This window comes from Lasioglossum baleicum, chromosome 19 (genome assembly GCF_051020765.1).
Source record: "Lasioglossum baleicum chromosome 19, iyLasBale1, whole genome shotgun sequence".
Lineage (NCBI taxonomy): Eukaryota > Metazoa > Arthropoda > Insecta > Hymenoptera > Halictidae > Lasioglossum > Lasioglossum baleicum.
The window spans coordinates 3,301,493-3,368,080 of NC_134947.1; the positions used below are offsets into that span (position 1 = coordinate 3,301,493).

The 66,588-nt window shown below is 41.0% G+C and overlaps 1 protein-coding gene across 1 annotated transcript; it reads left to right on the top strand.

Annotated features, from left to right (window-relative positions):
• Window positions 1–50,183: 50,183 nt before the first annotated feature.
• On the top strand, window positions 50,184–59,887 carry LOC143218350 (uncharacterized). The gene is given in 5 exon segments (XM_076443482.1): window positions 50,184–50,925; window positions 50,927–53,074; window positions 53,520–53,735; window positions 58,127–58,465; window positions 59,612–59,887. Coding segments are annotated over 5 exon segments (3,708 nt in total). The 5' UTR covers window positions 50,184–50,196.
• The last annotated feature ends 6,701 nt before the right edge of the window (window positions 59,888–66,588 follow it).

Below are 66,588 nucleotides of genomic sequence, written 5' to 3' on the forward strand. Positions count from 1 at the left end.
CCTGGTTCTCGGTATATTCGAGCTGCCGGTTCGTCTCGTCGATCCGCTGGTTCGTCTCGTTGAACCGCCGGTTCATCTTATTGAACCGCTCCTTCATCTCATTGAACCGCTCCTTCATCTCATTGTTTATCGCATCGAGGTGCTGCAGAACGGCCTGCAGCAAGGCCTGCGTTCTAAAACAAATACACAAACATTACACCATGTACTATACAATTTAATTATAATTATTACTACATTTAAAAATATCTATGCAACTTACTGTTTCCGCACCGCAGGAAGCGACGGGAGAGTCGGAGGCGGGTACACCTGTGGTATTGGGGTAGGATTGGGTGCAGGGGGGCCTGGGAATTGTAGCTAAATGGGGAGGGGTGGGTGGGTGATGGGTCGGGGAGATCAACCGCCTCCTTCTCCATGCCCGCCAGGGTTTGCATAAGCCTTGCGATGCTGGGACTTATGGGTGTGGGTCCGGCTTGAGCGAGAGTGTGGTGGCACCCTAACACACCGCTAGACACTGTATACAGGGTGTTTACCTACAGGTGGGAGAAAATTTAAGGGGTGGTTCTCGACGATAATATAAGACGAAAATGAAGAATAAAAAAATTACGATTTCGGCTTCGTTATTTAGTTATTAACAATTAAAAATCCGCCTAAAATGCTGCAACACTTCTAACAAAAGTATACGTTGCGTACGTCAGACAGGAGCGCGACAGTCTCGTATCAAGTGACAAACGCATGCATACCTTGGTTCTCATTTGGGGCCCCAGCGAGGTGAAAATGTTTAAAAAATCGGTGGACGACATTGAACCTACCTACTCGTTAAAATCCACAAGGGCATTTCTAATATCCGCCCTATGGAATTATCGAGTAGAAGGGGTCAATGCTCTTTCACTTTTAAATTCTTCTCACAAATATCCACAAATCCTTATCCTGCACTATAATTGTTCATAACACCGTACCTAATATACTGGAATAAACGCTCTAGCCTATTTACAATATCATACACACGCACTACGAGTTTACAGAGAGTACAAGTTTACTGAGGGGAATGAGGAGAATGTGAAGAACTGGTAATCCTTTAATGTTGAATACTGCTCTTTATTAAACTTGATTTACGTCGCGAGACAGACGGAACGGACATCTTGAGGTCGTGTGATCTCTGCGAACGGAAATCTTCGACGCGTGCGAGAAGAATCGTCCGTACAAGCTCGCATCTGTGTGCACACTGATTCAAGACAGCTGATGAGGTCGATGCCAGATCGATAAAACAAATGAAGATCTACAGCAAACTACCGCCCAAACATCGCGCGTTGCTATACCAATACATTGTCTATCCTGTTTTCACGAATTTCGTGATTCTTTCTCATTCTGTCTGTGACCGCGAAATATCTCATGTGTGTGCATTGACCACATTAGCTGTCTTGAATCAGTGTGCATACGGATACTAGCTTGTACGGGCGATTCTTCTCGCACGCGTCGAAAATTTCCGTTCGCAATAATCGCATGACTGTAAACTCGTAGTGCGTGTGTATGATATTGTAAATAGTGCTAGAGCGTTTATTCCAGTATATTAGGTACGGTGTTATGAACAATTATAGTGCAGGATAAGGATTTGTGGATATTTGTGAGAATTATTTAAAAGTGAAAGAGCATTGACCCCTTCTACTTGATAATTCCATAGGGCGGATATTAGAAATGCCCTTGTGGATTTTAACGAGTAGGTAGGTTCAATGTCGTCCACCGATTTTTTAAACATTTTCTCCTCGCTGGGGCCCCAAATGAGAACCAAGGTATGCATGCGTTTGTCACTTGATACGAGACTGTCGCGCGCCTGTCTGACGTACGCAACGTATACTTTTGTTAGAAGTGTTGCAGCATTTTAGGCGGATTTTTAATTGTTAATAACTAAATAACGAAGCCGAAATCGTAATTTTTTTATTCTTCATTTTCGTCTTATATTATCGTCGAGAACCACCCCTTAAATTTTCTCCCACCTGTAGGTAAACACCCTGTATGTACACGAGGATTGCAAGGGTTTCGTAGTTAGCAAATTACGTCTCGCTAATGCACATTTGGAGCCCCTACGTAGTCACAATCGATAGATAAAAGACCCACCAATTGCGGATGGTGTCTAAAATGGCCTACTTTTGCGTTTTCGAGGCGTAATTTTAATTATTCGGCAGCAAGATGTCTGTTCGGGAGGCTCTGCAAGCAGGCTTGACGTTGACCAGTCGTACCGCGCGGCACACTCACACACTCGACGCTCGGGCAGCGTGTGCGTGTGCCTAGCCGGATCGCAATGGTTCGGTAACTGACAAACCATTTCTCTATTATACACATTTGGAACCACTGCGTAGTCACAATCGATAGATAAAAGACCCACCAATTGCGGATGGTGTCTAAAATGGCCTACTTTTGCGTTTTCGAGGCGTAATTTTAATTATTCGGCAGCAAGATGTCTGTTCGGGAGGCTCTGCAAGCAGGCTTGACGTTGACCAGTCGTACCGCGCGGCACACTCACACACTCGCCGCTCGGGCAGCGTGTACGTGTGCCTAGCCGGATCGCAATGGTTCGGTAACTGACAAACCATTTCTCTATTATACACATTTGGAACCACTGCGTAGTCACAATCGATAGATAAAAGACCCACCAATTGCGCATGGTGTCTAAGATGGCCTACTTTTGCGTTTTCGAGGCGTAATTTTCATTATTCGGCAGCAAGATGTCTGTTCGGGAGGCTCTGACCAGCGCGGCGGTCCTTTGAGTTCCCCTGCGCGCGGGTTCAAAATATATTTTTAAATATTTATATTATCATTAAATAAATATGTTTGGGTAAGTAAAATACACACATTCCACATATAATTTATTTTTAATCACTTATGCGTACTACATATCATGCCGTACCGATATTATTCGCTGTAAATTTATTCGAATAACCCAGCGAATAAAAATTTATTCGTTATTTTTATTCGCTGGTTATTCGAATGAAATTTTATTACCCTAACATCTGGCAGGGTTTGCGGGGTTGGGATTGTCTCGTTGTATTTTTTCTCAGTCTTCGAATGGACAGGAACGCGTTCATGCGGAAGGAACGGTTTTTTGTGTCATTCGTACATTTCTACACAGCGCGAACACAAGTGTCGAATATTGTTGACGCGATTGTGTGTGGTTTGTGTACTTGTACGATAGTGCGAAGAGTTGTGTAACCGTAGTTTATAGTGACAATGAATTGTGAAAATTCGCGGAAAACTGAGGGCCGGACGGCGGCACTGCGGATGTCGATGAATGACGTAAAGACAAAAAGACTTCGCCCGTCAACGAGAAGACGTAGCAGAAAAGCAACGTCTCGTCGTAGTAGGCAAGTGCATAATCGATATATAAATAGAATATATAATATATAATAATATATAAATCTTTTATTTGTGATCTTGACTTGAATTGGCCCGTTGTTCTTCAATACGAGCTTAGCTCGTGCTAAAATTGCCCAGATGTTTTCTATTATATTTAAATCTGGAGACCTCGCAGGCCATGGTCAAATTTGTATATTACGGTCTTCAAAATATTTTTTTACACGTTTTTACACAATAGTGCTAGTATGTCGCGTTAATTGTTCTTCTGATATATTTCCATATATTTAATTGCATCGTTGCCGCTCGGTTGTCACTTTTGGACGTCCACCAGCATGTTTTTTTCTACAATTCTCTCTATTTTTTAAATAATTGAGCACGGCACATCGACTTTGCCCAATCACTCGTGAAATTTCTGAAATAGTAGTATGTATTCTCTTTTCTTCTATATTTACAATCATTCTTATTTCACTGCATGTCAGCTTTTTCCCACGCGGCATTGTAGTTACATTATGTAAAATACATTATGTAAAATATACTTCTATATAATGTAAACAATTGGTTGATGCGGTAAAAAACGACAGGCATTGAACGATGTCGGAATTCTTAGATATGCCGAAAATCGTTAAAATCTGGAATTTTTACACCATCTTTAAATGTTTGTAGCTTCTTGCAATGTCGGCCGATCTTGACGAAATTTTAGGAATATGTTTAATTGCCACAGATCGACAAAATGTATTTTTTAAATGTTCAATTTACATAAAAAAGTTGAAAATACAACATTTAGTATTTTTTCAACAATTCCGATCAATTGCTCTAGCTTTCCAATAAAAGTTCAAATCGTATAGTATAATGTGAAAAAACTTATCGTCTTTTCAGAGGGTCCGCATATCTTTCCGAGTCTCTACATATATGTTACCGCTGCTCGGTCTGAGTTTTCGAGACATTCAGTAGAGTTTTTTCAGTAAAGTATAATTCAGCATATACAGGGTGTCTCAAAATTAGGTCCGGAGCCGAAAATGGGAGGTTCCTGAGATCATTTCAAGCGACATTTTCCTTTGAAAAAATGTCGTCCGCGGCTTCGTTAACGAGTTATTAACGAAAAACACGGACCAATCAGAGCGCGAGCTAGACGCGTGCAGCCCGGCGCACAGTGCGGTACTTTGGTAGGAATTTGGGACAAAAATAAAAAGATACGTTTGGCGTAGTAATAACTTATATTTCTTTGTTAGGAATTGTTTTAAATGCACTAATCCAGGTTTTGGAATACTATTTTAGAATTTTCCACTCTTTTAAACTAAATAAATTTCAAAGAAACAATAAGAGGCATATTTTATGTATAATGGAAAAATGAAATATAAATATATAGTACATATATTACGTGTAGAAAACAGATAAACAAATATCCATAAAAACAAGTAAATAAAACATTTTAATAACACACATTTATCACTGTTCGTATGAGAATCGTCGTTCACCCTAACTCCGAATCAGAAAAATCTAATTCTTCCGGAATAGCTTCCGTTGTGTACTGAACATCAATATATTGTGTTATGTCCGCAAGATCTCTTTTCTGTTTTGAAGAAGTTTTCCTACAGCTTGATATAAAGGGGTCCGATGAGAGTAGAAGTCTTTTCATCAAATCTTCATTATTAAATTTCCTACTCGTTTTGCGAGTATGATTTAATCGGGCTTTCCTAATCTCTTTATGAGTAGTTTCTAAAGCATCTTCCGAGAGAACGCCTATTGGTAAATCGAAACTTTCAATTATGTCACACCCGTGAATCAAAATTTTATGTACGCTACTTGGCATATAGTACCAATTGTATAAGTTTATGTACAAATTAAAAGTCGCGTTTAATAAAAGCCTGTATCGATTAATATGAATTTTTCGCCAGAAGATAAAACTCGTAAGATTGTGTAAAATTTATCAATTAAAATTTTATTTACTCCTGTAATCTCAGAGCTTATTTTAGAATTACTGAAAAACGTTCTCGCAGTGTTTCCATCATTCGTTGAACCAAAACCAGGTTTCGGTTTATCTACTAACAAACCCAATCGAGATTTAAATTCATCCTGGATTCTCTTTTTATTGTTTTCAAAAATTATTTTATTTTCAGCTCCTTTCACTTGCCAAGTTTTAATTGGTAGCCGATATGATATGTGTAGAAGGCATTCAAAAAATCGAATCCAAGCGTGTAAGGTAGATAAGCCAAAACGGTAATTACTAGTATTGGAAGGTTTTTCAGTAACTCTTTTGTGATTCATCTCTTTTGGAGTTGCTTTGCAAATGCAGCACCTAGAAGACGAGTTTGTATCAGACAATATGTTAGTTACACTGCCGTCTATCATGGTAAAATGTAATTCATATGTAATCACGAAGTTAACATTATTATTAAAATTGCATTTACTATAAGGAGAAAGTTGGCTGATCAAAGTCTTCATTCTAGTTTCTTCTTCCCTAATCAATTGTGCATTTTCTTGAATAAATATGAACTTTATTGGTCGACAGTAAAATGTGGAAGATGAGCGGGGGTTTATCCACAATTCTCTGCCATTCCGCATGTCTATTAATTTCAACGGGACCAAAGCTATTACAAACAAATATTGATCTGTAGAATTTTCATTTTCAATGAATTTTTGCTTATAAAGACTATGGCCGGAGCTCCCATCGAAACCCCATTTACACACAAGCTTCAGATTACAACTTTCTTCAAGTTTTATTAAATTTATGATACTGTCACTTGTAGCATTTACTAAATTTTGCAAGTCTACTTCGGCAGACGTTTCGTTAGCTGATATATTACTTGGTAAAAATGAATTTTTAATATTTCTAAAAGTCTTAATGCAAGGAATATAATCTTTACGTATATTGTTAACGATGCTTTTAAATATATCATATTTTTTATCTGAAAGATCTAAATCTAAGTAACATGCTAAAAGTTTATGCGGTGGTATTTTATTTTTTTTATCTAAAACGTTCGATTTATTTACAATACCAACAGCAAAATTTAATTCTTGACTTGAATAAGAACGTATGATCGATTGAACGCGGCGTTTTTTGGTTTTGAGTGATGCTTCTTCAAAATTTATTCGACGCCTTCCTCGGCTAGGACCTGGCTGTGGCTCGAGTGTTTCTTGCTCGGTTAAAGTACTTTTACTTTTAATATTAATTTCTTTGTCTAGCCATACGTGATGACGCTTAACTAAATAATGACGATTGCGTGAACAATCTTTCCACTTCCTCGCGAGTGCTTTACAGAAATCATTTACTTTCTCTTCTAGTTCATCCGATATGGCATTCACGTTCAATAAAGAACAAAGTTTTTTGGTAACCTTCAACATTTTCTCCGAATAGGTGGATTGGCAAATCCACTCATCAATCAAATCGCGATTACGAATAGAATTACCTAATAAAAAGATAAATTGCATTTACTACGAGTTTATAGAAACTACTTGTGTTAAAAAAATGATTTTTAATTTTAAGGAAAGAACACAATTTCTAATTTGCTAGTTAAAATTAGACATACCTCTGGTCGAATTCTCCATTCTTAATTTGTGATAAACCATTTAAAACAATAAACAGCCTAAAACAAAAGCCAGCTATGGCTGCTATTGACCCTCTATTAATTTTGTTAAATACTAATTTTTACATACGCGTTCCTGATTTACCGACTGATGATTTTATTGGATAATTAGATTAGACACATGGTGCCGGATGTCGCATTCGCCGAGGGTTAACGTTAAATAATTTTAAGTGTAGCAGTTTGTAGCAGGAAAAACTTGTGGGAAATTGAAGTACAATGTCTACTAATTACGAAAAAGCAAAAAGTACAGGATGTTTTGAACCCTGCTTGAAATATCTCTATCTAAAGGTGAGGAAACCTATTTCTACTGTATTATTTACTACTATAATGCATATAAGAGATTTACAAATTTGAAATTTCAGTCACATTAGCTGTACTTTAAGCTATCATATCCCATAGGACATATTTCATCAAATTCTTTTTCCTGATATGTACCGTGAAAGTAAATTACGTTTTGATCAATGAACTGCTTGATACAGCATTTTGAATTTTCTATTAATAAACATGATAATTTAGATGTTAAGACATAGATTCAACATAGAATCCAGTGGATATTAGATAATGAATTTTTAGATTTTTGTCCACAGGGTACCGCACTGTGCGGCGCGCCGGCAGCCGAGTGTCGGTGGCACGCCGCGATGTCGTAACGAACAAAAGTTTCTCGATGATGTGAATCCTCGCCAATTTCGACAAGCTTTGGATATGTTGTCAATACCATGGTTCTGAACAACATTTCCCTTTACAGTTTCTGTCGATCGGCTTTAGTTTACGACATTATTGTAAAAATTTGTAATTGTAAATCGATCGATGTACTATTTCCTATCCGATTTCGATAATATTTGGATATGTTGTCAAGACCATGATTCTGAACAACATTTCCCTTTACAGTTTCTGTCGATCGGCTTTAGTTTACGATATTATTGTAAAAATTTGTAATTGTAAATCGATCGATGTACTATTTCCTATCCGATTTCGATAATATTTGGATATGTTGTCAAGACCATGATTCTGAACAACATTTCCCTTGACGGTTTCTGTCGATCGGCTTTAGTTTACGATATTATTGTAAAAATTTGTAATTGTAAATCGATCGATGTACTATTTCCTATCCGATTTCGATAATATTTGGATATGTTGTCAAGACCATGATTCTGAACAACATTTCCCTTGACGGTTTCTGTCGATCGGCTTTAGTTTACGATATTATTGTAAAAATTTGTAATTGTAAATCGATCGATGTACTATTTCCTATCCGATTTCGATAATATTTGGATATGTTGTCAAGACCATGATTCTGAACAACATTTCCCTTGACGGTTTTTGTCGGTCGGCTTTAGTTTACGATATTATTGTAAAAATTTGTAATTGTAAATCGATCGATGTACTATTTCCTATCCGATTTCGATAATATTTGGATATGTTGTCAAGACCATGATTCTGAACAACATTTCCCTTTACAGTTTCTGTCGATCGGCTTTAGTTTACGATATTATTGTAAAAATTTGTAATTGTAAATCGATCGATGTACTATTTCCTATCCGATTTCGATAATATTTGGATATGTTGTCAAGACCATGATTCTGAACAACATTTCCCTTGACGGTTTCTGTCGATCGGCTTTAGTTTACGATATTATTGTAAAAATTTGTAATTGTAAATCGATCGATGTACTATTTCCTATCCGATTTCGATAATATTTGGATATGTTGTCAAGACCATGATTCTGAACAACATTTCCCTTGACGGTTTCTGTCGATCGGCTTTAGTTTACGATATTATTGTAAAAATTTGTAATTGTAAATCGATCGATGTACTATTTCCTATCCGATTTCGATAATATTTGGATATGTTGTCAAGACCATGATTCTGAACAACATTTCCCTTGACGGTTTTTGTCGGTCGGCTTTAGTTTACGATATTATTGTAAAAATTTGTAATTGTAAATCGATCGATGTACATACTATCTCCTCGCCGATGTCGATGAGCTTCATTTCAAAGGAAAAAGATATTTAAAACATCGAATTTATAACATATTTCAAAGTCATCGAAATCGGTGAGTACCCACATCATCGGCAACTTTACCCGAACGATAGAAGAAGCACAAACTTATTGAATTAAAAACTCACTTATTCAGCCGTAAATCCATTTGACTACCACATACAACCACCACACTTTTACATAATCTTCGAATCGGTGTTTTCGAGAATCATATGATTCTCGAAAAATCAATGCCATATGATTCTCGAAAAATCAATATCTCCTTGGGAACGATTTCATTTGTTTTAAACGACGCCTTCATCGAATACATTGTACGCTGGGAGAGCAGTTTCGCGCGGCATCGCGAAGAGCATCGATCTCTTTCCGCGTCGGAGTAAGTAATTTCGTTCGATATCGATACGAGTTATAAAAGTGTGCTACGAGTTCAACAATTATGTAAAAGTGTGATGGTTATATGTGGTAGTCAAATGGATTTACGGCTGAATAAGGGTCGATTCATACCTCACCGGCCCGGCGACCGGACCGGTTTTGCGTGTTCATAGCTTACCGTTCCGGTTTTACGGTAACCTGAGAAGGGTTCGAGATGCTCGAAGAAAGGCCAAGTGCCGAAAATCGTGTCACTTGCTACCCTAACCCCAGGGGTTCCTGGTACCCTTTACTCCCCTCTACACCTCAGGAGATGCCTATGCCAATGCCCACCGGCAAACCGGAAGATTTTCTTCTCAAGAAGAATACTGTGCTAGAAACCGGACGGCACGAAGGCAGAATATAACATTTATTTAAAAAGCTATTACCTAGAACTTTTCAGAGTTCGTTGTGCTAATTAGGTGGAGAATACGTTGTTAAGGAATTTAACTGTACGGTGAAACAATTCGTCAAACAACTCCGGTGGAGGTTCTGAACGTTCTGGTTCGTTCAGTACGTTGCCGTTCTGAAAAACGTTGACGGGGGACGCGCAGAGAAATATATAAAAATAATATTATTTAATAATAAGTAATAATATATACTTATTGAACAGTTACGTGATTTACATATTTAGTATTACAATAATAAATTACATCGTTTCACCATAATTTAACGTGTATAAAAATAATTTTTTCCAGCTTTTCCAACCATTTTGACTTTTGAAATGTGGAAATGCGTTTTTGATTTCATAATGTTACAGCTGACGATAAGCGAATTGAACGACCTACTATATTACGACCTTGAGCCCATAAATAACGCTGAAATAGTTTTTTCCTGACTTTTCGGGACAAACACTCAACTGTGCGATGGCTTGTTTAATATTGGACCTTGCGACTTGGATGTTGTTTGAAAAGTTGGAACAATCATTTGCAATTGGTCCGAATTGCAGAAAACATACTAAAAGTTGGGTTTCGCAACTTTTTTAGATGGACCCATATTGAAAATTTGGAAAGAACGTTGTGTGGTTCTACATATATGAATCATATGTATCCTACCTTTTGTGGGTGATCACAATAAACGAGTCGCGGATTAGACAAAGAAATGAATAACTGTTTAATAAGTAGATATTGAATTGAATAATTACAGTAAGATGTTTTATCACAAACTCTCGCGACACGTGTTTCGCACAACGGTCTCTCTCTATCTCTTTACTCTCACTTCGTCTCACTCTTAGTTCTCTCTCACAGTATATCGATGTTTGTTCTCTCGCGTTTCGTGGCATACCATCCGCTCTCCCGGTTCTCGCTCGCAACGTACTCAAAACATAAACATTATAGAACATAGAATGACATCCACACAGCATGCTTTCAATATACATATAACCTAATGTCTTATTCTCATCGCGTCTCGCACCTAAAACCTAATCCACAAACTCCCCCCTAGGTTTTATTTATCAATTTTCAGATATACAAGAATCTTTTTACAATGTTCGATAGCGACGGTCCGCTTAGTGCTTTTGTTAAACAGTCTGCCCACATTTTTTCTTTTGGAACATGTAACACTTTTAACGAAAAATCTCTCACACATTCTCTAATAAAATGACATTTCCGATTCATCAATTTTGTTCTCGCTTTGAAATTACCACCATTCGCCAATTTAACCGCGTTCAAATTATCGCATTGTAGTTCCTTGTATACATCGTCGCATACGCCAATTTCTCTTAATGCATCACTCATCCATACCACTTCTTTCACTCCCTCTAACATCGCATCTAATTCACTCTCCGTCGTTGATAACGCAACTGTCCCTTGTTTCCTACATCTCCAATGAACAAGATCACCATTTCTATACAGGAGAAATCCACCAAACGCTTTTGCATCTCTTGTACTATCCCACGATGCATCTGTCTCGCATCTTATTCCTTTCATCAAATTTTTTCTTCCATATTCCATTTGATAATTTTTTGTTCCCTTCAGGTATCTCAGAATACGTTTCAATGCATTGAAATGCATAATTCTTGGATTTTTGCTAAATTGCGACAGACAACTCAGACTGTAGGCTATATCAGGCCTTGTTGCAACACTCAAATACATCAGTTTGCCAAGAAGTTCTTGATAACTCTTTTGCTCATATGGTTGACTCTCTTCACATTCATCAAATTTTTGATTTGTATCCATTGGAGCGCTTACATCATTGCAGTCAGTCATCCCATAGAATTCCAATAAATTTTCAATGTAACTCTTCTGATTGAATGATATTTTTCCTTCTTCCTGGTAGATATCCATTCCTAAAATATGATTAGCTTCTCCAAGATTTTTCAACTCTATATGTGTGGACAATTCTTTCATGTATTTATCTTCGAATGAATCTGAACTACTCACCACTGTCATATCATCCACGTGTATTCCACAATACAAAAAATGCCTTCCTTGTTTGACAAAAAATAGACAGGGGTCAAACGTACATTGTTTAAATCCGATGTGCAAAAGGGTGTTAGTTAGATATTCATTCCAACAACGACTTGCCTGTTTTAGGCCATAAATACTCTTTTTTAGTTTACACACTTGTCCTATGGATTTTTGCATGCCCTCCGGTATTTCCATATAAACTTCCTCATCCAGTGATCCATGTAGGAAAGCTGTTTTTACATCATACACTTTTAATTTCCTTATATTTTCAGCACCCAGACTAAAAAGTAATCTCACCGTTTCCATTCGTACAGTAGGTGAAAATGTCTCTCCATAATCATAACCTGGTCTTTGTGTGCAACCCATGGCTACCAGTCGTGTCTTGTATCTTTTTTCCATCGTAATAGGATCCTTCTTCAGGCTGAAGATCCATTTACATTTTATCACCTTCTTTTCTCTAGGTCGATTGACTATATCCCACACTCTGTGTTTCTTTAATGAAGTTATTTCATCATTCATCGCGTTTTTCCAATGCATCCATTCTGATGATTGTTTCGCTTCCTTTACCGTACTCGGTATCTTTTCATCAAAGCATTTCATAGCTCTCCTTTCTTCAATTCTCGCTGATCTTCTCACATTTCTCTCTTCATCTTCTCTCATTCTCTCTTGTCTCTCTAAATGTTCTCTCACTTGTATCGCTTCCTTTGTCACGTTCTTAGGTCTTCCCACTCTTGTCATTGTGGTCGATGGTTCTTGTTCCATGTTTTCCTCTCGATTCATTACATCTGCTTGATCATCATCGCTCAATATTTCCACTCTTGCATCTCCATAGTCGCTGTCCTCTGTTCCACTCTGTGCGTCCTCTTCCATCTCATATGTTTCGCTTTCTTCTCTATTTGGTATTTCCGGAACGACATAGTTCTGTTCATTCTCGTCATCTGATTCCAATCCGATTACAGTTAGCTCAGTCTCACATTCTCTATTACCTCTATTATCGTGTATCTCCTTAATTAATTCTGAACCATTCTTTTCTTCATCAAATCTCACATCACAGTCACATATTATCCTGTTCGTACCAGGTATGTATATACGATATGTTTTATTCTCGTTGTACCCAACAAATATACCTTTCTGGGTTTTTGATTCGAATTTTTTATTCGCTCCTCCCTTTTTTAGTGTATACGCCACACATCCGAATCTCCTCATGTGCTGTATATTAGGCACTCTCTCATACCATACTTCATATGGAGTTTTTCCATGTACTTTTGATTTAACTCTGTTTCGTATACAGGGTGTCCCAAAATTCGTGAAAATCCCGAAAGGGGGTGGTCCCTGAGACCATTCTAAGAGACATTTTCCTTTGCACCAATGTCAACTGCGGCTTTGTTTAGGAGTTATTAACGAAAAACACGGACCAATCAGAGCGCGTCCTGGCCCGCCGCGCCGCGCCGCGCCGGCAAGCGAGTGTCGGTGGTACGCCGTGACATCGCAACGAACAAGAGTTTCTCGATAATGTGAATCCTCTCCGATTTCGATGCGCTTTGGATACGTTGTCAAGACCGTGATTTTGAACAACATTTCTCTTTAGACTTTTTGGCAATCGGCTTTAGTTTACGAGATAATCGTAAAAAAAGAGAAGAAGCAGAAACTGATTGAATTAAAAACTCACGTATTCAGCCGTAAATCCATTTGCTGCTTCGAAATGTGTGTCACTGGGTCACTCGGTGACGAACTGCACAGATGTCTTCAGGTACACGGCAGTACCGAAAGCCAAGGGACGTACGGCCAAGTCGACGAGCTGCACAGCCGGTGGTAGAAGGCCCAAGGGATGCGCGGTCAAGTCGACGATCCAGAATTTAACTTTCACTTTCGAATCGATAAATAATTCGTATGTTTATTTTACACAGATGCCTTGAAATTTTTCCACACTCACAATCACTGTTCACATTTGTCAACACATAGTTATGCACTAATAATAATTGCCATATCCCTTGTACTGCTGCACAAATCACAACAATCAGGTAATGCAATCACTAGACTGCGGATTTCATGCATTTGTAGCAAATATGAGTAGGTGCATTTTAATACAGTAGAGAGATTAAAATAATTTCAAAGCACCATAGTATTATTTTCAACTTCTTAAAATGATCACACAGCATGCTTTCAATATACATATAACCTAATGTCTTATTCTCATCGCGTCTCGCACCTAAAACCTAATCCACACCTTTGACCTGCCAAAACATTTATGAACATAGGACATTTATGAACATTTCCGTGGGAAATTTTCCTTGAAACTTGGAACGGAGAGAAGTTAACCGTGAATATTCCTTTTCCCATCCTGTAGTATACTAATTGTTGTAGCTTCCCAAAAAAGTTCATATCGCATAGTCCAATAGTAACAGAGTTATCGTTTTTTTGAGACGTCCGAATATTATAATGAGAGAAGGAGAGAAACAGCAACATGTGTTTTTCGGGCCATCGTCACCCAGGTCTGTTCTACGGGCTTTCCATCTATAAAAATTCCGGAGAAGCAACTCGATGATCGTTTACTGCACTTACCGCGTGAGCCCAAGTTCGTCCGCTACCTGCCTGTTTTGTATTCTTTCTCTTTTGTCAACTTTTACCTTTGGCTATCGTTACCAATCGTATTTTACATTAGATATACAGGGTGAGTCACCTAACGTTGGCATCTCAAGTATCTTTGTTGTTTTTAAAGATACGTCCAATGTCTGAAGGACATACAATACCAAAAAAATTTTTGTTTTTATGTAATTTTTTTAGAGATATGAAGGTCAACTTCATTTTTTTAAATAGAATGTCTTATTTTTTATACCATAGATCGATAGAGTATCAAATTCTGAGTATAAAACTGTTGACCTTCATATGTCCTAAACCTAATAGATAACGAGATAATATCCAAAGAAGAAAGAAAATTTTTTGATAATATCTCGTAAAGTATTAGATTTGGGACATATGGAGGTCAATACATTTTTACTCCGAATTCGATAGTCTATCGATTTACCATACAGAAAGTAGGTACTTCCATTTTAAAAAATCAGGGTGACCTTGAAATATCCTGTATGCCTCTACCCACGCAGAAAATGTTTATGTCACAATATGCCCTCCTCTGTACTTGCACGGTATATATATATATTTTTTGGTATTGCATGATCTCCATTTTACCATTGAACTTTGTCCTTCAGACATTGGACGTATCTTTAAAAACAACAAAGATACTTGAGGTGCCAACGTTAGGTGACTCACCCTGTACATCTAATGTAAAATACGATTGGCAACGATGGCCAAAGGTAAAACTTGACAAAAGAGAAAGAATACAAAACAGGCAGATAGCGGACGAACTTGGGCTCACGCGGTAAGTGCAGTAAACGATTGTCGAGTTGCTTCTCCGGAATTTTTATAGATGGGAAGCCCGTAGAACAGAAAAAAACGAAAAAAAACGAAAAAAACACATGTTGCTGTTTCTCTCCTTCTCTTGCTCGATAAGCTTTCCTTCTCTTGCTCGGTAAGAACGGGAGAATCAGTCCTTTTCAGGGCTACTTTTAACGTGGAAAAACCCCAAATAATAAACGGTTATCCTTACTCGAACAAATTTTCCGTTACGATTGCCACCGTGCCTCGCATAAGCGTTGGAACATAATATGACTATCACGACTGCGGAACTAAAAAACTTTTTCTCTCATATCTTTTCTCATGGTATGTAGACGATGTCTACAATTTTTCATGAAAAAATTGTAACATTTTATGCAAAAATGTTGCAAAAAAAGTTAATTTTTAACATATTTTCCTAACAAATTATTATCTTTTTAATCAGCTTACACGGAAAAATTCGACATTCAAAGACGCACAAATTGGATTTTCACATTTTTATCTAGGGCCAATACTATCGAAGATATTCAATAAAATAGATCTTCCTACGAGAGCTATTTTTACCCCCTTAACATGAATGTCGGCCGCTATAAAGAAATACGTGTCAAATATTTTTTTGAGTTCTATATCATACCAAAATTTCACTCAAATCGGCGTGTTGCAATTGGATAAGCCCCCTTGTAAGTTGTGGATTTTTGTCCGCCAGATTTGCCACTTTGCCTGCGATGGACCTAATGTACATTGCATCGGTTAGCTTTTCTCCGTTCCCAGAAAAGTTTTTTGGCAGATCAGAAGTGTGGGATACATAATTCATGTACAGAAAAATATTCGGACGTTCTAAAAAAGACGATAACTATTTTAATATTATACTATACGATTTGAACTTGTTTGGCAAGCTAGAGCAATTGGTTTACTACAGTATGTGAAAAAAATTTTTTTCGCAAAAAATAAAACTGATCAGAATTGTAGAAAAAATACTACAAGTTGCGTTTTACAACATCTTTGTGTGGGTCTATATTGACAATTTAACAAAATAACAAAAAAATAGCCTATTAGTTTATAAACATATAAATTACAGATTATGATATGTTTGGTCACTGCTAATACCGATATAGCTTAACTATACATATTAAGGTATGTTAATCGCACAATAGTGTCTGATGACTAAAGATTGATGGCTGATCATTTAAACTAACTAATTATTAATCATAACTAATAAGCAATAACTAACGATTGCTTAGAGTTGTGACTAACTAGTGCCATGTATTTATGACTAACTAATCAAAAAGTTTTAACTGACTTTTTTAAAGTTTTGACTAACAATCAATGAGACTATTAGTCATTTTTAAATATCAGTTGATTTTTGCCCAACTCTGCCGCACAGTAGTGTTTGTAGACACGTTTGCGACTCTTCTCGCCCGGGAAATTCCACCCTCACCCCTGACGTCACTATATACGGGGGTTGCCGGAAATGTATTTAAGGGACTGGGAAACCAGGTTTCCGCACCATTTTTGGCCTAGCGCTTAGAGCAGTTACCACGTTCGCGTTTTTACTCTCGAGACCATGGGTAGTGTCGATCCTGCGATATTGGCAGTCGCTGCCGTTCAAGCGGAGTTGTACCAAATCGCGCTGCAAGTTGTGCTTCAGGAACAAGAGGGTGAAAGAACAACAAGAAGACGAAGATGACGTCGCTACAGCGTCCATCCTCTCTGGAGGAGCCGAGATACAGAAGGAGAACTGACCTTATTCCGGCAAATGTCGATGGATTCTGAGGAGAAATTTTACGGATATTTCCGGATGAGTACAGCCTGCTTCGCACAATTGTTAAGTAAAATTGAAGGTCAGCTGGTCAGACGAGAGACGTTCTTTAGACAGCCAATTCGCTCGGAGCAACGATTGGCAGTTTGCTTGCGGTAGGTGATTTTTCCATTCATTTATTGCTATTGGGGGAGTCGACTTCTTTTCCCAGGATTGCAAGGGTGCGGAATTCGCGTTCATATTTCTCGGTAATACAAAAATGAGGTTTTCCAGTAGTCAAAAACGCTAGTTCGATGTTATATCTAGCGAAAAATGTGAACGCGAATTCCGCACTCTTGCAATCTTGGGAAAAGGAGTCCACTCCCTTTAAGGGAAAAACGTATTAGAAAAATACTAGAGAGCCGAGAAATGTACAGTGACATGGATCTTTTGAAGGCTTTAGCACAAAATATATCGCTTTAATTTCATTACTTGATATTTGTGTAATTATTGTGCAATCTTGTTATGTTTTATAATCAATATAAAGTTACTCCAATTAATATTCGGACGCTCCAAACAAGACGATCACATTTTCAATATTGTGCTGTACGATTTGAACCTTTTCGGGAAGCTGGAAGCAAATCGTGAAAATCAGCAATTGTTGCCATCGTTAAACGTTTGTAGCTCATTGGAACATCGACCGATTTTGACGAAATTTTCAGAATATGTATTGTCACGTTAACCTTTTTCCGTCGAGCTGTTAGACCCGCGGAAGCCGGTTACCTTCGGGCCTTGCAGGCGCTGAGACCAGGCCGCGTGCAGGCCGAGTGCACGCGGTCCGCCCGAGACAATACGAGACTCGAAGATTCGGCGATTCCCGCACGAAAGCTAAAGGTTCGGGCGCCAGGCACCGCAAGGATGCCACACGAAACGCAAAACTCTGCTCGAGCTCGGAGACGCCGAGGTCGAGAGCCGAATCTTCGAGATACGCGGATCGAAAATGACGTCGCGACTAGGCCAGATGGTTCGAACACGGGGTGACTAGGACAGCCCTCTCGGTAGGACGGATCTCACAGGGAATCGAATAATTCGACTACGATATGGTCTCGAGCTATTTATTGTAGCAGTCGTTGGTTTACAAAATCAGCGGCCACGTGGCCGCGACCCGAGAGCCCGCGCTCTTCATACAAGATAGCGAAAAGATGGCCGTTCGCTGCGCGGTTGTCTTACCGATTTCGCTCGCAACGATACCGCCGACAATTATCGTCGTTTCGTTCGCAACGAACTTCGGAAACGCGAGGCGCAGATGACCGGCGAACTGCGAGACTGCCGCGATGACTTCCGCACGTGAATCGCCCCGACGCGTACGTTATCGATTACGCGATCGAACGCCGACGGACAGAATACGCGTTTCGACAGGTGACACAGGATTCGAGAAACGCGAAGATACCGAATTGAATTACTCTCACGAACGCGACTCCTCGGAAGACACTCTTCCGCACGCAATTTACAGAGGAAAACTCTCCCGAAATATTCCCGAAAAATCTCAAAGCATTCCGAGGGGAATGCGAGCGAATTATCGAGGACGGAACGGGAAGCGTTCGTCCTCGCACGACGAAGGTCGAGCCGGCGCGCAACGAAAATACCGAATGGATCACAAGTGCGACTTACCGTTTCTCGTGCTGTTTCTTTCGCTCAAATGTAATTGACCGGCTCCCGGTAGAGCGTGCGACAGCTGGGCTCGGGTGGACGTTGTCCCTAGCTCACGAAAATCCTCACAGGACACGTAACCTCTCCGCGGCGCAATTACGACTTTCGCAGTACAATAAGGAAAAATGGCGTGTACGTCGGACGATAGCCAGCGCGACAGTGATCCATCGATTTTCGGCCGCCTAGCGGATCGAACGCGGTTCCCCCCACTCGATCGCTTTTCCGAATTGCCTATGGCGTGTTTCCACGGCGTGACTCGACGGCACAGGAGCGTACCCTCTTCGCGCCCTAGGGCCCCGGGCAATCACGAAATTGGTCAAGGAGCCTATCGCTCGACTTGACCAGCGGAGGGGCTTCCTCTTCTTGGCTACGAGGGCACCGACCCCGGGGCAGCTCTCCCTTGATGGGGCGAGACGACGTCAGGGTGTTCCGTCAGTCCGTATCGGACGAGATGTTCGCAAGCTGCTGTCCTGGCGGCGCCTCCGGTTTGCTTGCCGAGTGTCCTCGCACCAAGCTCTAATTTCTCGAAACGGCCATTCGCTTTTCCGTCGGGCGCTTCCTGGCCTTGGGGCGATTGTTCATTTCCCGTGACAATTCGGACGGTCGGTGGTTCCTTCTGCGCGTTCCATATACGGCCCTGAAACTTGCCGTTCTCGGCACGCGCGACAGATGTCATTAAGAGGTCCTCGATAATATCGGGATCTCTTAAAGGAGCGCTCTCGAATCCTGTCTCGGTACGTGTCCCGTTAGAGGGCGGTCCGGTCCTTTATCGCTCTCGAAAATATGCGCGGAATTAACGGAGAAGGGACGTCGCAAACGTTGCAACGTCACAGTATATAATTGACACACATCTACAAAACATACTTTTTAAATCTTCAATGTAGGCCCACATGAAAAAGTTGACTATCAAAGTTGAAAAATGCAACTTTTAGTACATTTCCTACAAATCCGATCGATTGCAATTTTGACAAAATTTCTTTTCACATTCCGCAGTAAACAAATTACTCTAGTTTCCTGAAAAGGTTAAAATCGTACAGCACAATATTAAAAAAGTTATCGTCTTTTTTAGAACGTCCGAATATTAATTCGCGTAACTGTGTTCATATTCGTAGCATTTGTTCCGTTTATTCCAATTTTTTATATGTATTTACACAAATATATTTGAAATTAAATGAAATATTATGTAATAACATAAACAACAATGTTTGCTTTCTAATTACTTTTTTTATTCGTTATAAATTTCGCTGTTCTCACGCTCTTCTTCTTCCTCTAGCTCCTTAGCTATAGCAAGAATTTTTTCTTTCGCTATTCTTTGGCGCTTCGGAGCCAACCGCCCTACGGTCAGCGCAATGTCTTTGTAAAACTGTATTTGCAGACTTTGTTGGTCGGATATTAATTTTTGCATCACTTCGGCCGAATTCTTAATTGCCGCTATTAATTCCGGAAGTGCGCTATTTACGCGTTTTCTCTTATTTGGTTTTCGTCTCTCCTGCTCTTCCTCGGCAGACTCACAATGAGAATCATTGCCATTTTCGGCGGACGTTGTTGTCTCCTGGCTGGTACTCGTGGAGGCCTCCTCCTGCACCAAGCTATCGGGGAGGCTGGACACCGTCCTCCTTTCCTGCATGAACGGGATCAGGAACTCCATCATCCTCCCATATTTATAGGGTCTGACTGTCGTCTCGTCTGCTCCCTGCCCGCTCCTTGTCGCATTTTCTCGGCCGCGGAATTTTCTGAATGAGTCCCGCATGTTGGACCACCTTTTTTTGCATTCTGCAACTGCAAACGGAAAGATTTCATAATTAATGATTTATGTTTGATTCCAAATGTTAAGGATGTTCTGGAGGTATATAAAAACGCAACAAAATTTTTGAAAATTAGACAAGATATAATTCATACTAAATTAATGCAATTACCAAAGTTTGGGTTCGATTCACGGCACCGTTTAAGAATTATAGCATCTTAAAGTTTGCACATTTTAACACGCCTTCTTATGGTGAATTCATAAAATTCTGGTAAAATTATTCGCAAAAGTCACTTACAATTTTTTATAATATGAAGACAGTTTGATTAAAAAATAAATATAACATGTAATTCACTAATGAAACTAAAGCTTCTTAGATTAATCTATTTTTTTAATGCAAAATATACTCATGAATGGCTTTCATTATTTTAGATACCTAGCAACGGGGGATTCGTTGAAAAGTATTAGTTATAGTTTTCGTATCGGCCATTCGACGGTCCACCAGATTGTGAGAGAGACCTGCACAGTAATCGTAAACACGCTACTGGAGGAAACCATGCCGATTCCCAGCAGGCAGAAATGGGAGGAGATTAAACAGCAATTTTGGGAGAGATGCAAATTCCCCAATTGCTTGGCGTCACCATCAGGCACCACCAAATTCGGGATCGTTATATTATAACTACAAAAAAACATTTTCCACGGTGCTGCTGGCCCTGACGGACGCCGATGCGAACTTTATATATGTCGATACCGGGTCTTTTGGAAGAAACAGCGATGGAGGGATATTTTCCCAATCAAAGCTGTGTAAAGCAATTGAAAATGGCAGGATGCAGTTGTTGCCCGACGCAAATTTGCCGGGCACATCTATCAGCATGCCCTGCGTGTTTGTGGGAGACGAGGCTTTCCCGCTTAAACGATATCTATTAAGGCCATATCCGGGAAGTCAGGCAGATGGCAATGCAAAATTGACAAATTTTAATACGCTACTTTCCACCGCGAGGCGCAACGTGGAAAGCACATTTGGCATTTTATGCCAAAGATTCCGGATTTTTAATAGGCGGATACAGGCGCTGCCCGAGAATGTAGACTACATGGTACTAACGGCGTGTATACTACATAATATTATTCAGGCGTATGGGAGATCTGCACCTGTATCGGCCGGCCGGGAGGAACACGCGGAGGGTGCGAGGTGGTACTCATTGAACCGCCAAGGAGGCAATTCCAATAGGGAAAACTTCGACATCAGGGACGCCTTCAGCGACTTCCTTTTCGCATCCAGGGACACCGTGTAGGTGTCCAATATCTCACGTGAGTTAGATATTTTATACACACCATTTCTATATAGTTACTCGAATTAATATTCGGACGCGGCAACCATCCACTTTGAAGGGGCGAAAACAACCCTCAAAGTTCACTTCAATGTAACGTCGGGTGTGTAATCTTTGATCCGAAACAGGGGGAACGTGTTGTAGGAATTTTTTTTACCGTTACTTTTTTCACACCTCGAACATCTCGAAGATATCAAGAAATCCTTTGAGAATCGTTCACAGATCACTACTGACAATGACATATTCTAATTGGAACGAAATTCGAAATTGAAATACAAAAAAGTACTATGACTCCGTGTGGAATGACTATCAGGAATGTTATAAACTAAGTTATTAAAATACAGTGAATACTGACCTGGCATGTCCAGCTCCTCCGCGATCTCCCTCCACGAGATGTTCTTATACTTCGCGTCCATGTATTTTGGGTGCTGCAGGTTATACAAGAACTCGCGAATCCGTACGGCCTCTATCAGTTTTTCGTTCTGCATGCTGGATCTGTGTGCACTGGTCGGTCAACAGTCAAAACTAGAAAGATTCCTGTGGCGACCCTTCGTTAAAGAAGTAACCTCGCAATTAGCCTTTGCGTGGGAATAGGGACCGTCATCCGAAATATTCTTAGGGTGGGGGACGCGGTTGACAGTAGGCCCTGCGACTGACTTACCTGAACCGGGGCGCAATTGTCATTCTCTGTCATTCGTTCGCCAACTCCGGTCGAGTCCACGTTTCATTGCATTCCGCTGTGTATCGCGACTCCATTCGGCTTCGGTCGCGTGCTCATCGAGAGCTTTGCTCTCCTTTGAGTTTCTCTTGTTCTCGCCTTGTTCTTCTTTCGATATAAATTCGAAATAAACTCACTTAACGAATTTCTCCTCGAAATCGATTCGGGACTCTAGCGGTGTTAGTGTTCTCTTCCCTGCCCTCGGCAGACCAAACTGTCTTTTTCAAGACAACGGAAACAACGTCCTTTCACTTAACCCTACAAAGTGAACGATATAGACGGGAGCCACGTTCCTGGCACCAGCGACCAAGATGGCCGCGTGGTCGGATTAAAGAAGAAATTCACACTCGACGCGACTGGCAATCCAGTCCGTCCCTCAGGTGTTCCTTCAAATTCTTCTGGGTCCAAAAGGCTCAAAACCATCGAAACAATGAGCACCAGCTCCAACAACCCAGTTTCACTTGGCGGTAACATCCAGTTATCCAACCGTTTTGCTGTATTCTCCTCGGACGCCTTCAAGGAATTCGCCGGTAATCCAGGCAACCCTACCACCGAAGTAAGTGCGAAAACCAATTCAAATCGCATTCCCACAACTCTTGTTGAAGGGCAAACCACTTCGGCTCGCCCTCCTCCCATTTACATTAAAATCGCTGAAAGCGAAGTGATCAAATTCAGCAACAAACTTGAATCTGAAATTGGAAAAAATTTCTTTATTAAATTCCTTGGCAACCAAGTCAGATTGCACTTTAATGATGTCAAATTTTTCTCAAAAGCCAAATTGGCGTTCCAAAAAGCGGGCCTCAAATTCTACACGTTCGCTCTCCCCTGTGAGAAGCCTCTTACCACTGTTCTGAGGGGCCTACCACAAATCGAACCAGAATCAATTGCCTCTGAGCTTATTTCTCTTCATCTCAATCCGCAGAGCGTTGTCCCATTTCGACCATCACAAAGCAATCCACTTTACAAAGTTACCTTTCCGCCGGGAACAAAGTTATCCCAGGTAAAATCTGTTGGTTTCCTTTACCACTGCAGAATTTACTGGGAGAAATTTATAAAATCCAAAAACTTTACCCAGTGTTATTGATGTCAAACCTTCGGTCATGCCAGTGCCAATTGCTTCAAAACGCCAAAATGCGTTAAGTGTGGCCTCGACCATCTTACTAAAGATTGCGCCAAAACAGCTGATGTTCCCGCAAAATGCGCAAACTGTGCAGGTGACCACACTGCCAATTTTTCACAATGTCCCAGTTTAATTTCTTATATTAACAAAAGAACCTCTACTCGTGCCCCCCGGGCTACACCTAACCTCAGTGCACAGGCATCATCGCACTCGAAACAGTTTCCAACTCAAAACAAATCAATCAACGGTAAAGCAACTAGAACTTTTAGTGAGGTTGTAAGTGGCTTTTCTCCTCCTGTTAACACTAATGTCAACACAGCTGCCATTGACTCCTCTGAAACAGGGGAATTTCTAAAGGAAGCAATTCTATTTCTAAAAAGAGCCATTCCTGTTGTCAAAGCAATTCGACCAAAGCTCTCGTCATGTTCAACAATGCTCGATAAACTTGAAGTTATCTTCGACGCTGTTCAACTACTTTTTCATAATGGCACTTAGCCGACAATTCCCAGGAAAAATCATGTCATGGAACGCTAGTTCCATTCTCCCCAAATTAACTGAGTTTGAATCATTCATGATCACTAACAACATTTTGATAGCCCTGGTCCAAGAAACATGGCTATCTCCGGCTATGGACATTTCGCTTGCAAATTATAACATCGTACGTAATGATAGAATCACCACCGATAGAATTGGAGGAGGGGTTGCTATATTCGTCCATAAGAATCTTCGATTTCACCCTATTCATCTTTCTACCTTCAATAATCTCGAAGCTGTTGCCATCAAGCTGATTAACTCTAAACTAACAGTCATATCAGCGTACTGTCCTAAACAAGTTCTAGACGTTGCTGCTCTTAATTCCATTACCAACTTCAAAACACCATTCGTGGCTGGGGTTGATCTTAATTCCAAGCATATAACCTGGAACAACCAAGTTAATAACCATAATGGCAAGCTATTGGAAAACCACATGTTGAACAATAACTATTCGTTAATTTCTCCTCTTACTCACACGTACTTTCGAACAAATTGTCGTCCGTCCACAATCGACTTTTTCCTAGCCAATACATTTAACGATCTACAATGTGTGACCTCTGATGATCTATCGTCCGACCATCGTCCAGTGTTATTGCTACCGAATACTAAACACTCTTTCGCAACCTCTTCCCCAGTAACCGACTGGGACACTTACCGTGACCTTGCTAACAAAATCAGTATTTCACCAAACATAAAAACTACAGGTGACATTGACCTCAAGGTCTCCCAATTCCAGAAATTCCTGAAATCCTGTTTTTACAAGGCAACGTCGTTCGTCAACACTCCTGGCAAACATGTTATGCCCGACGACAAACTCAAGTTTCTTATTCGCTTGCGAAATACTGCTAGAAAGCGCTGGCAACGCTCCGCCGACTTGGTCGCCTATGACCAATACAAGCAACTATCAAAAAATATCCAAAAACGAGTGAGATTTCTCAAAAGTCATCATATTCAATCCGAAATTACAAAAGCAAAAAATTCTCACACTTTCTGGCCTGTTTTCAGAAAAATCATGAAAAAGCCAATCACCATTCCTCCCCTCATGGATCACACAGGAAATTACCACGAGTCTAATACCACAAAAGCTCAACTACTGGCAGATCAATTTAGCCATGTTTACAACCAGGCTTACCATACTTCATCACCGCTTCAAAATACCATCAACTGTAAAGTTCGGGATTTTCATCTCAAGGAACATCTCACACCCTCCTCCTGCTCCAACATAGTCAATTTCATATCTCCTCTGAAAATACAGGGCGTTGCAAAAAGCCTTAAACGCCGAAAGGCTTGTGGTCATGATAGATTCTCTCCCAGCCTCATAATTGAAGCTCCACGTAACACGTTTGTACAACTTTACTATATTTTCAAGGCATGTTTCCAACTAGCCTATTTCCCTAAAAACTGGAAAATAGCGAAAGTCATTCCAATCCCAAAACCAGGGAAAAATCACAAATTTCCAGCTAGCTTCAGACCCATTAGCCTGTTACCTTCCTTATCAAAACTATTTGAAAAAATTATCTGCCAATTGCTAAATTCTCATATAGCAGCCAACGATATCATCATTGATTCGCAGTTCGGCTTCCGAAGCGAACACTCTACCATTCACCAGTTGATCCGCACCGCTCACTTTCATGTTCATCATATGAACATAAACCGTTACTCTGGCATGGTCCTACTTGACCTTAACAAGGCCTTTGATTCAGTTTGGCATAATGGCCTGATAGCTAAACTAATAGATCTCAACTTCCACCCGAGACTAATCAAATTGCTTCACCACTATCTTGAAGGTAGAACATTTTTCGTTCAAATTGGCAATAGCAAATCCCAATTATCTGTGATCAAGGCCGGAGTTCCCCAGGGATCAGGGTTGGCTCCATTACTCTTCCTGTTGTACATCAATGATATTCCGCATTCCCCAAAAACCACTCTAGCCTTATTTGCTGATGACACCGCAATCATTGCGGCTTCACTCCGTATACATCAACTTATCATGAATCTCCAACTTCATCTCGATTCTTTGAATTCTTTCTTCCTTAACTGGAAGCTCAAACTCAATGGTGAAAAAACCCAAGCCATCATTTTCACCAGGAAAAGGAAGCACTTGAAGAGTGATCTCCCCCTCCTCTCAATCAACAACATCAGTATTGCCTGGCAAAAAGAGGTCAAATACCTGGGGGTCAAATTTGACTCAAAAATGAATTGGGGTTCTGCTGTTCTGGACAGGAGAAAAAAGGCCATTGCTGCACTAGCCGCATCCAACGTCCTTATAGGTGGCAAGTCAAAGTTAAAAACTCACTTGAAACTGCTCATTTATAAAACTTGCATACGCTCTGTAATCACGTACGGAGCACACCTCTGGCACACTGCAGCCAAAACTCATCTCCTTTCCTTGCAGCGTATTCAAAGCAAGGCTATTAAAATTATTCTCAATCTTCCGATGGATCACTCCACAGTCGATATCCACTTAAAATCTAATCTACCATTGCTTGAAAGGGTTGTTCACTCAATCGTTTCCAACTACGGACCAGAGAGTCATAAAAACCCTCTGATCCGTAACACTCTGACGTTTAGAAGGGACCTCCTTCCCTACACTCCAAGGGTCCGCTTTCCACTTGACCTCCAGCAAGACCCTTCTGCGGACATCATCATCGGTGATTCTGACAATTCACCAGCAAATCCAGCACCAGCCCGCCACCCCCCAACCGGAGGACTCCTCCAGCACATCAACCAGCTGGGGCAACTGTAAATCAACCAATTTACAACCACAACACCTCGGGGGATAACCCTCCACACTACAGGGAGTGACGAAGGAAGGCTTTGCAGGAAACACACCATCTCTTTTATTCAACCTCCATTCACTAACAGAATTTCTACACTAGGCGTAATGCCATATTTCATGTTGCTCTGCATTCACTCGATAAGTTTTTTGAAAATTTTCTTGTTATTACCCCTTAGCATTTGCTAACTCAAACCATCAGCTTACTAATTCTAACTTCTTTCACGATAGAAGGATAGGAAGCACATTGCTTCAGGAGCCCTCTTACACTTTCATGTTCAAATTACAGGCTCGCCTGTTCCAAAAAAAAAAACCTGAACCGGGGCGCAATTGCAATTTTTTCAAAAATCTTTCTTGCATGTCATTTGGTAGATCAATTCTTCTAGCATTTCAAAGCAGATCACAGTTCGTTTGGTCCGATTATTGAAAAGTACGAATTAGATGATAAATTTTCAGCTTGTACTGTGAGCTCAACCCTTTGCACTCGAAACTATTTTAACACGAAAACTAAACATTTCTTTTGACCTAATAATATTTTCATTCTGATGCAATGCACTCATGCAATACTCAAATGTTTAGCAATTTATTTGATATAAAATATTTTAATAACGTTACAATTATTTCACAGATCCGATACAGCACACAGGAGTGGTGTCTCCGAGTTGCCGCTCAACTGCTAAGGGTTAAGACTGCCACGCGTGTTGTTAGTTGCTCTCAAGTATTTACATGCTGTTAATTTTAAGGTTACAATTTTAAAATGTAATAAATTTAACAATAAATATTGTCCGTTAAATATGACTTTCTGATCTGCATATGCTATTTCTACGCCAGTTAGTCGACTAACTTTTAACATATTTAATTGTTACCACTGAACCATTAGTATTTTGCTGATTGTTATACACCAAAAGTTTGTACATTGACTTGGATGTATAGATTTAATTTTGAATTTCGCTTTGATTGAACCTAGTTGTAGTTTTAATCAAATTAATATTAGTGAGAGTAGCAAATCAACAAATCCCGGTTGCGGGGTTAGTCGACTCTACAGAGTTTCTTTCAAGTGATTAAGAAAAAATAATAGTATTAACAATACTTACCTTTTTATTCGTTCATACATATCTACTGTAGTGAATCAGATGATGATTTGTAGGCAAAATTAAATAAAATTAGGCCTACAAATCATCATCCGAGTCATAGTTAATACGTACACACATCTAATGCATTTTTCGTGAGCCATTTGCTGCAACGTGTGCACTGCACTCCGTTTTCACCACAAACGCTATCAGTGTAAGATTCATTTCAGATCAAGCACATTCTGAATCATTCTCTGATTCTGAGGGCCAGATGCATTAACCTCGATGCGCACCGGATAAAATAAAATACCTCAAATTGTAGTCAATATATCATACTTTCATAAACTAATCATGAAAAAATATCAAGCAATACCTAATGGACAAAAAATCGATATTTTTTATATAAAAATAATTATTTATTTGTTTCTGGATTTTTTATTCTTATTAGTATCACACGCAAGTTTCGGCCACGACAACACATTACATGGTGATCTAGTCATTCTTCAGTTTCAATATTGCGGTTAGCAGCATCGTCTACTTAATAGTATTAAAATTAGAATGGATTAGTCGATTAACCCCATTAGTCAACTAGCCCCCTGTATCTCCTAGCGTTTCTCTCCAGTCCTCATTCCTCTTCCAAATTCTCAAGTACTAATCTGCTAAGAAAACACCTCATTTGTTTAAAATATTCGACAAATGAATAGCGAAAAAAATCATGTGTTTTCAACTAAAATAACTTGAAGCTCTGCAAGCATCATCTTTATTGATTTGTTAGTGCAGCTGTTATAATACAATGAAAACGTTGACAATTCACTTTGCAGGTATGTAGAAACAGCGGACATTTATGACAGGGACGACTGAAAATACTACTTTTTAAATTTCTCGGATGTAGCATTTTTATTTCGCCGGACTAGTCGGTACCTACACAAATTACTTTACAGTAAACACGTGTTGTCCAGATGTGTCGACTTCCAGCTCTGTAATATATGTATATACCTGTCATAAACCTCTCAATAGAGGTTCCCCCGGGAACGACACCTAAACAGATTGTGCCTATCATAAAGTCGCCCTATCCCCACCACAACCGCGCTCTTAGTCCCAATGTTTTGACTTGGACGTTGTACGCTACATAGTATGTGTGGCCGCTGTAGCCAATATTTATGGAACGAGACCTGCTCCTCCACTCTGACCCAATCGGCCGTGCATTCGAACCTAGACACGCCACCGTACTCCTGCCTGGGAAGGCTTCTTCTCAGGCTCGCATCAATACAATGTCACCAGTTCGAACCCATACGAGATGGCGTCTTGCCACCCCCTACAATCGCGTAGCAGTGGGCGGTAACAGTTTATAATATCTTAACCCACTGTGCTCTCTCTGTTCCCCTATCGCTCGTACGGGGCAGTGTATTGGACTGCTCGGAACATAAACAAATATCGCCTTTCGGGCAACGTTGCAATCTATTGTTACGATTTCTGAGTTGGTACATTATAATTTAGTATGGCGAAGTCCCATCCAGCATGTGTTGGCCATGTGTTTTCCTTCTCGTTTTCGTCGAACGGTGGTCATAAAGTAATTCATACTCATCAAAGAAACAAATTTTTACGCTAACCTTATTTTTAGAATAAACCAGTGCCTGACTTTCCCTGTCATAAAATTTATGGGCTTAAGCCTTAAGCTAACGGACAAACGGTACAATACCTTTTACCGTCATTATTGCCACCTGCAGTATACCTTGCCGAGTGGAAATCTTACGAGATTAAAAAACAAAGTATTAGGTTGTCCTAAAAGTTCCTTCCGGAATGTGTTCCTTTAATGTCGCTAAATAAATACAAACAATACGATAATCTTTATGTTAATATTTTAGTACTTCTTAATATGAATTTGCATTATGTGCATGCATCGAAAACCAACTTTTGGGACAACCTAATATTTATTTAGCAATATTAAGGGATCACATTCCGGAAGGAACTTTTGGGACAACCTAATACTTTGCACTGTGGATGGAATTAACCTGTACTGCACACTCGGAGTGTGCGACACCCCACAACGATTTAGGATCTTTTTTCGCTTTTCTAATCATATTACGTTTGGCACGAACGTCAAGTAGTTTTGGACGACCATTCTGAGTAATCGATTCAATTCTATCCTCACGATTTTATCTTCGTTTGATGTCCGCTACAGTACTACAGTACATACTCTTACTACATTGTAATAATATACCGATTTCTCGATATGATTTCCCTTCCTCGCGATTGTAAATAACAAGGTGACGTACATCAAACGATGTATTTTTAGCTTCACGTGGCATTTTCACAACTAAATACGTGCGATACGAACGACGTTCGAAATGAAACTAACTTTGGCACGAAGGCAGAATATAACATACTGTATTTATTTAAAAAGCTATTACCTAGAACTTTTCAGAGTATGTCGTGTTAATTAGGTGGAGAATACGTTGTTAAGGAATTTAAACGTAATAACAATTTATTACTATGCTAACGAAAAAAAAGAATATCATCTGACAAACTGTACAGTGAAACAATTCGTCAAACATCTCAGGTAAACACAGCGGAGGTCTGAACGTTTTTGAGATTTCTCGGATATAGATATGTAGCATTTTTATATTTATCTTTCGCCGGAGAAGTCGGGTGCCTACAAATTACTTGACAGTCAACAAGTGTTGTCCGAGAAACTGTCGACTTCCAGCTCAATAGTAATGACCAGTCGTAAACATCTCCTCCATCGAGAACAGCCCCGGGAACGACACCTAAACAGATCGCGCCTATCATAAAGTCGCCCTATCCCCACCACAACCGCGCTCGTAGTCTCAATGTTTTGACTTGGACGTTGTACGCTACATAGTATGTGTGGCCGCTGTAGCCAATATTTATGGAACGAGACCTGCCTCCTCCACTCTGACCCAATCGGCCGCGCATTCGAACCTAGACACGCCACCGTACTCCTGCCTGGGAAGGCTTCTTCTCAGGCTCGCATCAATACAATGTCACCAGTTCGGACCCATACGTGATGGCGTCTTGCCACCCCCTACAATCGCGTAGTAGAGAGCGGTAACGCTGTTCCCCTAACGCTCGTACGGGGCAATGTATTCGACTACTCGCGTTGGACATAAACAAATGGAAAATGTTTGCTCACTACGTGAAAGGTGTAATTTTAAGACAAACGCTGTCGACCCTTATTTCAGAATATCTAAAGAATATTCAGCAAGTTTATGGGCTCGAAGTCACAAACAATTCAAACCTAACAGCTGCTTGTAGTTACTGGAGTGTTTCATGTCTCATGTGTGCCGTATGAAATTTTTAGGTGCTGTGTACAGAGTTGCAGAGTAGGTACATAGTAGGCGAAATGACACTATTGGTTTCCCTAAAATGAATATTTTATTATTTTCCGGTGTATCTGAAATAATTTTTGATATCGTATATTAGGTTCGAAGAAAAGTTCTGTCGCATTTCAATGCTAATTAGTCATTGGGATACGGGAATTACCTGACAGGTTACCTGAAAGATGGCAACAAGTTGTTACAAATAATGTGAAAAACGGAATTTCGAAGAGAAAGAATCTTAGAATACAACTATATTTTTTAACATTTTTTCACACTTGAACCGGTGGAAACGTTTGTAGAACAAAGATATGTCTAATATTGTTCCTAATAATTATTATAAATCATTATTTATTAATAAGAATTCACCAAGTGGCAGGAACGTTTCCTATTCCCATGATGTTGTAAAGGAGAACTACCGATAGTTTACCTAAGGAGTTGTGGAGCCCATAAAAACCTTTTTTTTGTGCCACGCACAGCTAAGAGCCCTGCTCCCTGCTGTGGAGCTGTCAACCCGCTCGAGAGATATGGCCTCACCGGCTCGACGAAAAGAATCGGAGCCGATTCGCCGGAATCGCTCAGATATGAACTGTGCCACTTAAAGGACCCTTTAGTTTGCATCGTCTCCGGCGCGCGGACATGTTGGACCATTTAGTTTGGTGTCCGGTGGGCTGGTCGTAATTCGTGAGGCTCGCACAAAGGCCAAGCGCTGGGGATCGTGTCTTACCCCAGGGGTTCGCGGACAAACCCCAGGGGTTCCCTGAATCTTTTACTCCCCTCTACACCTCAGGAGATGCCTATCCTAGAGCTGGTCCGTCGCCGATCCGTCGCCGGAGAAATTCCAAGCTCTCCGAAATCTTTCCGGCGCCGCTCCGGCGTGGCATAGGCAGAATATAACATGCTGTATTTATTTAAAAAGCTATTGACTAGAACTTGTCAGAGTTTGTCGTGTCAATAGGTGGCGAATACGTTGTTAAGGAATTTAAACGTTATAACAAAGAGTTTGATTTTTTTGAAAAGTTAGTACAATTATTAATTGATTACACGACGTGGAAAAAGATTTGTGGAAAATGCAATTGGTCGGAATTGCAGAGGAAATACTAACAGTTGTATTTCGCAATTTTTTTGGGGTGGCTCTTTATTAAAAATTTGAAGAGCACGTTGTGTGGATCTATTCCTGGCCAGCGTTTCTCTTGCAAATTATTAGAAAAACATGAAAGAGGAAAAAGTAGTACATACTGTTTTTTATACGCAATGGAACGACATATGTAATTTTTTTGTGTTTATGATATTTTGTTAGACGTAAATCCGTATATTGTACAGCGACCCTCAAGGTCATGCAAGCTCGGAAACGAAAAAAGCATTTTGAATATTTAATACCAATGTGTTTGCAAGTATTTCAAAATGCTTCTTTCGTTTCTGACCTTGCATGACCTTGAGGGTCACTGCACAGTATACGAATGAATTCGACTAGACACGCGCTCTCATGTGACATAAGAAATAATAAAGCATTCTATTTAAAAAAATTGAAGGTCACCTTCGTATCTAACAAAATATTATAAACACAGAATAATTACATATGTCGTTGCGTTGTGCGTATAAAAAACAGTATGTACTACTTTTTCCTCTTTCATGTTTTTCTAATAATTTGAAAGAAAAACGCTGGCCAGGAATAGCGTGAAACACCCTGTAGATCCACACAACGTGCTCTTGAAATTTTTAATAAAGGGCCACCCCAAAAAAATTGCGAAATACAACTGTTAGTATTTCCTCTGCAATTCCGACCAATTGCAATTTTCTACAAATCTTTTTCACGTCATGTTGTCAATTAATTGTACTAACTTTTCAAAAAAATTAAACTCGCGGGTAGCGGTTTTCATATCTTAGCCCACAGCTGTCCCGCTATCATTCGTACGGGGACGTGTTTTGAACTAGTCAGAACATAAACAAATCCGCGAGCAACACAACACGCCTTTTCGGGCAACGTTGCAATCTATTGGTGTGATTTTTGAGCTGGTACATTATAATTTAGAATGTGGAAGTCCCTTCCAACACGTGTTGGCCACGTGTTTTCCTTCGTGCTTTTGTCGGACGGTGGTCATAAAGTAATTTATGCTCGTCAACGAAACTTATTTTTACGCTACCCTCATTTATACCTGTCTTTACCTGTAATAAAATTTATGAACTTAAGGTAACGGACGAACAGGAGAACACCTTCTATGTGCAGCTGTTTGTAGTTATTGGAGTGTTTCACATTCCATGTGTACCGTATGAAATTTTTAAACGGTGTGTACAAGGTCAATCAAGTTGCAAAGTGTCGCAGTGTAAAATGAACAATTTACTTACTACTTTCCTGTGCATACTCCCCTCTACGTGTATTCTCGAAGACTACATACAATGACTCCCACTAATATTTGGACACTCCAAAAAAGACGATAACTTTTCAAATATTGGACTATATGATTTGAGCTTTTTTAGAAAGTCAGATCAATTAGTTTACTACAGGACGCGAAAGGAAATTTTTTCTTTTTTACGTGGGCCTATATTGAAAATTTAAAACATAGGTTTTGTAGATCTGTGTCAATTCTGAAAATTCCTTCAAAATCAGTCGATGTTGCAATAAGCTGCAAACGTTCAAAGATGTTGAAAATTTCAATTTTTCACGAATTTTAACCGATTTCGATGAAACTTTCACAATTGACACAGACCTACAAAACGTACTTTTTAAATTTTCAATATAGGCCCACATAAAAAAATTGTAAAATGCAACTTTTAGTATTTTTTCTACAATTCCGATCAATTGCAATTTTTTAAAAAATTTCTTTTCCCATCCTGTAGTAAACTAATTGCTCTATAGCTTCACAAAAAAGTTGAAATCGTATAGTAGAATATTTAAAAAGTCATCGTCTTTTTTTAAGCGTCCGAATATTAGTGGGAGTCGCTGTATGTAGCATTTTTACATTTATTTTCCTCCGGAGAAGTCGGGGCGCCTACAAATTATTTTACAGTCAACACATGTTGCCCGAGAAAGTGCCGACTTCCAATTCAATAGTAATGAACTGTGATACACCTCTCCATAGAGAACAGCCCCGGGAACGGCACATAAACAAAGCGAGCCTATCGCTAAGTCTTGCTATCATCCCCACCACAGCCCCGCGCCTATAGCCCCAATGTTTTGACTTTGACGTTGGACGCTACGTAGTATGTGTGGCCGCTGTAGCCAATATTTCGACGACAGCCGAAAGTGCGTGTGAAACGAGGTCTGCCTCCTCCACTCTGATCCAATCGGCCGCGCGTTCGTACCTAGATACGTCCTGGCTGGGAACCTTCTTCTCAGGCTCGCATCAATACAATGTCAACAGTTCGGACCCATACAAGATGGCGCCTTGCCAGTCCCTACAATCGCGTAGTAGTGGGCGGTAGCGGTTTATTATATCTGAACCCACTGCGCTGTTCCCCCCCATCGCTCGTACTTACGGGGCAGTGTATTAGACTACTTGTTGGACATAAACAAATTGAAAATGTTTTTCACTACGTGGAAGGTGTAATGTCTAAAGAATATTCAGCAATTTTATTCACCCGAAATAACAAACAATTCAAACCTAACAGCTGTTTGTAGTTACTGGAGTATTTCACATCACATGTGTGTCGTATGAAATTTTTACATGATGCGGACAGTTGCAAAGTATCGTAGTGGGCGAAATGACACTATTGGTTTCCATAAAATGAACATTTTATTATTTTCCGGTGTATCCGAAATAATTTTTGATATCATATGTGTATTAGGTTGGAAGGAAAGAGTTATGGCGCATTTTAAATAAGCAAGTAATTTTACTTGTATATCGAAAACACATGTTGCTAATTAGTCATTGAGATACGGGAATTGACAGGTAACCTGAATGATGGCAACAAGTTGTTACGAACAATGAAAAAAGAACGGTATTTCAAAGAACAAGAATCGTAGAATACGACCATATATTTAAACATTTTTTCACACTAGATCCGGTGGAAAATTTGCAGAACAAAGATATGTCTCTAATATATTTTTTAGCAATTATTTTAAATTATTATTTAAGAAGAATTCACCAAGCGGTAGGAACGCTTCCGTCTTCCATGATGTTATAAAGGAGACCTACCGATAGTTTACCTAAGGAGTTGTAGAGCACATAAAAACCTTTTTTTTGTGCTACGCACAGCAGGCAGCCGCGACCCCCGTCGAGAATTTATGACCTGACGGCTGCGGCCCGGCGCGAGGAAAAATTTCGGAGAGAAATCGGACCGGTGCTGCCGATGTCCGTCGCCCTATCCTTAAGCATTGGTGGCGGCCGGATGCTGTGGCAAACTAACTGGTCCTTAAACCTGGGTAAGAATATCGGCCCGGCTGCAGAAACCGGTGAGGTATGAATCGACCCTAAGTGAGTTTTTAATTCAATAAGTTTGTGCTTCTTCTATCGTTCGGGTAAAGTTGCCGATGATGTGGGTCCTCACCGATTTCGATGACTTTGAAATATGTTATAAATTCGATGTTTTAAATATCTTTTTCCTTTGAAATAAAGCTCATCGAAATCGGCGAGGAGATAGTATGTACATCGATCGATTTACAATTACAAATTTTTACAATAATATCGTAAACTAAAGCCGACCGACGAAAACCGTCAAGGGAAATGTTGTTCAGAATCATGGTCTTGACTACATATCCAAAGCTTATCGAAATCGGACAGGAAATAGTACATCGATCGATTTACGATTACAAATTTTTGCAATAATATCGTAAACTAAAGCCGATCGTCAGAAACTGTAAAGGGAAATGTTGTTCAGAATCATGGTATTGACAACATATCCAAAGATTATCGAAATCGGATAGGAAATAGTACATCGATCGATTTACAATTACAAATTTTTACAATAATATCGTAAACTAAAGCCGATCGACAGAAACTGTAAAGGGAAATGTTGTTCAGAATCATGGTATTGACAACATATCCAAAGCTTATCGAAATTGGCGACGATTCACATCATCGAGAAAGTTTTGTTCGTTACGACATCGCGGCGTGCCACCGACACTCGGCTGCCGGCGCGCCGGGCTGCACGCGTCTAGCTCGCGCTCTGATTGGTCCGTGTTTTTCGTTAATAACTCGTTAACGAAGCCGCGGACGACATTTTTTCAAAGGAAAATGTCGCTTGAAATGATCCCAGGAACCTCCCATTTTCGGCTCCGGACCTAATTTTGAGACACCCTGTATATGTATACCGTTATACATATGTATTTCAGAAACCTAACCTTTTTCATAATTTGTTTTGAAATGTGGGACGTTTGTGTCCGTACATTTTCACCACGTTTTTATTAGCTCGCTTTCTTGTTTGTTATTCAGGTACAACTGGAATTCCAGATGTTTTTTTATTATTATTGCAGTTATTATTATTGCAAAATTTTTTCTCATTTCTCTGTTGTTTTAGTGTATATGCACTCCTTGATTTTCAAGTTTCATAGTGTAAATATTATTCAGTGCGGTGAGTACATTACCCGACCCAGCCGTCGGGCCCACCCCTGACAGTTTACTTACTAAACTGAGATTACATACTCGCATGCTTCTGCTGTAACACTGTCCAACAGCCAAAAAGTATTTCGATTCCCACTATGCGATTCTTATAGAGTTTTCCGCGCTGATTCCGAATCTATTTTTCATTTTTTTCCTATACGTCCAGTTTTTGAGAAAATGCAGTTAAAAAAAAGACATATTTTTCAACTTTAAACAAATCTTGTGATGTTATTATACAAGATATTGAATTGTTCTTTACAGCAAAAGATTCTGTAGACTTTTCCGAGTACAGTGATATCCAATATTAATACATTATAATTGTTTAAACATGTTTAAACAATGATTAAAGACGATGTTTGTTGAGCGTTGTTGAATCCAAGATTGCTGCTGGTTCAAGAGCAATCAAACGCTCTGAATTGTACAAGAATGCGTGCACGGATCACACTCGTCATAAAATCTTGGAACGGCCAAGATTCAACAGTTCAAAGTTCAAAACACCAGTTCATAAAAAAGTCCATAATAGAGTTCATGATAACGTTTATAATAAAAGGTAGGGATAACCGAGGGACCAATCACCAGTTCGGGGCGTAATCCCATTATTTGGTACGCCTACTAAAATCGTGATTTTGTTCCTCACGCAAGCCTCGTAAATAAGACAAGCCTATACACAATGGTCCCTTGTTCAGGTATCTGTCCCCAAACTGGTGTCGGCTTTCCGCTGAGTGTGGGCCTGCGATGCGTCAATCGTCATTGCCCGGGGTACGGCTGATTTGCTTTTCCGAAACGAAAGAGGACACTCGACTTTCAACCGTACCCTAGTCCGTAACTAATTCTAAGAGCTAAGCACGTCAATAAATAACTCTAAACTGACAATGTTCCACTCGATCGCGGCACAGGCCCAGACACAATGTCTAGACTAGAGAATTCTAGACAGACGAAGCGATGAAAATTTTTTTAAATTAAAGCTGAAACTTTGCAGAATATGGGAAAAATAGGGAGATTATGGTACGAACGTTTTTTAACCTTGAGAAAATTCGTTAAACATGTAGAATTTCAAGAAATCGATTTTGCAATATCCTGAGGTCGCAGACAACTTTTGAGACCAGATTTGAAATCAGCGTGAAAAAATCTACGGGAAATGAAGTACAGCATGTTCAAAAAAATATTTTTTCAGCGTGTGGTATTGGAAAAACTACAATTTTCTCGAAATTGTGCAAGTTTAACGAATTTTCTCAACGTTCAAAAACGTTCTTACCATAATCTCCCTATTTTTCCCATATTCTGCAAAATTTCAGCTTTACTTTAAAAAAAATTTTATCGCTCTGCCTCATTTCTATCGAGTGTTCTTTGATTTTGTCTCCGATTAGAAAGAAAGGTCCCACTGTGCGCCGCGCCGCGGCCATCTCCGCGGCCTCCGCGGCGCGCTGCCCAGTGTGTCTCCGTAGATTTTTGAAGAAATCCTTCCTCGCCTTCTGCATTTGTTTGTGCTGCAACGTATAAAAAAAAAATTTATGTGCCGAACACAGTGCGAAATACAGAACCGAAACCGGGGGAACCGAAATCCAGAACGGAAAAATAACAATTACAGAACCGAAATAATATCGCACGCCTGTGTATGTGAAAGAGGTTTATGAAGGTTTCTCTGCCGTCAAAAATAAATGTAACAATGACCAGGTAGTCAGAAAAATTACATTTCCTTCCCGCTTGCAGATTGACCGCGATGAATGTTTCGGGAGCGAAGGTGCCTATTAGCATTTCAGGTATACAGACGTTTTATGACCGAAAGTCCGTTACGGCAGAAGGTATACCACCAATAAACCGGGGCACAGTGGCCCATTCCAGTAATCTAGCTTTACTAAAGTTTTTACGAAATGAAAAGAGTCGTTTGCAGGAATTTAACCTTGTGAAAATCTGCAATTTTTATCATCTGTAAACGTTTGTTGCTCATTAACACGTTGACCGATATTGACAAAATTTGCAGAATACGATAAAATTGGCACAGTTCTACTAAACGCATTTCTTAAATTTTCAACATGAGTCCACTGTCTAAAGAGTTCTAAAATGCGACTTTTAGTATTTCTATCTGCAATTCCGACGAAATGCCATTTTTGAAAACAAATTTGAACTGCCCCGTACGAGAGATTATACCGTTATCGCCCACTACTATGCGATTGCAGGGGGTGGCAAGGCGCCATCTCGTATGGGTCCGAACTAGTGTGATTGTATTGATGCGAGCCTGAGAAGAAGCTTTTCAGGGCGGGAGTACGGTGACGTGTCTAGGTTTGAATGCGCGGCCGATTGGCTCAGAGTGGAGGAGGCAGGCCTCGTTTCACACGCATTTGCGGCTGTTGTCGTCGAAGCATTGGCTACAGCAACCACACATACCATGTAGCGTGTAACATTGGGACTACGGGCGCGGCTGTGGTGGGCATAGGCAGACCTAGCAATGATAGGCTCGATTTGTTTATGTGCCGTTCCCGGGGCTGTTCTCTATGGAGAACAGGCCTCACTTTCATCTCAGGAACTGTTTGGCCGATTGAACTACACTTTTTTTTCGTTTCATTCGTAAAGGATTGAGCTATTACAAACTAATTTTTTCAACCTCGACAATCAACTTCATAATGTCGAAAAATTTAAACAAATTCTGTTTTTACGTATTTTCGATGAGGGGCCAGAGTATTTGGAAGTTTTCGGTAAATATTTATACAATTTTTTAATACTGTTTTGGCTAACGTTTCTGCAAACCTCGTTCATCATTTCTTCTGAAATCTGGCACGCTAGGGTCCCTACATTATTACTCGGGTTTTTCCTACTACACTCCGGTATTCGAGATGTTTTTTATTACTATTGCAGTCAGGCCCAAGGTTTGTCTCTTTTTGTAAACACGAACACCTCGGCAAAGAGTGGTTGCTAATATTGTTCTCGAGGTATAAATAGGTTTATTTAGTCGTATACAGTTTACTGGTATTTTCTCGGGACCAGCCGTACAGACAAATGACCATAATACCATAATGACCCTACCTGAAACAGGGGTGCACGGCGGCCTTTACCAGCTCATTGTCACACCAATTTTTATAGCTCCATTCGTTCAAGGGAAAACTTCGAATCACTCTGACCTCTCATCGAGAAAACGTCCGGCTTCGATGAAATTTCGAAACGAATACTTTTAAAATAATTTCCTTCTATCATTCAATCAATGGCAAGTTTTGCAAAATGTATTGGCGATTGCGCGTAAAAGGTTACATTTGACCGATTTCGATGATTTTTTAATATGTTATCAGGGTGAATATTTTCAACAACTTTTCCCTATACAGACATACATACAGACATACATACATGTAACCGATTTTTTCGACGTTTTTTCTGCGAAGAACTAACAATAAGCTGACCTTGCAATTGTTACGTTCTATTTATTCTGTAAGCCTATGTGGCACTGATCACCCGTTAACATTTTACAGATTTAATTATAAACCGAAATCAACTTGATTAGCATTTCAACACAACATCTGGAAATATTAGCCCCGTTCCCAGCTGCTCGGTTGGCTCAATGCGTTAGCCGTTCCACTGCAGGCCTGCTTACACACCCCGCGACAAAACTATACATAGATACCCACGACGTTTGAAAAGAAATTAATAATGGTGAACTTTTCCCCATTTCGCTTTCCGTGTTACCTCCAATTCGTAAAATTATTCGTGGAAAGTTCTCAAGTAAATCCTTCCAATGGTTTTCTGCCAGGGCGACCAAGGCCTCGGTCGCCGTGGCTGAATGGTTCAATAAACACGGCCGAGCAACCCGACGGCCATTCAGGTATATCGGCGCGAAACCGCAACTAATGGGTTTGGATGTTTCCCAACAAAAATGGGGCTTACTTCTTGTAAGGCGGATTTGTGCATGGAATCTAATAAGAACAGAAAGGCACGGAAAGTGAAACTGTACGTTTGTTCTTTGATCTTTGCATTGCGGGTGTGTATTTAATATATGTAGGATTTCTTGTTAGAGATATAATCCAATTACTAAAATATTTACAGATGTAATGCTGATGCTCTAGAAATGCTAATCAAGTTGATTTCGGTTTTTAATTATTTCTGTAAAACGTTCAAGGATGATAAACGCACTGATAATAAGTGCCTTCCACGCGAAATCTGCAATTTTTCGATTTTTTGAGGTTTTTGTTTTTTTTCCCATGCAAGATTTTCAATTTAAAAATCTTGAACGAATTGCAGAGAATGCACTTGTACTGTGCATTTGTTCTTTAGTTTTTGTGTGTGTCTATCCACCGTTCTGTTGTGTGTAGCCATCAACATGTTTTTGTATTCTGTTTGCAGACAGCAGCGGTTATCGAGGCTTGGCCTGGAAAAGCAGTCAACGGGTGCGGAAAATGGAGCGCCGGCACCTGTTGGAAACGAAGAACCAATGTCGTGGGAGACAAACGCCGAGCATTTCGTGGCGATGGGCGAACATAATAAAGAAAGGGAAGCATCACCGGCATCAAGCGTACTGGAAGAGGTGTGCGACAACACCATCTGTGATAAAACCATAGGAATTGAAGAAAGCATGGAAATTGAAGAATTCGTAGAAATTGAAGAAGTCATAGAATTCAAGAAATGGAAGCAGAAAATGCAGCGCGGCGTCAGGTGGACTCGGAGGAGAAACATTGCGCAACATGACAGAAGATGTTGGAGAGACGACAGACATGCAGACAGTCACTGCTGCCGACGAAGAGGAGTACTACGTCGTGGAAAGAGGAACGACGACCACATCACAGGCGGAATCGTGCCCTTCGGACAGGTACAGCATCTCTCACCTGGCCTACGTCGGCGAACAAATGTTGAAGGTTGCCAATCACTCGGTGATTACATGTTCGTCGACGAGCATCCGTATAGAACGTACGAAGACATCGGGTCTGAGGACAACCATGCATTTGAGATGCCAGATGTGCAATGAGACATTCGAAGTCCATAATCTGCCCGCAGATACTAGAGAGAAGTCGTCTGTTGACATCGAGCTGAGTGCAGTCGTCGCAGCAATGACCGCCGGAGGCGGATATTCACAAATGGAGGGACTTTTCTCAGCCATCAACGTCCCCTGTATGACGAAGAAGACGTACCGTAAATATCACGACACGATCGTGGATAAATCCCAACTTATTGCGGAAGAAGCAATGTCGGCAGCGGCTGCTGAAGAAAGAGCGCTAGCCATTGCAAGAGGCGATATCTTACCATGCGGAACTCCACACATTCCTGTCCTGGCTGACGGGACCTGGATGAAAAGGTCCTACAAAAGCGGAATGTACAACTCGGCGTCGGGTGTTGGCGTGATCATTGGATTTTACACCGGGAAGGTCCTATACGTCGGAATAAATAATCGAATCTGCAGCATTTGCCAGAAAGCAGCGAAACTGGAAAAAGAAGCGCCGAAACACAAATGTTTTAAAAATTGGGGCAGAAACCAGGCATCGACACAAATGGAGGGCGACGCCATCGCAGAAGGTTTCAAGGCCAGCAAGGAAACACACGGATTAGTGTACTCAACACTAATTGCTGACGGCGACAGCAGTGTATACAAAAAAATTTTGGACTGCAAGCCATACGGAACGTCGCTCCGCGTGAAGAAGATCGAATGTACGAACCATTTGTTGCGCAACTTCTGCAACAAGATGAAGGATGTTGTGAAGAAGACTCAGGCTGGCTACTACAGGAAAATGGTAGAGAAAAGTATTCGGCGGATGCGCACGGGAATTGCGAGAGCTGCTGCATTCAGGATGAATGAGAACGTGTCGATAGCAGAGAAGATCAAACGTTTGCATGAAGACATCGTCAATGTGACCAGCCACGTTTTCGGAGATCACAGACGGTGCGCCAGATATTTCTGCGATGGATCTCAGAAAGAAGATGAAGTCAACATTGTTCCCGACTTATCAAATCAGGGAGTGTATAAAAAGATACAGGATATCGTAAATACGTTGGCGGCGTACTCTGAAAGCCTCCTCTATCAGAGCAACAATAACGCGGTGGAGAGTTTCAATGCCATCGTCGCGAAGCACATTGGCGGGAAGAGACTCAATTTCGGTCAAAGAGGATCGTACAACGCAAGAGTTTACGCTGCTGTGATCTAGTTGAACACAAAAGCAGTAATGTCTCGTCTGCAGACATCCCTCGGCGGCGCGCCCTCACCAATTTTGAAGAATTTGGAGGAACGACGTAAAAACGAAGCATCACAAAATTCCCGTAGGAAGAGTGGCTGCAAAAGGACAAAACAGCAGTTCCCTGCAGGCAAGGATAAAGATTACGGACCAAACGCACAAAAGCCAGACATGGAGCCACATATATGTATATGAACTGCGCAAGACAGCCCATATGAAAAAGCTAGAGGATCAGGCGCAAGAAAGGGAACAGATCCAGCAGGATACCGTTGGTCAATGCAACAACAGCAAGTGGCTGACGTACAAGTCAGAAATGTTGACAGCGTCAAACTTTGGCAAAGTGTGCCGTCGATTAAAAACAACGCGGTGTGCCAAACTGGTAGAGGTACTGGTCCGTCCAAAGCCTCTAAACGTTGCTGCCGTACGATACGGAAAGCAGAACGAAGCTCCTGCTCTCGCAGAATTGTCGACAAAGGAGAATGTAAAAATTAAAGACTGCGGTCTTTTCATCGACGCATAGCTTCCCTATTTGGGAGCATCACCGGATGGTTTGATCGGTGACGACGGCATTGTCGAAGTAAAGTGCCCGAAACCGCAGAAAATCTAACGCCGGAAGAGGCATTACATACAGTCACAGCCGTCCGAGAGATGTTTGAAGACAGTACGGGCAGCGCAATGAGCAAATCACACGACCACTACTACCAAGTGCAAGGACAATTGCACATAACGGGCAGAAAATGCTGCCTATTTGGTGTGTGGACAAAAAAAGGGATAAAGGTAATTCGAGTTGAAAGAGACGACGTCTTTTGGCAACTTAAAATGGAGCCACAATTGTCACGGTTTTATATACATTGTATGCTGCCCGAAATTATCGACAGCAGAAAGGATAGAGGAAACCAGAAGATTAGGGAACCCCAGTACATCCTAGACGAAATAGCAAAGGCAGCAAAGAAAAAACTTGAAACTGCCCGACGCAAAGCAGCACGTACTAGTTCAGCTGGCACCTCGAAAATGTAAGTATTAGAAAAATGTTAAATATCTGACGTTGAGGTGCTCTTACAAGTGCAGTGTTTCGAGCCAGGGCCGCGAGCAGCACGAGTGGCCGGCGAAGGGTTATTACCCTAGGAATATGATATAAATTTGTTAGTTAAGGAACGCGGACGAACCCAATGCGAAATCGGGGAGCCGCTAGGATTATTGACAGCGAGGACGAACCTGACGCGAAGTCAGGGAGCCTCTAGGAATGGAGTCAAACGCAGACGAACCCGATGCAAAACCGGGGAGCTGCTAGGAGGTTGTATAATAGCACAGACGAACCTGATGCGAAATCAGGGAGCTGTTAGGATGCGGACGAACCCAATGCGAAACTGGGGAGCCGCTAGGTTGGATAAATCTCTGTTCGGACAATTGGAATGTCGCGAAAGAACCTGATGGTTAATCAGGGAATTGCTAGGATAATTAGTAAGCCTCGTAACTAGTATAATTTAATTGATACAATCCGAGCGGTAAGATTGTATTATGTGGGGACGTTCAATTACTTGGTTAGGATATTGGACGATAATTATGGGTTTAATGAATTTGAGTTAATTATCAAAGAAGACAAATATATTCTTACTATACAGGGTGTCTCAAAATTAGGTCCGGAGCCGAAAATGGGAGGTTCCTGAGATCATTTCAAGCGACATTTTCCTTTGAAAAAATGTCGTCCGCGGCTTCGTTAACGAGTTATTAACGAAAAACACGGACCAATCAGAGCGCGAGCTAGACGCGTGCAGCCCGGCTGAGCCCGGCGCGCCGGCAGCCGAGTGTCGGTGGCACGCCGCGATGTCGCAACGAACAAAAGTTTCTCGATGATGTGAATCCTCGCCAATTTCGATAAGCTTTGGATATGTTGTCAATACCATGATTCTGAACAACATTTCCCTTTACAGTTTCTGTCGATCGGCTTTAGTTTACGATATTATTATAAAAATTTGAAATTGTAAATCGATCGATGTACTATCTCTTCGCCAATCGCGATAAGCTTTGGATATGTTGCCAAGACCATGATTCTGAACAACATTTCCCTTTACGGTTTCTGTCGATCGCTTTAGTTTACGATATTATTGTAAAAATTTGTAATTGTAAATCGATCGATGTACTATTTCCTATCCGATTTCGATAAGCTTTGGATATGTTGTCAATACCATGATTCTGAACAACATTTCCCTTTACAGTTTCTGTCGACCGGCTTTAGTTTACGATATTATTATAAAAATTTGTAATTGTAAATCGATCGATGTACTATCTCTTCGCCAATCGAGATAAGCTTTGGATGTGTTGTCAAGACCATGATTCTGAACAACATTTCCCTTTACAGTTTCTGTCGATCGGCTTTAGTTTACGATATTATTGTAAAAATTTGTAATTGTAAATCGATCGATGTACATACTATCTCCTCGCCGATTTCGATGAGCTTTATTTCAAAGGAAAAAGATATTTAAAACATCGAATTTATAACATATTTCAAAGTCATCGAAATCGGTGAGGAGTCACATCATCGGTAACTTTACCCGAACGATAGAAGAAGCACAAACTTATTGAATTAAAAACTCACTTATTCAGCCGTAAATCCATTTGACTGCCACATACAACCACCACACTTTCACAAAATGTTGAACTCGTAGCACACTTTTATAACTCGTATCGATATCGAACGAAATTACTTACTCCGACGCGGAAAGAGATCGATGCTCTTCGCGATGCCGCGCGAAACTGTGCTCTCCCAGCGTACAATGTATTCGATGAAGGCGTCGTTTAAATCAAATGAAATCGTTCCCAAGGAGATATTGATTTTTCGAGAATCATATGATTCTGGAAAACACCGATTCTTGACGAACGAACGATGCCGTGGACGAGATATCTCGTGTATCCTTATTACACAGCATCGTTTCTTCGACATCGCGGAAACGAGATATCTCGTCGATTGTAGTTCCTGTGCGGCCGTGAAAAGGACTGATTAAAAATTTTATAAAAAAAAATTAAACCAGCTTCGAAAAAATTAGAAAGTATGAAATAATTTCCATTTAATTTATGTGAATACACACGAACTTAAATACAATACAATCTTTTCGGAGGCGTTAAACTTGCACAATTTCGAGAAAATTGTGGTTTTTCCACTACCACGCGCGGAAAAAATTTTTTCTGAACATGCTGTACCTCATTTCCCGTAGATTTTTTCACGCTGATTTCAAATCTGGTATCAAAATTTTCCTTCGACCTCAGGATATTGCAAAATTGATTTCTTGAAATTCTACATGTTTAATGAATTTTCTCAAGGTTAAAAAACGTTCGTACCATAATCTCCGTATTTTTCCCGTGTTCTGCAAAGTTTCAGCTTTAATTTTTAAAAAATTTCATCGCTCTACCTCATTTCTATCGAAAGTTCTTTGATTTTGTCTCCGATTTGGACGGAAGGTCCCACTGTACAGCGTTCAAGCCTCTTCGACGGACAACATGCAGCCGAATATTGCAAAACCATTGAATGATCACACCCTAGATTGATCTTTCATCTAGCGATTTTGACTATTAAAAAAACCTGTCTTTGCATTATCGAGAAATCAGATGACTAATCCCGGACCCTTGCAATCCTCGCGTACACGTATACGTGTCTAGCAGCGTGTGCACTCATACGTTTCCTACTGGACTAGACGACTCCCTTAAATTCTTCTACATGCTTTTACATATTAATGTATCTTCTCTTCCCACCCACTGATTTCCAAGTCCACCATATTCCAATGAATTCATAATCAGCAACATCTGTCATTTGGAAAATTTTCAATTTTGCGCCGCCTCCGAAAAGATTGTATTGTATTTAAGTTCGTGTGTATTCACATAAATTAAATGGAAATTATTTCATACTTTCTAATTTTTTCGAAGCTGGTTTAATTTTTTTTTATAAAATTTTTAATCAGTCCTTTTCACGGCCGCACAGGAACTACAATCAACGAGATATCTCGTTTCCGCGATGTCGAAGAAACGATGCTGTGTAATAAGGATACACGAGATATCTCGTCCACGGCATCGTTCGTTCGTCAAGAATCGGTGTTTTCCAGAATCATATGATTCTCGAAAAATCAATATCTCCTTGGAAACGATTTCATTTGTTTTAAACGACGCCTTCATCGAATACATTGTACGCTGGGAGAGCACAGTTTCGCGCGGCATCGCGAAGAGCATCGAACTCTTTCCGCGTCGGAGTAAGTAATTTCGTTCGATATCGATACGAGTTATAAAAGTGTGCTACGAGTTCAACAATTATGTAAAAGTGTGGTGGTTGTATGTGGTAGTCAAATGGATTTACGGCTGAATAAGTGAGTTTTTGATTCAATAAGTTTGTGCTTCTTCTATCGTTCGGGTAAAGTTGCCGATGATGTGACTCCTCACCGATTTCGATGACTTTTAAATATGTTATAAATTCGATGTTTTAAATATCTTTTTCCTTTGAAATAAAGCTCATCGAAATCGGCGAGGAGATAGTATGTACATCGATCGATTTACAATTACAAATTTTTACAATAATATCGTAAACTAAAGCGATCGACAGAAACCGTAAAGGGAAATGTTGTTCAGAATCATGGTCTTGGCAACATATCCAAAGCTTATCGCGATTGGCGAAGAGATAGTATATCGATCGATTTACAATTTCAAATTTTTATAATAATATCGTAAACTAAAGCCGATCGACAGAAACTGTAAAGGGAAATGTTGTTCAGAATCATGGTATTGACAACATATCCAAAGCTTATCGAAATTGGCGAGGATTCACATCATCGAGAAACTTTTGTTCGTTGCGACATCGCGGCGTGCCACCGACACTCGGCTGCCGGCGCGCCGGGCTCAGCCGGGCTGCACGCGTCTAGCTCGCGCTCTGATTGGTCCGTGTTTTTCGTTAATAACTCGTTAACGAAGCCGCGGACGACATTTTTTCAAAGGAAAATGTCGCTTGAAATGATCTCAGGAACCTCCCATTTTCGGCTCCGGACCTAATTTTGAGACACCCTGTAGAGTTTCGTTCTACAAGTGTATTTGTGTCGCGAATGAACTGAATTTAGAATAGGAAAGAAATTGAAAGGTGATATTACCTAAGCTAAGACGCACGGTGTTGACGCACTGGCAATGCGGGGGACTCGGAGCAACCTTGTCACTGCCTAACAGATTTTAGACTGAACTCGCGGAATCTGTACGGTTAAACTTTGATTCAAAAGGAACGAACGTCCGATCTCACTGGTAGTTGACTTCCGAGATGCAGCACGACGCGACACTATTCGTGATTACGACAGTACTAGCCCACGAGAGTAGAAATGTAAGGGCTTATATAGCCCTGCAATGACGGGTGGTACTTGTCAGTACCCTTCAAGTGAACATTCGTATTTTGTCAACGACCAGTTGGTCGTGAGTACGTTTGGGCCCTAAACTAACCTAAACAGTTATGTAGATTTATCTAGGGTAGCTTTGTTCGTTTATCTAGGACGGTTCCTGCCAGAGATGATATTGAACACCTGTTCGTCATCCGTAACAGCAGTACCACTGATTCTGTCAGCTGGCACTGCACAATTGTAAAGATAGCAAAAAAGTTTTAAATATCCGACGTCGAGGTGCTCTTACAAGTGCAGTACCACTGATTCTGTCAGCTGGCACTGCACAATTGTAAAGATAGCAAAAAAGTTTTAAATATCCGACGTCGAGGTGCTCTTACAAGTGCAGTACCACTGATTCTGTCAGCTGGCACTGTACAATTGTAAAGATAAAAAACAATTTAAACTGTCCGACGTCGAAAGAAATGATGCAGTGTGCGACACAGTGGAATAGGCCTAAAGGGGATACCACTGACTAAAAAAAACGCATCTACAATAGTACCTCATGGGTGATGTGGAAAACTGTTGACACGCGTGCCGTCTTATATTTTCGCCAGGAGCCGAGGCATTCTCAGCCGCAACGGAAGACGCGGTATTGGTAAGTAACAGAAATTATGGTAATTGCACATAAAAGGTTACACCTCGCCAAATTCCAATGAAATTTAATGTGTTGTAAAACTAAACATTCTGAACAAGTACATATATTAGTATACTATTATATATTTTCAGACGCAACTATATATTTTCATTCAGATAGGATTGGGCTATTACAAACTAATTTTTTCAATCTCGACAATCAACTTTATAATGTCGAAAAATTTAAACAAACTCTGTTTTTACGTTTTCTTGATGAGAGGTCAGAGTGATTCGAAGTTTCCCTTGAACGAATGGAGCTATAAAAATTGGCGTGACAATGAGCTGGTAAAGGCCGCCGTGCACCCCTGTTTCAGGTAGGGTCATTATGGTATTATGGTCATTTGTCTGTACGGCTGGTCTCGAGAAAATACCAGTAAACTGTTTATGACTAAATAAACCTATTTATACCTCGAGAACAATATTAGCAACCACTCTTTGCCGAGGTGTTCGTGTTACAATTCAACCAGTTCCTGAAAATCAGGATCAAAAAAGAGTTTGCACAAATGAGATAATTTTGAAACCAATGCAGGGGGACACTGGATTTGTAACTTTTATTCTTGTAAAAAGAAGTGATATCCCAATCAAAACGTCGAAAAAGTAAAAAAGTTACGCCAAGTAACTGAGTGTATATGTATACCTAAGAATTCATACATCTTTCAATGCCTGTCATACTTTCCCGCATCAACCGATTTCGATGAAACCTTCACAGTGCATATTATTATCACGGATTACAAACTAATTTTTCAACCTCGATATGTATGGTCACCGTGTAGCAGTATGCCGTATGAGTGAGTGAGAGAGAGAGACTGAGAGAGAGTAGAGTGAGAAAGAGTAAAGTGAGAATCGCGGCAGGTGTCGCATAATGACCATTAGCGACACCTAACGAATCATGTACGCCTTACATCGGCAATTGTATGGAGAGATTGAAACGAACCGCAGAAGTGTACGGACGTTGTCGAATAAAATTTGTGAAGAGCACCACAGATATCAGAAGTGGGATCGCTACGTTTCACGTAATCGAGTGTAGTCGATCGCGATATTAATATTTAATCGATATTAGCGATTCGTGTGAGAACGCGGAGAAAACGAGCGGAGCAGTCGTAATAGGAAGTGCGCGAAACTTGGAGCACGTGGCGCGTATTACGTCGTTAACGTGTCGGTTCCTTTGTCGAGGTATAGCCGGCAGGCGTGAGGCGCGAATACTGCATCTGCATTACATTTCGGACTAAAATCGCGGCCGGTAGGGGCGAATACGTAATTTTATCCTCCGAAATGGCGACAAACGGGGAGTTTTATGAAGATGAGAGGAGTAGGCATTTTCGAGACACGACGAGTGTGCTGCCGGCGTTTGATCCTGTTACAAACGAGCTAACCATCGAGGAATGGATCGAGAAAATGGAGGAATACGGAGACCTGTACAACTGGGACGAGGTAGCGATACGACACTATGCCCTTGCTAAACTAAAGGGTGTAGCACGGAAATGGCGAGACAGTCTACCACGTGTCCAGCGGACATGGGCACAATGGAAAGTACTATTAAAAGACAGCTTCCCATCAGACGAGAGTGAGGTGAGTCTTAGATTGGATGCTCAAAATTACAAAAAGAAACCAAGTCAAGATATAGCCGAGTACTTTTATGAAAAACTTGCGAAGTGTAATCGTGCGCAAATGGGCGACCGCGAAGCGATCGAGTGGATCGCCGACGGGCTTAATAATCCCCGTTTTCGAGATTATTTAGGACCTTTAAGCCGGTACAAGAAGCCCAGGGAGCTTCTCGCAGACTTGCGAAGCGCGAATCTATATTGGAAGGAGACAGCAAAGACGGAAGAGAGACGAAACAATCCAGGGCCTCGTGACGACAATCAGCCAAGATGCTTCGCCTGTAAACAACAAGGTCACACCGTACGTACGTGTCCAAAAGCAACACAAAGTATAACATGCTTTAAATGTGGAAAGTCGGGCCATTATTCGCGGTCGTGCACGGAAAACATTCGCCCAAACACGACAGTTCGTAGCGGTCAACGCGATATGCCCGCGAGAGTTCTGTATACATATAGATGGAGATACTCACCAAAAGTACTTCAAAAACGCAGTTATTAGTGGTCGGAGTGTAAAATGCTATGTTGACCTTGGCAGCAGCGTAACGGCTTTACGCCAAGATATCGCACATGAGCTAGGCATAACATACCATGAAACGACCCTGAACAGTTTCGTAGGATATGGAGAAGGTCGAGTACAACCGTTGGGCGTGTTTACAGCAAATATAAGTATTGACGGTGTAGAGGTGAAATCAGAAATACACGTCGTTCCAAGCAAGAGCCAAGCGGTACCCCTGTTGGTGGGCCACCCGTACACAGAGCACCCTGACGTCATCATCCTCAGCAGAGCTGGCGAATTACAAATATCGAAGACTGACGACAACCCGTTGCAGACCGTGCCGTACAGTGTTACTAAGACGACATTGCGAGCAAGCGGTACGTATGTCATCCCAGACAATTATCTAGGTCATATAATTGTAGCAGGAGACCTGCCTGACCAAGGACTATGCGTGGAGGGAGGCCTCCGAGAAAAGGGCCCAGTTATACCGAGGTGCATCGTCTCTATGGACGAACAGGGAGAGACCATTCTGCCAGTGCTGAACATTACCGGTGAGGAGCTGACATTCAAGGAGGGAGACGTGGTATCGAGAGGAGAGGTGTACGAGGAGCGAACGTGCGAACGAGAAATCAACGACGAACCAGTGACGTCAGACCAGGTGGACACCGATCTAGTCGGCGAAGAAGCAGACAACATTCTTGCGGTACTAAACGATAATCGCGATATAATAGCGAATAATATATATCAGATCGGGAAAACGGATAGGGCAACCATGCGCATAGAACTCATTTCGGAAAAACCATTAGTTTATCGACCATACCGGTTATCGTACCACGAGCGGCAACAACTCCGAGATATGACAAACGATTTGAAAGACGCGGACATTATAGAGGATAGCGCCTCGCCATACGCGAGTCCGGTATTACTAGTGCGAAAGAGAAACGGCGAAGTACGAATGTGCGTTGATTATCGCGGTATAAATAATTTAACGGTAAAGTACAGATATCCCCTACCACGAATAGACGACCAGTTAGATAGACTACGGGGACAAAAGCATTACACCAGCCTTGATCTCTTCAGCGGCTATTATCAAGTACTAGTAGATCCGAAATCGCGAGACAAGACAGCCTTCGTTACGCCGGATGGCCAATATCAATTCAAAAGAATACCTTTCGGGCTATGCAATGCACCTTCGGTCTTTCAGCGAATGATAAATACGGTACTAGGTTCATTAAAGTACGATATAGCGTTGGCATATTTAGACGATGTCATAATCCCCAGTATGACGGTAGAAGAAGGTCTAGCACGTCTAACCACAATTTTTACAGTCTTTAGGGAAGCCGGATTGACAATTAATTTACGTAAATGCCACTTTTTCAAGTCACAAATTGAATACTTAGGCTTCGAAGTATCAGCGCTAGGGATACAACCGAGCGAGCGAAAAGTAGAGTGCGTTAGGTCATTTCCAACGCCGAAAACAGCTCGCGACGTGAGGAGCTTCGTAGGACTGGCTAGCTATTTCCGACGATTCGTCAAAGGCTTTGCCCTTATAGCAAAACCTCTGACGGACCTCTTAAAGAAAAACGAAAAATTTATTTGGGAAACAACTCAAAATAACGCATTTGAAACAATTAAAAGAATGTTGATTTCGAAACCAGTCCTCACGATATACGACCACAGCGCGAAAACGGAAGTGCACACGGACGCATGTGCGTCAGGCTTAGGTGCGGTGCTGTTACAACAGCAAAACGGAAAGGATTGGCACCCAATTAGTTTTTATAGCCGCAAAACAACGCCTGAAGAGGCAAAATATCATTCTTTCGAGCTAGAAGCTCTTGCCATTGTTTGCGCTTTAGAGCGATTTCGCGTGTATTTGATAGGGATTCATTTTGTTATAAAAACAGACTGCAACAGCCTAAAAATGTTAGGTAGCAAAAGGGATCTAAATCCGCGCATCGGTAGATGGTTCGTCAAATTATCAGAATTTGACTATTCAATCGAATACCACACTGCCAAACAAAATGACGTAGCGGACGTATTAAGTCGAAACCCGGTAGAGGAAGCACGGGAAACGGTTGTCACAGGACTTCCAGTTCTAGGAATCAAAATTAATACATACCCATTGGATAGCGGCGATGCAACGAGCAGACGCGGAAATTTTAGCATTGCGTGATCGTTTAGAAGCAGGCGAGCGAGACGCCCATGATAAATTCACTATGTACAATGCGCGAGTGTACAAAATTACGAAAGGGCGTTGGCGATTGTACGTACCGACCGAACTGCGATACGAGGTAGTAGCGGAAGCGCACAAGTCATTAGCTCACTTGGGAATTGAAAAAACCCTTAGCAAAGTAAAGGAGACGTATTACTTTCCGAAAATGCGCGATTTTGTTACGAAATACGTGAATAGATGCATAAGCTGCTTGTATTATAAGAATCCCGGCGGCAAAAAGCCCGGATTTTTACACCCACTAGATAAAGGTAATACACCGTTTCAGAGCGTGCTTATAGACCATTTAGGGCCACTACCGACCACCGAACAAGGAAATAAATACATAGTCGCAACCATATGCGGATACAGTAAATACGTGACATTACAGGCAGTAGTAGATGTCGGCGCGGAAACTACGTTAAAATTTCTATTAGGCTTCATGTCGCATTACGGGCGACCAGAAAGGATTATAAGCGATCGGGGTACGGCGTTTACCGCTCACGTATTCGAAAAATTTTGTAACGAGCACGAAATTCAACACATAAAAATTGCTACGGGTACGCCGCGCGCCAATGGACAAATCGAGCGATTGAATAGCGTTATACTTAACTGTCTTTCCACGACTACTGAAAATTTATTCGGTGAAGACTGGGATAGACATGTACACGAAGTCCAGTGGGCGCTGAACAGCAGCCAACACAGAGTAACACGTAGAACTCCATACGATATCATTTTCAATTATAAAGTTACCGGATGGCACGAAAGTCCATTGACTCGCGAGATCCGCGAACTCAACGAAGAGTTAGGAACACAGGAAGAAGGAGCGTGCGTTGCTACACTGTTAGAGAAAAACAAAGAAGCGCTCGCTAAACAATTTAATAAGACACGAACCAAAGCTAGACAATACAAAATAGGCGATATAGTTTTATTGAAAAGCGAACCACCCGCGACGGGCGAAAGCCGTAAATTGACACCGAAATATCGTGGTCCATATGAGGTAGAACAGGTTCTTGAAAACGATCGCTATGTAATACGCGACATTGAGGGCGAGCAGCAAAGTCAGCGAGCTTACCGCGGAATTGTAGCAGTAGACAAACTGAAACACATTAATATGAGCGCAGGGCAATATAAAAATCGAACGCAGACGCGCGCAGCAGTTGTAAAACCACACGAAATAGAAATAGATTAGAACAGTAAGTGTATGTATATGTATGTACGAAACGAACAGTTATTGTGAATGCATCGACGAGGGCGTCCAAAATGCAGGAATGGCCGAACTATGGTCACCGTGTAGCAGTATGCCGTATGAGTGAGTGAGAGAGAGAGACTGAGAGAGAGTAGAGTGAGAAAGAGTAAAGTGAGAATCGCGGCAGGTGTCGCATAATGACCATTAGCGACACCTAACGAATCATGTACGCCTTACATCGGCAATTGTATGGAGAGATTGAAACGAACCGCAGAAGTGTACGGACGTTGTCGAATAAAATTTGTTAAAAGCACCACATATGTAATGTCGGTATGATGTCGAAAAATTTAAACAAACTCTGTTTTTACGTTTTCTCGATGAGAGGTCAGAGTGATTCGAAGTTCTGCCTTGAACGAATGGAGCTTGTTCGGGATTCAAATCGAGAAGTTTACCGGTCGATTGAGACCCACTGGGTTTTTCTACCCATTTCAAGACGCGCGAAGAACACACGCCGTGTATTATGATTTTCGACGCCGCGTTCCCAACGGCTCGCCGTCGTGACCCGTAAACTACCTCGATTTGAATCCCGAAACAATCGACTCTGCGATCGATCCGCCAATCGCGGACCACCGCGTTCGCCGAATTGGGGTCTATTCGAGGACCCCCTCGGCGAAGCGGACACTCTCTCTTTTCATCGCGCTCAGAGTACACATAGTCATTCCAAACTCTTGTGAAACTCACCGCTGGCACTTACGTGAATCAGTGCTGTGCGCGCTCAATTTCTCACGGATCAACTTTAATAAAGCAACGTGCGTAGTCGATCTCAATCACGTCGTTCGCCGAGAGTTTTCTGTGACCGTTACACCTTTCCTCGCGCGTCCAAACCTGGGCGCTCCCGGCACTTAGGCTTCCCGACCATCGGTCGTAGCCGAAACAGAGCTATAAAAATTGGTGTGACAATGAGCTGGTAAAGGCCGCCGTCCACCCCTGTTTCAGGTAGGTGCTTAGCGAGTCAAGCGCACCGCTATGATGGTCATTTGTCTGCACGGCTGGTCCCGAGAAAATACCAGTAAACTGTTTACGACTAAATAACCCTATTTATACCTCGAGAACAATATTAGCAACCACTCTTTGCCGAGGTGTTCGTGTTTACAAAAAGAGACAAACCGTGGGCCTGACTGCAATGGTAATAAAAAAACATCTGGAATACCGGAGTGTAGTAGGAAAAACCCGAGTAATAATGTAGGGACCCTAGCGTGCCAGATTTCAGAAGAAATGATGAACGAGGTTTGCAGAAACGTTAGCCAAAACAGTATTAAAAAATTGTATAAATATTTACCGAAAACTTCCAAATACTCTGGCCCCTCATCGAAAATACGTAAAAACAGAATTTGTTTAAATTTTTCGACATTATAAAGTTGATTGTCGAGGATGAAAAAATTAGTTTGTAATAGCTCAATCCTTTACGAATGAAACGAAAAAAAGGTGTAGTTCAATCGGCCAAACAGTTCCTGAGATGAAAGTGAGGCCTGTTCTCCATAGAGAACAGCCCCGGGAACGGCACATAAACAAATCGAGCCTATCATTGCTAGGTCTGCCTATGCCCACCGCAGCCGCGCCCGTAGTCTCAATGTTACACGCTACATGGTATGTGTGGTCGCTGTAGCCAATGCTTCGACGACAACAGCCGCAAATGCGTGTGAAACGAGGCCTGCCTCCTCCACTCTGAGCCAATCGGCCGCGCATTCAAACCTAGACACGTCACCGTACTCCCGCCCTGAAAAGCTTCTTCTCAGGCTCGCATCAATACAATGACACTAGTTCGGACCCATACGAGATGGCGCCTTGCCACCCCCTGCAATCGCATAGTAGTGGGCGGTAACGGTATAATCGCTCGTACGGGGCAGTTCAAATTTGTTTTCAAAAATGGCATTTCATCGGAATTGCAGATAGAAATACTAAAAGTCGCATTTTAGAACTCTTTAGACAGTGGACTCATGTTGAAAATTTAAGAAATACGTTTAGTAGAACTGTGCCAATTTTATCGTATTCTGCAAATTTCGTCAATATCGGTCAACGTGTTAATGAGCAACAAACGTTTACAGATGATAAAAATTGCAGATTTTCACAAGGTTAAATTCCTGCAAACGACTCTTTTCATTTCGTAAAAACTTTAGTAAAGCTAGATTACTGGAATGGGCCACTGTGCCCCGGTTTATTGGTGGTATACCTTCTACCGTAACGGACTTTCGGTCATAAAACGTCTGTATACCTGAAATGCTAATAGGCACCTTCGCTCCGGAAACATTCATCGCGGTCAATCTGCAAGCGGGAAGGAAATGTAATTTTTCTGACTACCTGGTCATTGTTACATTTATTTTTGACGGCAGAGAAACCTTCATAAACCTCTTTCACATACAGAGGCGTGCGATATTATTTCGGTTCTGTAATTGTTATTTTTCCGTTCTGGATTTCGGTTCCCCCGGTTTCGGTTCTGTATTTCGCACTGTGTTCGGCACATAAATTTTTTTTTTTATACGTTGGATGAGAAGTGTTGCCGATAAGTTAGGCTTCATACGCAAACGTGGCGTCACTATACGGCTGACGATGATGCTGCGTTGGTGTGCTCGAGTGAGAGTGTGTAGCACAGCTCACCGCTCGGGAAGCGTGTACGTGTGCCTAGGCGGATAGCAAGGGTTCAGTTCCCAACGTTATTCGTCTCGCTAATGCACATTTGAGACCCCTACGTAGTCACAATTGCTAGATAAAAGATCAATCTAGGGCGCGAGCTAATAAAAGTGGCCTACTTTTGCGTTTTCGAGGCGTAATTTACATTATTCGGTAGCATGATGTCTGCTCGGGAGGCTCTGTAAGCAGGCGTGAAAGCCGGACCGCGCGGCGCACTCACACACTCACTGCTCGGGCAGCGTGTACGTGTGCCTAGGCGGATTCATGCAAGGTTTCGGGATGCTTCAAACCATTTCCCGTCCACCGCTGCATTCTGCACTAGAGATAGCATAGAGGACCTCCGCCGTATCTTCTGCCGCATTATAAATTATTATTCTTATTTTCTATATGTTATAAAAAGTGAAACAATTATTTTATCAAAAAATTCGTAGGTTGGAACGGAAGTTCGTAGCGTTTTGAAATCAAAATTCAAAGATGATTTTTAATGACTACTTTTCTTTTCAAAGATTAAAAGATAATATAATGATAATATATTTAAATATATATTTCTGACGCGCGCAGGGGAAGAGCAGGGAAAGGGAACTGTGAAAGTTTCATAGAAATCGGTTGATACGGGAAAAAACGACAGGCATTTAAAGATGAAAGAATCCTTACACACCGCGACAAAACGATAAGAGTGCAGGTACTTGAAATTCCGATATTTTCCCGCCGCGCCGGTAAGAGTTCCCCCGCCATACACCGTACCTCCCACCCCTGCAAATCTGTGCAAATCTCACTACTGACCACGACGGACGGAGGAACGTAGCAGTGGCTGCATCGTCAGATCGTCATACTGATCTTGACCGTCAGCAAAGTAAGTAGTATCAAACCTCTTCCTTCCAATCCAGAATATCTGGCCTATAGTTTTTGTTTATTTTTTATTATTTCTTCATTCCTGTTGTGTTGCTAGTCAGATATTTTGGATATTCATTGTGCGTGTATTAATTTTTTTGATTAATTTGTTTTATTTCACACTTTAGATGGAAAACTTTGCGAATTTAAACTTTGTCAGCCCACCGCTATCGCCGACAGCGAAGGAGGACGCGGAAGGGTCGCGCCGTGCAAGGGCGGCAGTGGAGGCCGCCTTGAGCGAAGCCCGCGAATCCGCGGCCCGTCTTGTAGAAAGACAAGACGAGGTCCGTCAGTATACGCTGCGACTGGCAACTCGAGACCGGGAGGCCCGCGAGCTCGCGTCCCGGCAAGGGGCCGTAGAAGTAGCGACGACCGCGGTGACAAATATGGGGGGTACGCCACCCGTCGCAGCAGGCTCAGGCCTACCCCAGGGACCACCGCCCGCCTCGGCAGCAGACACGCTTCTGGTGAGTAACAGAAATTATGATAATTTTGCATAAAAGCACTTTGCACCTCGCCGAATTTCAATGAAATGTTAATACAGTAAACTCCCGATATTTGTCAACGACCGCGTATGCTGTCCCTCTGTACGTTCGGTTTTCTTTTAAATTCTCGGCGCGGTCATAAAAAAATAATATCGATATGTTGTCCGTGCAGACTACAGGCTGTTTGACAAGAATCGCGTCTTTACTGTATGTTGGAAAACTCAGCATTCTGAGCAACATCGGCGAGGTGCAACCTCTTATGCGCTATCACCGAAATCACATATGTATGTTGCAACCCGGGACTGAAAAGGTTCTGAAAGTAACTGTTTCAAACTGTTGTACATACATTGGTTCCGGTACTCGGAACAGTTACGTAGAACCGCAATGATGTTACGAACTGTTACGAGAATATCAATTCTGGCTTACATATCTGTATCGGTTACGGTAACGGTTCTGGAGAACCGATATTATTTCGGTTCTGTAATTATTATTTTCCACTTCTGCATTTCGATTCCCCCGGTTTCGGGTCTGTATTCTGTATTGTGTTCGTCCTTATATATTCATTATTCAAGTAGTTCTTTATTGTTGTTCATAATTTAAACAATTTTTAAATGAATAAATTTTTATTATCTGTGTTGGCAATAACAATTTATTGTTGAAACAATTGTTTAAAGAAATCAAGTTTCAAATTGTATAGAAATTTGTTTCTTTCTTCATTGTTTGCATTATCATTTCCATTAAATTTTCCATTAAATTTTCCACAAAATTTTAAAAATTTATTCATTTCAAATTGTTTAAATTATGAATAACAATAAAGAACTACTTCAATAATGAATGTATAAGGCCGAACACAATACAGAATACAGAAGCGAAACCGGGGTAACCGAAATGCAGAAGCGAAAAATAACAATTATAGCACCGAAGTAATATCGGTTCTCCAGAACCGTTATCGTAACCGATATATGCAAGCCAGAACCGATATTTTCGTAACAGTTACAAAATCGTTTCGGTTCTTTATAACTGTTTCGAAAACCAGAACCGATATGACAACAGTTTTCATTCCCTGGTCCCAACTAGGCCTGCTATGTTATTTTCATTATCATTAATTTTTTTTGTTATGCGTTGCAGAAAAAGCTACAGAAGCAAATCCGAAAGGAGAAGAAATCCCGCGAGCTCGCGGCCCGGCGAGCGGCAGCAGAAGCCGCGGTGGCCACGGCAGCGGCCCCGGTCGCGGCCACAGTCGCGGCCCCGGCCCAATCAAACTACAGGGCAGTTCCGCCACCCGCCTCAACATTCGTGGCAGGACCGTCACAAAGACCTGCACTGCCTGCGCCCGCCCCCCGCGACGTCCCGGAAGGAGACCCGCTTTGGGTGAGTAACAGAAATGATGATAATTGTGCATAAAAGGTTGCACCTTGCCGAATTTCAAATACGGTAAAGAGTTGGTAAAAGTTGTCAGATGCCTACCCACACTCCACCAACATGCTGTCCCTCTGTACGTTCGGCTTTCTTTTAAACTCTCGGCGCGGTCATAAAAAAATAATATCGATATGTTGTCCGTGCAGACTACAGGCTGTTTGACAAGAATCGCGTCTTTACTGTATGTTGGAAAACTCAGCATTCTGAGCAACATCGGCGAGGTGCAACTTCTTATACGCTATCACCGAAATCACATATGTTGTTATTCATATGTGATTCATATGTTGTTGTTATCCATAATTTAAACAATTTTAAATGAATAAATTTTTATAATCTGTATCTACATATGCATTATTTGAATTATCATCTGAATAACAATTTATTGTTGAAACATTATTACGGAAATGATAATGCAAACAATAAATATAGAAACAGATTTCTGTTCAATATGAAAATTGATTTCTTTAAACAATTGTTTCACCAATGAATTGTTATTGAGATGATAATGTGAATGATGCATGTAGAGACGACAGGTAATAAAAATTTATTCATTAAAAAATTGTTTAAAGTGTTAATAACAATGAAGAAATACTTGAATAATGAATGTATAAGGACGAACACAATACAGAATACAGAATACAGACCAGAAATCGGAGGAACCGAAATGCAGAAGCGGAAAATAATAATTATAGAACTGAAACAATATCGGTTCTCCAGAACCGGTACCATAACCAATACATGTATATGAGCCACAACCGACATTCTCGTAACAGTTTACAACATCGTTTCGGTTTTTCATAACTGTTTCGAGAATCGGAACCGATATGATAACAGTTTTCAATCTCTGGTCCCAACTAGGTCTTCTATGTTATTTTTACAATATTATCATTAATTTTTTTATATGTTGCAGACATATTTAATGAAATCTTCATTATAAGAAGGCAAGGAGGGAATATTACCGAACGGTTAGAAGTGAACGCGGGGTAGCTACCGGCGGACACCCATATGGCCGACGAGGCGGCCGTGGAAGCGGCTGTGGAGGCGGCCGTGGAGGCGGCCAGAGCGGCGGCGACCAAGTGCCGCCGTATTGTTTTTATTTTAATAAATAAATTATAAAATATATGTATTTATGTATGTATGTTTATTCTTGTTCCCTTACGGGTTACAAGGTGATCCCGTTTCCTTCCCTCTCACACTCTCTCTCGCTCTCTCTCTTGTATTTTAATTATTAATAAAAATAAATAAATTATATAGGATGGGTACATTTTAATTAATCACACTACCCTTTGAGTTCCCCTGCTATTCCTCTGCGCGAGTACAAAATATATATTTAAATACTTATATTATAATTATTATTAAATAAATCAATTTTTATAATGTACATGTTATTCTATAAACGTATGAATAAATATCTTAATTTTATCTTTGAATTTTTCTTTAAAAACGCTACGAACTTACGTTCCAACCTAATAATTTATTGTTAAATTAATTGTTTCAATTTTTACAATATGTAGGATAATAATAATAATGCGGCGGAAGAGATACGGCGGAGGATGCGGCGGAGGACGAGAAATGGTTTGAAGCATTTCAAAACCTTGCGATCCGCCTAGACACACGTACACGCTGCCCGAGCGGTTACTGTGCGAGTGTGCCGCGCGGTATGGCTGGTCAATGTCAAGCCTGCTTGCAGAGCCTCCCGAACAGACATCTTGCTGCCGAATAATGAAAATTACGCTTCAAAAACGCAAAAGTGGGCCATCTTACACACCATGCACGCTAGATTGATCCTTTATGTAGCGATTGTGACTACGTAGGTGTTTCAAATGTGCATTATATGTAGAGAAATGGTCTGTCAGCTACCGAACCCTTGCGATCCGGCTAGGCACACGAACACGCTGCCTGAGCGTCGAGTGTGTGCCACACACACTCTCCCTCGAGCACACCATCACTACGTCATCGTCAGCCGAATAGTGACGTCACGCTTGCTGATGAAGCCTGACTTACCGGCAACATTTACTAATGCAGTGACTGCTGTCACCGCCGAGGCGCTGTTGTGTGCTCCGCGACATTCAACCGTAGAAGATGTACCCAGCACCCCTACTGGACGAAAATGTTATTACTTAGGTTCTACTAGCGGCCACTCTTTCGTTTTTGGCGTGACCATCGAAAAGTCGTCAAGGTCAACTGGGGATCCACACCCTTATGGGTCGCGGCGCAGGCAAAGGCAACCTCTGCGACTTATTGCTCCTCGAGAACTTCTCACAGGGTTCCTCGTCAGAGGACGTGGTCTGGTACCTCCGCGGCTTCTGAGCGTTCCTCGTTGGGCGATTCAGCTGAAATGTTTGAACATTGAAAAATATTAAAAAGAAAAAACAAGGTCGCTTCGATTTTTTATGTAAGTAGGATATATAGGCGGGTTCTAATTCACTTCTCAATTCAGGCGGTTCTGAGGAACTTTCCAATTCACGGGAGAGCGGTACCGCATTGCACAAGCATTACGTCATCTAGGCCAAGGACAAAGCTGTTAGGCACCGCCCCCTTCTTTCTGACGTCATCTAGGCCAAGGACAGAGCGGCTGAGTCATCACTTAATGGTATTGCACAAGCATTACGTCATCTAGGCCAAGGACAAAGCTGTTAGGCACCGCCCCCTTCTTTCTGACGTCATCTAGGCCAAGGACAGAGCTGCTGAGTCATCACTTAATGGTATTGCACAAGCATTACGTCATCTAGGCCAAGGACAAAGCTGTTAGGCACCGCCCCCTTCTTTCTGACGTCATCTAGGCCAAGGACAGTGCTGCTGAGTCATCACTTAATGGTATTGCACAAGCATTACGTCATCTAGGCCAAGGACAAAGCTGTTAGGCACCGTCCCCTTCTTTCTGACGTCATCTAGGCCAAGGACAGAGCTGCTGAGTCATCACTTAATGGTATTGCACAAGCATTACTACGTCATCTAGGCCAAGGACAAAGCTGTTAGGCACCGCCCCCTTCTTTCTGACGTCATCTAGGCCAAGGACAGAGCTGTTGAGTCATCACTTAATGGTATTGCACAAGCATTACGTCATCTAGGCCAAGGACAAAGCTGTTAGGCACCGCCCCCTTCTTTCTTACGTCATCTAGGCCAAGGACAGAGCTGCTGAGTCATCACTTAATGGTATTGCACAAGCATTACGTCATCTAGGCCAAGGACAGAGCTGTTAGGCACCGCCCCCTTCTTTCTTACGTCATCTAGGCCAAGGACAACGGTTTCCGAGAAAATTGAGAAAACATGGTTTTTAAACTCATTTTGCTCGAATATCTTCTAAACTACTTATCCCACAGGATTTGTTGTTGACAATTCCTTTAGATTTTTTCATTGCACATCTTTTATGTCATATTACTTTTTTTCGTACAACCCACGGTTTCCGAGAAAATTGAGAAAACATGGTTTTTAAACTCATTTTGCTCGAATATCTTCTAAACTACTTATCCCACAGGATTTGTTGTTGACAATTCCTTTGGGGTGGTACCGCAGAGCGGTATTGCGCAAGCATATATTACATCATATTTTATTGCATCATATTTTTTCGCGGGGAGGGGGGACAATCCCTATGAAACATGATACTCCTTTGGTATTGCACAAGCATTACGTCATCTAGGCCAAGGACAAAGCTGCTGAGTCTTAGCCCCTTCTTTCTTACGTCATCTAGGCCAAGGACAGAGCTGCTGAGTCGTTACTTAATGGTATTGCACAAGCATTACGTCATCTAGGCCAAGGACAGAGCTGTTAGGCACCGCCCCCTTCTTTCTTACGTCATCTAGGCCAAGGGCAGAGCTGCTGAGTCATCACCCTTATCTTTAAGGGTAGCAATGAATAAATAGGACACGATGGAATGTCAATTGTAGTCTTCGCAAACGTTCCATCGTTGCAAGCGTTTGTCATGGTAAAAAGTTATTCAATAAGGACACGATGGAATGTGAATTATAGTCTTCGCAAACGTTCCATCGTTGCAAGCGTTTTATCGTGATAAAAGTTATTCGGTATTCATAATTATACCGTGGCGCATCAACGGATGCTCAAGCGATATCTTTGGTGTTGTTTCATGTAAGATCCTTCATTGCTCCATACGTGACGGTTTTCGCATACTGTCCGTTAGACTTGTGGAATGAACGTATCGAGGAAAAAAGATGAAATGACAGCACCAACGTTGAAAATTTAGCTTGGCCTCACGTTATAAATTCATACTTGAGCGATCATTTCTCCATCGAGCTGAAAACATTGGTGGTACGTTTAATGCGAAACGACACAACGAGTCGTGTATGTTTCACTTACACGAAAAGATTTAGTCAAGTTGTGGCGCGATGGCCGGTGATCAATTCCCCGTCCGCGATATTGAACATCATCGAAACGGGCGAACATCGCATCGTTGGATGCAAAGTGTAATTATATTTTTGAGAACTGGAAATTTAACGAATGATATCAAATCAAAGTTGAAAGGAATATTTTGTTAACAACCGTGCGGTAGCAAGATGATTGAAACGTTGTTTTTTTTTTTAAACTTTTTTTATTTTTTTATTTAGATGAATCAAATTATGCAAATCCTGGACTTGGACGGATTCATGGTTGGCAAAAAATTTCTATGCGAAGAGTTGGCAATAATAAATATGCATGATGGTTCATTTGAAAAAGCCGATTTTAAACTGAACATGGATTTTTCCGATTTGTCATACGCAGACAGAAGAACTGTTACTTACATTAGAAATTACATACACGGAATTCCATTCAAGGATTTTGGACATGAAAAATACAGACAAGCAGATATATATGATGTGATAAAAAATTTTGTTTCTAATTATGAGAATCCTTTAGTTGCTTACAAAGGAGGATCGTTTGAAAAACAACTATTGCAACATTTAGGAATACAATCAGTAAATTTAGAAGTATTTGGTTGTCCAAAATATGAAGAATTAATAAATTATCCTGGATATAATGTTACTAATAATCATATATGTCAGCTTCACTGTTACTCATCGAAGCACAATCATTGTAGTTTAAGCAAAGTTATAACATTTCGCGAATGGCTCAATAAACATATTATATGAATTACGGACTATATTTATTATATGATGTCCTTCGCTCGCAAAATATCCCTACCAGACCAACCGCATGATTATCGTTTTGAATATGAGAGACTTCAGAGTTTTGACAACTGGGGATATAATGATATTGTCAATCCTAAAGATCTTGCCGCAGCAGGGTTTTTCTACATAGATTTGGAGGATTGGGTGAAGTGTTTCGAGTGTGGCTTACAACTGCATGAATGGGAAACAGAAGATGATCCGGTGATAGAACATAAAAAATGGTCGAGAAAATGTCAATTCATTCGCGGAAAAAGTTGTGGCAATGTACCGATTGGGGTGGACTCCGAAACGATTCAGCCACTACCACGCGGTAAAGACGAATGTGGATTATAATGTACTGTCTATCTTATACATGTTAAATAGTCAGTCTGCAAGTTGTTCGGGGCTACCGTCCTTCTTCAATGCTGACACGAAAGCTTTGCACACGTCGCTCGCATTTTTTACTCTTCATTAAAATAAAATTATTTGAGAATATCTCTTTTGTATTTTTTTTTATTACAACATTACATACAATTCCTACAGAAAAATGAAATTGAAGCAGAATTATCGCAATATAAAGTATAGTCGTTTAGAAAAAATTAATTATCATAATTAAAATACGAATAGAAAAAATATAATTAAAGTATATTCGTTTTAGCTATCCACGAATTATGTGATGCGTCCATTCCCAGCCATTTTACATATACTTTATTTCCTTTTCTGTGTAATATTTTTTCAACTAAGTATATGTCAGAATATTTTACCGCGCGTATCTCATGTTCATAAAATCCTCCGGCAATAGACCGAGCATATTTTTTTCAAAGTCAACATATTTTTCAGGGGACTTGGTTTCATGTTTCGCGATACCCCCTTCTTTCTTGCGTCATCTAGATCAAGGCATACCTTAGAGTGGAATAGTTGCTGAGTCATCATACCCCTTATCTTTAAGGGGTATCATATTTCGAAACATGTTCGAACGTGTTTCGCGGTACTCCCCTTTCTTTCAAGCATTACATCATCTAGGTCAAGGGCATACCTTAGAGCGGAATAGTTGCTGAGTCATCACCCTTATCTTTAAGGGTATCATATTTCGAAACTCGAACACGTTTCTAAGAGCAGTATTGCACAAGCATATATTGCATCATATTTTTTTCTAAAAAATTAGACCGATTTTGCAAAGTCAACATATTTTTCAGGGGACACGTGCACTTGGTTCACCTTGAAACGTGTTTCGCGGTACCCCTCCCCCTTTCTTTCAAGCATTGCGTCATATTTTTTTCTAAGAAGAGTGAAGGGATACATGTTTTAAAAGAGTGTGTGTCGTCGATGCCGAGTATCAAAATGTTTGTCAAGTGCAGTGGATGGGGCTTTCCCCCATCATAGAAGTTATCAAAATGTTATGTTCGGTAACATAATCCCCTGACAATCTGATTGAACTGAGCCATATAAAGGGTTATCGAAACTGTCAGGAATCTTAGAAATCAAACTTCTACCCCCACTGAAAAAAATGTACATCGTATACCGAAGATTGAACGTATGTTCTTCAAAATTTTAAAAAAATTTCTTTGCGTTTCTCAAATATTT